Source organism: Pinus tabuliformis, chromosome 4_1 (genome assembly GCF_031772625.1).
Source record: "Pinus tabuliformis cultivar Carrire ecotype Pingquan chromosome 4_1, CPIR1, whole genome shotgun sequence".
NCBI lineage: Eukaryota > Viridiplantae > Streptophyta > Pinopsida > Pinales > Pinaceae > Pinus > Pinus tabuliformis.
Window position 1 is genome coordinate 808,355,982 of NC_142303.1, and position 72,089 is coordinate 808,428,070.

Genomic DNA, 72,089 nt, shown 5'->3' on the forward strand with positions numbered 1-72,089 from the left:
ATTTTTTGTTTTTTTGTTTTATGTCCAATTGTTTTTTAAATCATGATTACTTAACAAATTTTCTAGCTATCATATTTCTCTTTTTTTAAATGTTGATTACTTAAAAAAACAAATATATATATATATATATATATATATATATATATGACAAAAAAAAACATAAAAATTGAAAAAAAAAACGGTTAAAAAAAACATTAAAACCAAACTTGAAAAAAAAAAAACTTAACCAAAAAAATGAAAAAACTAAAACATTTTAAATGATTAAAAAAATAATAAATACTAAAATTAAATTAAAAACATTTAAAAAACATAAAAAAATTATAATAAACCTAACAAAAAAAAAAAAAAAAAAAAACATTACCATTAAAATTAAAAAAAAATTATTTTAAAACTTAAAAAAAAATTGTGCCCTCGGGCCGCTAGGGCATAGTGAAGCATAAATAACATTGTTTGATTCAAAAATGACTCGAAGCAAGAAAATGGAAACGCCTAGTAAGAAACCAGAAAGATCTACTATGACACATGAAGAAGAGGAAGAATTGCAACATGATATATCAAAATTACAAGACCAAGTGCATCAAATTTCGCTCTCGCAAAGAGGAACTAAATATGAATTGGAAGCAATGATGAATGTTAATATGGATGGTTTGGAAGAAAAAATAAAAGGAAACATGGAAGGCTTAAAGGATGGTTTAAAAGAAGATATGAGAGTTTTGAAAGTAGACATGGACACAATGAATGTCAAATTGGAAGAGTTGACAAAGTTGTTGCAAGAAAGGCTTCCCAGTGGTGACAAGGTAATCCATGAAAATCATGATGAGGATAGAAGGAATATGAAATATGATTTTAGAGACTCAAATGTTTTGTTTAAGAACCACCACATTCCAAAGATCGACATGTGGAAGTTTGATGGCAAGGATTCAGTAACATGGATACTATAGATGGAGAAATATTTTGATCTCCATGATGTGCAACACGCAAAAAAGGTACACATTGCAATTTTATATTTATAATCCAATCAGTGTGTATGGTATCGGTAGCTTTTTTCTCATAAACCACTTGTCACTTGGTCAATTTTTATGGAGGAAATGATAGCACATTATGAGGATACAAAGAGCAATACTTCTTTAGCCAATTGATAAATCTAAGAAAAAGGGTTCAATGGCAGAGCACATTGAAGACTTCCAAAAATTGAATATCAGGTAATTGATATTCTAAAGGAGCATAGGGTTTATTTCTTTGTAGGAATATAACATCAAACATGAGGTTCACCTTTGGGAACCCGATTCATTAGAGAAAGCATTCAGGGTGGCAAGAAAAGTTGAAAGAAAAATTATGGCAACAAGAAATTCCACCACTCACAACCATAAAGATGGAAGTGTTACTACTACTAGCCTTCCACAACCTACAAGATTGACACCACAACTATTGGCGGAAAAAAGAGAAAAAGGGCTTTGTTACAATTGTGATAGCAAATATAATAGAGGTCATAAGTGTGCTAAGAAGAAATTATTTTACATAGATTGTGAAGAGGAGGAAGAAAAGGAACAAGAAGCATCAAAAGAAGAGGATATACACCAGGAACCAACCCCAAAAAAGCAAGAAATGAATCCGACGATATCTTGTAATGCATTGGCAAGAATTACCACTCAAACTCTCAAAATAAAAGGATATATCATGAAGAAAATGGTAATAGTGTTGATTGATTCTGGTAGTGCCCATAATTTTATTCATTGATAGCCAAGGAATTGAATTGTTTTCTATATCAAATGTCAGAGTGTCAAGTGATCGTTGCAAATGGAGGAACTATAAATTTCTGTGTAAAGTACCATAATATCAAGCTAACCATGGGAGAATATGTATTGTATAGTCCAATTCTTTCCATTCTAATGGGTGGTGCTAATATTGTAATAGGAGTCCAATGGTTACAGTCTTTAGGGATGATAACTGTTAATTTTCAAGAAATTTTCTTAATTTCTTTTTGGGAAGGAAAGGAAATTGAATTAAGGGGTATCACAATGAAACCAAGGAAGATAATCATCTCTAACAATATGACAAATATTTTGAAGAAAGAACAATGTGTCATAATTGCACAATTATTCTCACTAGAGGTTCAAACATCGAAATCATCTATTTCTCGAGATCGCTAAAAAGTGTTAGACGATCATTCTAATGTGTTTGAGACTCCCAAATGCCTCCCACAAATTCATGATTATGATCATGCTATTCAATTGATTCTATGAAGTGTTCCTCCAAACATAAGGCCTTATAGATATCCTTATGCCCAAAACAGTGAAATTGAACATACGGTTGCAAAAATGCTAGAGGCGGGTATAATTCAAGCTCGTCAAAGTTCCTTCTCTGCTCCAATAGTGTTCGTGCACAAGAAGGATGGATCATGGCGTATGTGTCTAGATTATAGGGAGCTCAACAAGCTCACTATTAAAGATAAATTTCCCATTCCTGTCATTGATGAATTGTTGGATGAATTACATGGAGCAATTTACTTCACCAAGTTGGATCTTTGTTCAAGATATCATCAAATTAGAATGAATATTGAAGACATTCTAAAAACAACATTCATAACTCATGAAGGTCATTATGAATTTTTGGTCATGTCGTTTGGCCTTACTAATGCACCTTCCACATTTCAAGGTTTGATGAATTCCATTTTCAAACCCTTCCTTAGAAAATTTGTGTTAGTATTTTTTGATGATATACTAATCTACAACAAGTCTTGGAAGAATCATGTTCAACATGTTGACAGGGTGCTCAAACTATTGGAGGAGTGACAATTATATGCAAAAAACTCCAAATGTTTCTTTGGAGTACAAGAGGTGGAATATTTGGGTCATATTGTATCTCATGAGGGTGTTAAGGTAGACCTTGACAAAATTAAATCCATTAAGGAATGAAAAATATCCACAACCCTAAATCATCTTCAAGGATTTCTCGGGTTTGATACGGTATTATCGCAAGTTTGTTAAGAATTATAGGAGAATAATGATGCCTCTAACAACATTATTGAAAAAATATGAATTTTCTTGGACTCCCAAAGCAACTAAGGCCTTTGAACATATTAAAAAGGCAATGTGCGAAGCACCGGTCTTAGCTACGCCAGACTTCACAAAAATGTTTATTGCGGAATATGATGCCTTATGAAATATACTTGGTGTTGTTTTAATGCAAGAAGGAAGACCCATTGCTTTTGAAAGTCATCCAATCAAGGGAAAGTATTTACAAAAATCTATTTATGAGAAGGAAATGTTGGAAATACTACATGCACTAAAGAAATGGCATCCTTACCTAATGGGAAGATACTTCAAGGTAAAACAAAATCATGATAGTCTTAAATACTTTTTTGGAACAAATATTAACTTTAGAATAGCAGCAAAAATGGGTCACAAAGATGTTGGGTTATGACTTTGCAATTATGTACAAAAGAAGGAAAGAAAAATGTTGTTACAGATGCACTCTCAAGAAAGGATGAGGATTTGGAAGCATTTCTTTGTGCCATTTCTATTATCCAACCTGATTGGATAACTAAAGCAATGGATGAATCGAAGAATTATGAAGAGGTGTGGACACTTATTCAAAATTTGTAGCAAGAACTTAGTACATTAGATATATTTATCTAGTAAAATGATTCATTATGCTACAAATATCACTTACATATCTATAATAATTCCCACCTCAAACAAAAGATTATTTTGGAATTGCACACCACCCCCTTAGGAGGGCACTCAGGATTTTTAAAAACTTATGGCACAGGGTCAAGAAGGAATTTATTTGGGATGAAATTAAATCTGATATTCAAAATTTTGTGGTAGAATCTTTAGTTTTCCAACAAAATAAAGTTGAAACAATTAAGATCTCAAATTTGTTACAACCTTTATCCATTCCAAGTCAACATTGGAAGGAGGTCTCAATGTATTTTATCACGGGTTTACCCATGTCTGAAGGAAAGAGTGTCATAATGGTTGTAGTTGATAGACTTACCAAGTATGGACACTTTTTTGCACCATCTCATCCTTTCAAATCCAATACAGTTGCTAATGCATTTATGGAAACAATTCAAAAGCTACATGGAAACCCAAATATTATTGTAAGTAACAGAGATCCCATTTTCACTAGAAATTTTTTGACAAAATTATTTTCTTATCTTGGTACACAATTAGCTCATAGCTCATCTTATGATCCTCAATCTGATGGGAAAATAGAGATAGTGAACACATGTTTGGAAGGATATCTTTGTTGCTTTGTGTATGATAAACAAACACAATGTGTTAAGTGGTTACCTCTAGCGAAATGGTGGTATAACACTTCCTTTCACACTATAACAAAAATGACACCATTTATGGCACTTTATGGATATAATCCATTGTCCATGAAATCATATTTAATAGAAAATTCTAAGGTTCAAGCGGTGGAAGATCACATTGAGCATCAACAACAAGTTCTCCATCTCTTAAAGGATAACCACACTCTGGCGCAAAATTGAATGAAACAATAGGAATATGCACATCGTAGTGAAAGAAGTTTTGATGTAAGCGACTGGGTATTTTTAAGGCTACAACCATACAAGAAAATGTCCCTCAAGAAAGCTAAGAAGGATAATAAATTATCACCCAAGTACTATGGTCCTTACAAGGTGTTGCAAAATATTGGTGCTATGTTATACAAATTGATGATTCCTACATATTTCTGAGTACACTTTGTTTTCCATGTTTCATGATTAAAGGAGGTTATCGATGACAAGTTTCCAGTTCAAACAGTATTTCCAGAACTTGAAAAAGAAGGAAAAAACATATTGGATCTTGAATTAATCACAGAAACAAGAACTTGAAAGCTGCGAAATCGATCAATTTTGGAGTATCTCATTAAGTGGAAGAACTTACCCGCTGAATATTCCACGTGGGAGGATGAGAATTTTATACAAAAATATCCATAACTACTCGAGCATTGAGGACAACACCATTTTGAAGAAGAGAGGCATGTTAAGTCCCTATAATACTAATGTAGCCCCTTATTGTTATTGTTGTGGCCTTACATTACTATTGTTATGTAGGCTCTGATTATATTGTGACTCCTTAGACTCCTATATACACCAAGGAGGTCTTGTGATTTGTATCATCCAAGAATTGTTCATTTGTGTAATGTAAATAAATTTTCCCCCTCGAAGAGGATATTTTTTAAGTCGTTGATATATCATTTATACTATTTTGTGAGTTGGTTGCATAACAAGAGTATTATACATTTAAATATTGTATGAATTTATCATATATAATGGAGGTAAAGATGATAAAAATTTAAATTGTGATGAGTAGGATTTTTAGGAGATGGAAATCTAAAGAAAGAGAATAGGGTTTAAGATATTAATGTAGTGTCATAAATTTAAACATAAAAAAATAGGATATGCTTTAGGATATCAATGTAATGTGAGTGTCATCAATTTAAACATAAATGATGAGCTTATCATATCAATTCCATTGAAAGTGTGACCAAATATTTGAAAATTTATGGTGGAAAGAGGGAGTTAAGAAATTTGGATTTTACATTTTCCATTATTATTTATTGCTTTTTAAAGTGGAAAAGTTCAATAATGCAAGGAATACTTCAAGGAAACACACAAAGGACTAGATTTTTAGAAAATTTTATGTCATGGTAGAACTTTTTGATATGTATATTTTTAAGTTACAACACTAATATCATCATGGTCACTGTAAGTGAGGAGATATGAAGAATAGTTAAGTTATGAAAGTGGGTGAAGTTATGTTTTTTTTTTTGTTATCTAGAGTAGGAAAATTAATGGAAATAGTGCACATCCTCATTCAACCTAATTTGTATCACAAATTTAATAAATTTATTCATCTCAATTATTTTTTAGTTAGTCTAACTTCTAAATTAGGATCTGGGAAATATTTATAGTATCTGATATATATATATATATATATATATATATATATATATATATATATATATATATATATATATATATATATATATATATATATATATATATATATATATATATATATATATTCCAAGTGTTATCTTTAATCTTTGTTGGGATGTAGGGCTTAATTTTCTCAATATTATTAATTTAATTGTTTTATTCTCAAAATTTCTAGCTTAATATCTTTTAAGTATATGTAGGGAAGGGATGCCACCATCACTCATTTTCATGCATCAATGTGGTAACAACATTAATGATCTCCCATCTAGATTTATAATGGCATTTCACCTTAGACCTTTCTCCACTACGAGGGTTTGTATCAAGGACAAGGTCATTTCAAGTTCATGGCCACTACTAGAGTAGTGCATATTAACTATTGTGATGGTACTGGTACTCCAGAGATTACAATATTCTTTCCTCATTAGTATGGCTTGGACATGGCCTTGTATTTTACTTCTATCTATTTTTGGTTTTGGTTATTTCACCTAATTTGAACATACTTAGTGTGTGATTTGTAGTTGGTTTCTAGTTTCACTCTCTAGCATGTGTTACCTAGGTTTCACTTCTATGGTCAATATTTAACCTCTCCTATGGTGCAAGTTTAACCTAGCTAGTCAAAGATTGTTTTCACCCCCTCTAATCGAAAAAATGGTTAAGCAATGCAATTGGTGTTAGAGAGGAGATAGGAGATGAGGCTCCCCTAGGAGTTTGAGAGCATGAATGAAGGAAAAGCCATTAGCCTAGGCATATCATGAACAAAATCTAATTACAATTAAGGATGAGCTACCAGAACTAGTGGACAATGTTGTGGGGGAGAGGGCATGTTTATCTAACTCGAAGATTACAAGAATGGTGTATTTTTGGGTGTCTGATGTGGGGCATACATGTAGGAACTATAACCAATATCTATATACAATTAATCTTTACTAGTTTGTGAAATTTCTACTATGAAAATTCTTGTTGGAAATGAATAAGGGAAAGGATGAGATCTTATTGGTATTGGACGATATCATGTTACAATTGAAAGGAATCAACTAGATACTAGCACACATTAATGTAAAGGATCCTCCATGACTAATTCCTAGCAGCCATAACTAATCTGAGCCCATCCCCATTGAGGTGGTTGCCTCCCTATCTTCTTAGTATTGATCATGTCTATGCACTATCCTTTGCTTTTATTTTCAATATTTCATTGGATGGTTTGGGATGCAATCTTTTTTTCTTATCCCTTCATTATTGTTATTGCCTATAATTTTGCCACCATTATTGTTTACTGTTGGGTTAAACAATAATTGATTGCTAATATCAAACTCATTTTGAAGTTTCTCATATCTTGGATTGAAGGTCATTTTTTGTTCCAATGGGATGGCTTCCCCAGTGGCATAACATGGGGTAATCACGTCCAATTTCTATTTGCATCCTTTTGGCACGGATAAAAGCTTTTAACTTACCAAAAAAATGTTGTGGTGAACATTGCTCATACTTGAAGTAGTAACACTAAGTTTATCATGTGCTCAACTTGAGTGATTCATGCTTGTTATCTAAAAATAGAATTATAACTTTTAACACCATGGAAGTGCATGTAAATTCAAACAATAGAATGGACTAACAAGTATTAAGTTTTAAAAATATAGGCTATGAAGGACTTTTGAATTTTCTTAATTTTATTCCAAATCGAGAAGTATCCATAACAAAAAAATTCTTAAACCCTAATCCCATAGCTCAACTTTTGCACATTTGTTTTTAAGGTTGTAATAGGAATTCCAAAAATGATTACTTCTTTCCTTGATATTGGGTTGCAATCTCAAATTGAAATTGAAATCCATGCATAAGTACTTTCAACGTTGCACCTTTTTAAGAATGTTATGACCATAAAAAATAGAAAAAAATATATTATTTTATCAGATATAATTATTATAATGTTAGTTTTATTAATATTAATGATTAGTCATAATTTTTACAAAATAGTTAAATTTATATTTTTATATATTTATCTTTAATTACTTTTTGAAAATTAGAAAAAAAAATTGAAAAAATGATATATTTTTAATTATTTTTATTTGAAAAAATTATAAAATTATTATGAATAATTTTGAAAATTGTAAATAGTAATAATAATAATTTTATTTCAATTTTTGTGTTTAATCACAAATTACACTTTGTAGGATGACTCCTCTCGGTATTCCACTTAATGTTCCAAGGCTAAATCTAGTTGACATAACATGTAATAATTATTCATTTTCTTTTCTATAATAATTAAAAGAAATTTGAACAAATATGATACTTTTAAATGAATAAATGGTCTAGAAATGTGATAGAGAGAGAAAATAAATATTTCAAAGGTAAAAACAAATATTTATGATAGATTATTTCTTTATGGGAGGAAACATGTGGGATTGTGTTCTCTCACTAAATATGGATTTGGATGAGGTGGATTTCTCATTGGATCCCTTTAGGGGCTAACACATATGGGAATATATTTTGTAACATTTTTTTTTTTTGGATCATTTGCTAAGATTTGGAAGCTTTAGAAGCTTGAGATTTGATATTTTAGAGAAATAATCAAAGATATTTTATGCAAATACAGTTAGGGTTTTGAATACGTTATATTCTAGTGGTGAGATTAATACCTTGTAAGTCCATATGAGGAGGTTGTAATTTATCGATCCATCCATTTGTGGAGTCAGTGGGATAGGTGGTTTACCAGAGTTTCTTTAAGGTTGCTATTAATTCATTGGTCAACCCATTAGCATCACATTACCCCTTAGTTTTGATAAGTCTTTCATGCAATTCTTTTCATTTTTTTTTCATATTCTAGTGGACATTCTCCTCAACTTGGTGTAAGTTTATATACTACTTTCTAGATTTTGGATAGTGAGACTATGTGGAGCCTACAACTGCCTTTTGGAAAAAGAATTTTTGGCCTAGGTGTGGGAGTGATATATACACTACTGAAATCTTGTACTTGAAAAGCTAGATGCATTATGTGACATCAGTGGTTATGTCTTTAATGGTTCAAATCTGTCAAGGAGATTCTCCTAGTGGGTTCTTTCTAGTTATCAATGGAGGGAATCTACAATTTTCCTTTGGTGGATTTCATCTTATACTAGGTATAGGTAAGTTTTAGGAGGTTGATAAATGTGTGGGAGGCTCAAATTGTAGCAATGGGTTTAGAGATGTAGGGGTTGGTGAAGGGCCAAAAAAAATGCAAGAAGTGTGTCAAATCAAAAGGAGCACTAGTAACGCTAGTTTTTGGGGAGGATATTCCATTAAAGAAGTAGTTTGAACTGGCATCAATGGTAGTGATAGGTTGGTTTATCTGTTGAAGAATGGGCTACATGCCCCTAACGACACGGGTAAACAATTTATGGGATCTAGCGGTAAAGTTATATGCCAAAATTATACATTCTTAGTTATGGTTGAATGGGTTTTATCATTAGATAAATGGATCATTAGAATAGTATAGTTGTTGTTATTTGGAGGAAATGGATTGAAAATGAATTTTATGAAGGACTAGAGCCCCTCCTTTGGTGCAAGGAGAGAGAAATTGGAAATAATTCCTATTTGGGTAAATTACTAGGCATTCCATCCAAGTTTTAGACATATGACATTTTTGAATCCATATGTAATTTACCAAGGACTTTCTATGAGGCATACATGGGATTTGAATAATCTTGTGTGATGAAAATTGCTAAAACTTCCTGTGGGTATTGATATTCTTGATGAAATGCCCTAGAGATGATTTTATAAAGAGGAAATTCATTTTACACTCAAGTCTTAGATCACAGTGGGGTTTTGGTCAAGTGTTCCCATTGTCACATGTATGAGCATGTGGCAAAAGGCTTCTTTATCAAGCCCTAGATAAATCACTATGCCAAGTTGTAGATATTGAGTATTATATTTTTATTGTTAAATTATAGTCATCAAATAGACCCTTTAATGGTAATTGTGCCCTTTATCTCCTATATATACCAAGAAGATCTAGTTTTAGGACAAAATCTCATCTTGTACATTTGTTATATTGTGAAAGGAATTTTCGCCATTGAAAATGCTCATCATTATTTTTTTTATTTGATTCTTAAGGTACGGAGTTACTCATCTTTCTATTTTCAATCTATTTGGATGCTCCTTTCCTAACACTTGGTTTCAAAATATACAATCCTAAGTGTATTCTCCTTCAAATGAGTCATAATGGAATTTTTCTATAAACTATTTTTTTGGAAATTTTTAGATAAAGAGTTTTTTGCAAACCTAAGGAGACATAACAAAGTAGCCATTGTAAAACATTCATTTTAATTTCTATACATTTTGTGTTATACACTCTGGAAATTAAATTTTTTGACTACTCCTAAAACTATTCTCAAATGTTGTTCTTGGTAAAATAGTCATAATTTTTTTTTTTTTTTTTTTTTTTTTTTTTTATGTCACATATCATATTTTTTTCCAATACATCGAGGATAAATAGTACATACAATGTGATAAAAATTTCAAATTCTGATCCTCTACACTTTTCAAGTCAAAGGTTATTGATGTTAGGGTTTTTGACTAGCTCTACAACTCATCTCAAATAGGCATGTTGTGTAAAACAATAATATCTAATTCTAGAAATATCAATATTGAGTGCTAATGGTTTCTTTGGAAAGAGGACAAACCATATTATTTTAGGTGTAAGTTTCAAAATCATATTATAAAAAAATGGATAGGTGAAATTCCATACAAGTTTCCACTTTGGAAAGGGCCAAGAATCAACAAGTTTTCCAAAGTTACCATAACTCTCATTGGGAACTCATTGGGAACATCAAATTTTGTTTAAAAAAATGGTAATGTAGAGAAGATATATCATAGTAATACAAGCCAAAATTTCATACTCATAAGGTTGAAAATTTAGCAATAGATTGGGTGAAAGGTTGAATAGCAAGACAATTTCCAAATCAAAGTTTTAAAGGTACGTAACATACAATTGACATTTCGACAATCCCCTTTGGGTAATTATCCAAAAATTGCTCTGATGCGATTCTCAGCCAAGCGCAGCCAAACCCTAGCCATTAGCCGCCTCTGTCTGCACTCTCTGTAACCGCCGCCGCACCTCTGTTGGTCGCTAGCTATGGATATGGCGGTAGGAGGGGAGAGCTCTGCCTCCCCTCCAAATAACTCCACAAGCTCTGACAAATCTCAGTTCGTTCAGCCTCTGCACCCCTCTGGCGCAGGTTCAGACGAAGGAAAGGGCGGACTTCAGCCGAATGAAGCAAAGCATCATACGGTTCCGACAGCAGAAGACAATACTGACAAAGAGATTCACGACAAAGCTAAGGCGTCTCAGTCGAAGGTAACCTCAGCCACTTGTATCCCAAAAGCTGCCGAACCCATCAAAGTTGACCTGCCTAGCCACCGCATCAATGGTGAGATCCAGTACATGCAAGATCATGCACTAATCGGAAATTTTTTAGGCTTCTGGCCTACGGAAAAGGCCTTACAAGGTTGGATAGCTTCCAAATGGAAGCCCAAAGGACATATTACTCTGCAACTAGGTCCAAAAGGTTTTTTCACAGCTATCTTTCACTGTGTGGAGGACAGAGTGCGGATATTCGAAGGAGGCCCTTACTTCTTCAACTCTTCAGGCCTCTATCTCACAGAATGGAAACCAAGATTCAATCCCGACAAGGAGGACTTTAGCTGGGCTCCAGTTTGGATCAGGATGTACTCCCTCCCAGCGGAGTACTGGAAAGAAGAAACGCTGGCGGATATAGGCAACAAACTTGGCACCTTCATCCGAGTTGCGGCGGAGACAAAAACTCGCAAATATACCTCTTATGCCAGGATATGCGTCCACATGCATTTGACCAAAGCTCTAGCTGATACGGTAAGACTCTATCACGATGATTATGAATGGACACAACCTTTAGATTATGAGCATATTCCCTTCCGCTGTCGCAAGTGTCATGAGCATGGCCATCTCTTCCGTGACTGCCCATTAAACTCTCAGTCCAAAGCAGCCGCTGCTGTTTCTGATAAAGACCCTGAAGGTTTCATCAAAATTCCCAACCGTCGTAGGCATGCCAAAAAGAATCAGCCAGTCATGGACAATGCTCCCAAATCTGACCCCCAGAACAGATTCTCTGTTCTCACAACGCACAACAAGCAAGATCTTCCCAGTTCTGAACCCCCACGCTTTACCTCTCCGCCCTCTTCCTCCCTCATTCCCTCAGACCCCCTGCAACCCTCTGAACCTGCTCTTTCGAATCCTATTCCAAACCCTTCTATGGAGAAAGGTAAATTGGTGTCAAGTCTCAGTCCCTTCTCCTTCTCCCTTGAGAAACCTGCAGTGGATAATAAGCAACAAGACTATGATATGGAGACAGACATTGCTCTGGCTCTCAGTCTTCAACAGGAAGCGGATAAGGAAGAACTAGGGGAAACCACTGTCATGGATGAAGATCAGGTGGATGTAAGTATAGATGGATTAGACATCTTCACACTCGAAATGGCATGCAAACAGAAAGAATACAACTCTATTCAACCCTGGCAAATAGACAAGCTGGAAGGAGTATTAGCCAAGGTGCAGCATAATAAAAGCCTTGGCATACAAGGAGGCAGTCCATGGGACGGTAAAAAGATGCTCAAAGACCCTAAGAAGCGAGGAAGAAAGACAGACCTGCAAAGAACCATAGCATTGGGTGAAATACTTATGGAATCGGGGCGATTCCCTAAGCTGACAAGGTTCTACAAACCCGAATCTCAGTTTACATGAAGTTAATATCCTGGAATGTGAGAGGACTCAACAGCCCCTCAAAACATAGAGTGATCAAAAACTTGATTCAACAAGAAAAACCCACCATAGCTTTTCTGCAAGAAACAAAAAGCAGCATTGAAGCTATTGAAAGAATACGCAGCAAAGTCTGGGCAGGAAGCAGCGCCATCTCAGTAGATGCCACTGGAGCCTCAGGCGGTTTAGCCATTTTGTGGAACCTGCAAATCATCTCACTATATGACTTCCATGCCACTCTCCATCTTATTCAAACCTCCTTCCACCTCATCGGCACCGGAATCCATGGGCATCTCACAAATGTTTATTTTCCTCAGACAATTCAGCAAAAACTAGAATTGCTGGATACGATTTCTATCGTCAATAATAACAGGCAATTCCCGCTCTGGATTGGCGGTGGAGACTTCAATATAATAAAATCCATGGCAGAAAAGCAGGGCGGTAGAATCAGGCTCGACAGTGACAGCGAAGGCCTCAAAGATTTCATTCAAAATAATCATCTTATGGATATACCAACCTCTAGTGGAATTTTCACTTGGACTAACAAGCGACGAGGTATTCATCACATAGCCTCCAGGATCGATAGATTCCTTCTTTCTGACAATTCAATCCACCTGGGAGGGTACTTCAATGCTTCCATCATCCCCCAAAGCGGATCTGATCACTGGCCAATTCTGCTACAATGGTCCAGGCCAGGTAACCGTTGCAACAGACCTTTCAGATTCGAGGCATTCTGGCTAACAAATGCCACTTTCAAGACGGTAGTCAGCGATGCATGGGCAGCTTACAATCCGCCAGAGGGGGCCAAAATGTATCAATTCCAGCAAAAATTAAAACATCTGAAATATGTTCTCAAAGTGTGGAATCGCACAACTTTTGGCAACATTCAGGAGAAGCGCTCACAACTGGAACATCAAATGAATAAACTTCAACAAACCCTTATTCTTGAAGGCAGATCAGAAGAACAAGCACAACAGGAACAAATACTCTGGAATCAAATCGAGGAACGTAGAAAACAAGAGGAAATTCTCTGGTGGAAAAAATCTAGGATCAATTGGCTCAAAGAGGGGGAGAAGAATACAAAATTCTTCCACAAAGCCACCATTCAAAGGCGAATGCACAATAATATCACGTTCATCAACAACCAACAAGGCGAAATAATTGAGGTACATGAGGATATGGAAAAGGAATTCACAGGGTATTTCAAGGAAATTTTAACGGAACCCATCGAGAACAGGGATGCAGCAATCAGAGAAATCACGCAGCACATTCCCAGCATCATAACTGAGGATCACAATAACAGATTACTCCAGCCCACGACCCTGCAGGAAGTTGAAGAAGCCATGGCTCAACTCAAAGACGGAAAAGCGCCTGGGCCTGATGGCTTTACAGCCAATTTCTTCCATGAATTCTGGGAACTCATCAAAAATGAGGTATGGGCCCTCGTTGAAGAATCCAGAAGCATGCACTGGATCCTCCCAGCCCTCAATACCACCTTCATAGCACTGGTACCCAAGGGAGGAGAACCCAACAGGCCTGAAAAATACAGACCAATCGCATTATGCAATGTAATCTACAAGATAATCTCAAAGGTCATCGCAAATAGGCTCAAACCTCTTTTGCCCTTACTCATATCTCCGGAACAAACTGGATATGTGGAAGGACGGCAGCTCATGGATGGAATCATTCTATCCAATGAGGTAATACATTCATTAAAGATTCTCAAGAAACCAGGTATGATTCTAAAACTCGACCTCTCCAAAGCTTTTGATAAGCTCAGTTGGAATTTTATTCACAAAATGCTTTTGGCCTTCGGCTTTAGTGCAACCTGGACCAGGTGGATTATGAACCTCATTACCTCTCCAAGCTTTTCTGTTCTTCTGAATGGCTCTCCCTCCACCCCCTTCCATCCCTCTCGTGGCATTAGGCAAGGGGATCCACTTTCACCTTTTCTCTTTGTTCTAATGGCCGAGGGCCTCAGCAGACTACTCAAATCAGTAGTTGCCTCTCATGAGCTCAAAGGTATTTCCATCCATGGTCTCAATCCTCAGTCTCATCAACAGTTCGTTGATGATACCATGCTATTTGGCCATCCCTCCTCGAAAGAAGCCTCAGTGTTCAAGTCTCTCCTCTCCCTTTACTCTGATGCCTCTGGCACCTCCATCAATGCCTCGAAGTCTCAGCTCTTCTTTTTTAACACCCCCCCCTCCACTCAAAGGAATATTGCCAGAATTCTGGGATTCACCATATCCCATTTGCCATCCAAATACCTTGGAGCTCCCCTCTCAGACTCAGCTATCAAGCATGCTTCCTGGCGGTCTCTCCTGGATAAGCTAGAATCAAAACTCTCATCGTGGACCTTTCGTGCTCTCAACATGGCCGGTAGATTGGTACTGATCAAGTCTGTCCTTCAAGCTATGCCGTTGTACCTCTTCTCCACCATGGCAGCTCCAAAATGGGTCCTTAAAGACATACGCAACCTTCAGCGCAACTTCCTCTGGGGCTCCACTGGCAGGAACCGAAAATGGGCTCTCGTAAATTGGAAAGAAGTGTGTAAAATCAAATCAGAAGGTGGATTAGGGCTTCGAGATCTGCTTCAGAGTAACAACACAATGGGAGCCAGAATGTGGTGGAACTAGATCTCCAAGCCTCATACACCTTGGGCTCGACTATGGCAAGCGAAATATGCTCTGGGAAGTCAAGGGCACGACCTCATCAGAATTAACTCCACGACCCTAGGCTCACCAATCTGGAATGCTGCAAAGATACACAGCCAGTTCATCCAGGAACACAGTTTCTGGGAAATTCATTCAGGCACATCAGCCAAGTTTTGGGAGGATTCGTGGCAGCAGCTCCCTAAACTCGCGAATCTATTCCAAATGCCCCTTTGGCAATCATACATGCAGCAAGAAAACCTCGTTACGGTTCAACAATTCTGGCAACAAACAGAGCATCACGGTTACCGACTCTGGAAACCCATGAGCAGCTGGCAGAGGGAATGGGAAGGAGAAATATACGCAGACATGGATCAGGAGCTCACACATCGCAGAATCCGTCACTCCAACCAGCAGGATAAGCTCAGATGGGGACATACACACAAAGGCACTTTCACCACTAAAGAAGCACATCAACTGCGCTATTCTGATACCCAAGAGGATAAAGATCAAATTTGGGCACGAGTTTGGCTACCGGGACTATGGCCTAAAATCTCAACCTTCCTATGGCTGTTAAGAAAAAAGCGCATTCTTACTTGGGACAATTTAATAAAAAGGGGATTCATTGGGCCTTCTAGATGCCCAAACTGCAATTCACATGCTGAGACAATCAGTCACTTAATGGAGACTTGTCCGCTAGCAAAGCAACTCTGGGAAAAAGTGGAGAAATGCAACAAGCAAACAGAACCCAGGAGAGAGGATGTAACGGAAAATATACGGAACTGGGACAAGAACCCATACAAAAGCCAACTTCTCAATACTTTATGGGGTCTAATACCAGGCTTTTTGTACTGGCTCCTTTGGAAAGAGCGCAACTCTCGAATCTTAAACAATACCTCCAGGACAATCGATGCTCTGTGGCTCATCTACAAACGAAATATCCAGGAAACCTTAGCCATCAGAACCTGGTATGACACAGACATGCCAGAAGTGCAACAAGAGAGGTACATTCTTAAAGAATGGAATCTTGACCTTTCCGCCTTTGTAAAGGTCATTACCCGTCCCCCTCGCAGCTCCACCTCCCCGTCCTCCTGGTCCCCACCAGCTTTCAATTCTTTCAAGCTCAATTTTGATGGGGCAGCTAAAGGTAATCCTGGTCCTGCAGGTTTCGGAGGAATCATTAGAAGCCACACAGGAGAACTTATGCATATCTATTATGGCACATTAGGTAAAGACACCAACAATGTAGCTGAGATGGAAGGACTCTGGCAAGGGATCTGTCTAGCAGAGAAAAAACACTTCTTCCCTCTAGAGGTTGAGGGCGATTCCCTCATCCTAATAACAGCAGCCAAGAAAATTCAGGCAGGAGCAACAGCAGTCAAATTAGCATCCAGCTGGAGACTGCTAAGCAGATTGGAATCCTTGGAGGCAAAGCTCAAGAATCCCCAAAGCATAACCTTCAAGCATGTACGCAGAACAGCGAACCAAGTAGCCGACAGAATGGCTAATCAAGGTGTGTCTCAGTCATCTCCTTACTTCTCCGGTTCCTTGAACATGGTTGAGGATGAACAACTTAAAAAGGACTGCATCGCTATGGTGCAAAAGGATCTCGCCCTCCCGGATGCGGGTGGTTGTAATGTCTAACAGGTTAGGGGCTCATCATGAGGGCAGGTGTCTGCCCGGACGAGCCACGTATATCAGGACGCATCGCACATGGGCTTACTGCGTGAGGCATTTAAGTCTGGAGGCGATGGGTAATTACAGTCGGGTCCTTTCGGCATTTACTGCCTTTCTTGATAAATGGAATATGGCGCTTCAAAGCCATGGCAACCCTGCCTTTCCTCCGCAGTTTGTGGTCGCTTATGCTCTGGTTCTGAGGGATTCTGGCTCTGTGTTTGCTCATGCGAGAGGGTATTCCAGCTATTGGGACAATTCGGGGAGGTTAGGCTTCTCCGTCACTATCCCGCAGACTGGCATAAGATTCGAGTGCCCCCATTCTCTGGTTCTGAGGGAAGACGAGGCGGGATATACCTGCGATTCGCACTGTTTAGAGATGCAGCGAGAACGCCAACGTTTGATTAGCCGGCGTGGGAGTGCCAGAGGGCGGGCTTCGTCTCAGAGGCAAGCCCCCTCCCCTTCATCCTCAATAGAGGTTTCTTCCGACCGTCGGCGTTCCAGAGGAAGGGCAGTTGGCGGAAGCAGAGCAGCGGAACACAGAGAGATTATGGATTGTGGGCACTCTGAGCATCCCATGGTGAGATATCGTATACCTTGCACTTTGTCAAATTCTACTTTCTTCATTTCAGTTTCTGTGGAGCACTGCAGCAATCCTCGAGGTGAAGATGATGCTATGCATGCCAGCCCCCCGCGGAATCCTGGGTTGGCACCTTCAATTGATATGCAATTTCCTGCTGTCGATATGCTGCGCCCTATTCAAGACAGCTTCTCCCCAGACCCGGGGGCAGGCCCAAGTGTTCCTGTGCAGCACAACATTCCTACAGAACCGGACATCCACATGCCTCCCAGATGCAAAACGGAGGATGCGCCGCACACCTCTGAGGATGACTAGGTCTCTGAAGAAGGATTTTTGTTTTTCAATATCTGCTCTCACCGCTATCCTACGTGCATCCGGTCTTTGTCTTTATGTAATACAGTCCTTCTCTGTTATAGTGACGGCTATCCACAGTTGTTCCAGTCCTTATGTGTTACAGTTTCGGCTAAACATGTTTGTCCAATGTCGGTCTTATGAATTTTGGTCTCATGAATGTCGATCTGGTTCAAAGTGTCGGTCTTATGTATTTTTGGAATGATCAGTCCTGAGCTTACTGTCAGTCTTTCGACAGGATTCACAGAGCCACAGCTCTGTTGTACCAAAGATGATGTAATTTTTGCCTTTTTTGTAATATAATAGCATAGTATTATTCAGAAAAAAAAAAAACATACAATTGACATAAATATGATTGGAAGATATGTTTTGGGTGATTCAAAAGTGTGGAAAATACAATAAATATAGATGAATATTATTGTTCATATCTGATAAAAATTATTTCAAAACATACATCAATTAACCTCCGAAGAATTTAATCATGACTCGTGAAAAAAGTGAAGATATACAAAACCAATTTTCTAAATTGGAGAATCAATTTAATGAATTGAGTGATATTTCAGTGAAAAAGTCTAATTTGATAAAATACAAATGCAAAATAACCAAAGATAAAAAATTATTAAATTCCATATCAGCTACGATCTTGCATACCCTAAATGAGAGGTTCCTTAAAGGTGATATTGGGATGCAAGGAAATATTGAAAATGGGGATAGAAAACACCAGTATCATTTTGGGAATATTTAAAAAAATGTGGATGACATGAGGATTGAGTCCTATAATAAAAAAATTCATCACTCCAAGATCCTGATCATCAAGGGTTTAACTCGACACAAAGGAACTAATTAATTCCCAATGTTGATATGAGGAAATTTGATGGTAAGATATTATAACATGGATATTCAAAATGGAGGAAGCCTTTGACATACACCAAGTTCCCACTTTAAAAATGGTAACTCTTACATCTTTGTGTTTAGAAATTGATTAGTTTGTGTTGTGGGGAAAAATGCCTATTTAGGACGATCCTATCCACCTAAGGTGTGATAGCGCCTTAGCAACAAACGAATACAGCTATCATGATTTCTTCCTTTATGAAATATGAAAGAGAGGAGATCGGCAGACTTACCGTTATCTTCCGGTTGTCCCTCGAACTAGATCCTCTTCTCTTTGTGTGTCCACAGCTACTTGCCTCCTTGCTCGATCAAGAGAACAGCTACTTGAATCCCACGAGATCACAAGAGAACTGCTACCTATGACAAGAGAACAACTACTTGCAACAAGAGAAGAACACAATACAAAGGCAAATATACATATTCATAAATGATTCCGGATTAGAAGTAAATCAAATATACTAATGCAATTACACAAAATACACCAGCATATAGGAAAGAATCAAGATAGCTTTATTGAAAGTAACAGGGTTCAGGAAGAGATACAACCCATAGGGCTCCAACCTAGCGTCTCCTTCCCAGCAGAATGGAATTCCTTCTTCAGCTCCTTTCAAAGCATAACACACCCAATATTTCTAGCCACAAACCAACAACAATTCTTTTCAAATACCAAATTCCACCCTCCCTGATCTCATGTAGAAGAGATCTATATATAGGGTTATTGGAGAGAGGATGAGTCAGCTTGAGACTGGTCTAAGACTGACTAGTGTCCTATCCCACTTCAGTTCTTGAGTCCACTTGGAGGTTCTTGCTTCCACTTGGAGATTTGGAACCTCTTACTCATCACTAGTCAAATTCCCTGATCCAAGTGTCATTTTGGAAGCTTCCTGGGCATTGACACCTTGAGAAATGACTCTGCCACTTGTCCAAACTCGCTCAGCGCAGGTAGCCTTCTTTGCAGTTGACATTCAACGTAGGTAGACAGTGGAGCAGTTGACATTCAGCGCAGATGCTCAGTGGAGCAGTTGACATGATCCAGAATTGCCTTGTTTTTGAGTGTTTTCAGGTGGAGAACTTTTGTTAAGTGCTGTGGTTTGTTGGCCTTGTTCCTCTAGGGGTAGGAACAACATGTTTAGGGACTTTGGATCCCTTGATTATTGACATTTCATGCTCAGTGATGCAAGGCACAAAAATGTCTATAACAGTTGCCCCCTAAAGTATGAGGCCGTTTATCGGGTGAAATGCTTTATCCAGGAGGGTCCGAAGTTCATCCATCTGCTGGGAGGAGACCTGTAATAAAATACAATACAATACATTATGATTCATACTGCTTTCATGATCTAGCTGAGGCGGGCATTCCCATGCTCAACTTTATAAATTCATTTTTGTACATGGAACAGACGATCGTCTGATGGTAGACTGATAATTTTGGTGAAATTATCATCCTTTGAGTAGGATGATCATCTGCTGCAATGATGTACATGTCAAATGTCTTTATTTTTCCTGAATATATATCACAGCCCGGATGGATGAAACTAGATCCAGGGTCTTCAAACTCGTTCGATCTTCACTCTAAGTACAAGTCGATCCATGTGAGAATTGCGCTGAAGTCGAACATGGAAAGACATCGCTTGATTATCGGTCAATGATGTAAACCGTTAACAAGCGCGAGAGGAATCACCGATAATGATAATGACCCTCAAGGTACTGCAGTACAATTCACGTGGTGTGAATAAAGGACTTGGCGTCGAACACCACGCAAAATCTTCTGGTCGAAGGTCATTGATGTATACCTATCGCCGGAAGTGAGAAACTTGCCATTGAGGCATGCAAGCTTCAAAGTACTGAAAGGGGTGTTCCTAGATCAACTCCTTGGATAATGAGCTGATGTCGACAAGGAGCGATCCGTCAAAGGAGGGCCTTAATGAATCCCACATCAGTGACATGGAACGGAGCTAATGATTTTAATGGAGGTGAAAACAATCTGTGACATATGATTCAGGGTGGCGGTCATGAATGGATGAAGGATAATGTATGGCAGTGGATGGGACCCGGTTGACTCTTTCTGAATGACTTCTCTTGAACATATGGCGACACTGATGCGATGGATCGGTAGCATTACCCCAAATATGGATGGTATGGAAAGACCATGGTGATGTGACCGGTGAATGAAACAACCCAACCCGAATGTGATACGGAGGAAAAGTGTCATTTTCAAGAGCGACCTGCTACCATCAAAGTTTTCTTGATTTTTCCCAATTTTTCTCCAGTCATTGCTGACCAGTACCTCTTTATTTTTGTCAAGCTTGAGGAGGATAACATATGCTCGTTCTATAACCTTCCCTTCGGGCAAGCCCATCGCTATGTTTTAACAAGCCTAGCGATAGTGAAACTCGTTCTCGTCTAAAGACAAGTTTGTCGCTATTTAATAATTTTAACGAGTCTAACGACAAGGATAACTCGATCCTTTCCATTTTTAGAGAGTCTGAAAAGGTACGTAAAGTTAACTCCAAAATTCCTTTTTCGTCATCTAATACCTTAAGTCCGAAAAAGTATAAAACAATACAGAAGGGATGAGTTTTCAATAACTTTAACGAGCCAAATAAAACAAGCGCTCGACCTTTTTGTGGAATAATCCCTCAGGTCCAAAAAGATTAAAATCTAGAGGAGGGATAGCTCTTCCGGTCCTTTAACGAGATGGAAGGCCAAAACTCGGCAATCTTTTCATATTTTACGAGTCAGTTGAAAAGAGCTTAAAGAAGACTCGTCTTTTGAGGAACGAGTGATAAACAGGGATAGCAACTGATTCCAGGTACAGGTTGGAATTTTCCAATCACGGCAGTGTCACAAGGATGGCTAGGTGAAATCACTCTTCGCAGCTGTTCCTCAAAATGGGTAAACAATCATATGGAGGTGAACGATCGGCCAAATGAAAATGGAGGTGGCAGGTGCAAACACGACCAAGGCTTTTATGGCTGATAAATTTACGATCACAGCGGTTATTTACCGGGATAGGTTCATTTTTTATTTAAAAATGAGCTTAAACTCTGGAGGAAACATTGCTCACTGCTTATATTTATTTTTTAACGAGCATGAAGACCGCATTAAAATTGCTCGGATCTTGCGTTTATTTTTCAACGAGCATGAACTTTATGCTAAAACTGCTCGAACATATAGTCAAAATTTTGATTTTTATCATAAATAGTTTTTCTCTTTTCAAGGATAGTACTACATTCTCAATTGTTGCAACAAACTTTGTTAGAAATGAATAATATTTGCATGAAAATGAGATCATAACCCTAATATTTCGCTTTGAACTACGTAAAAAGCTATTAAAAGGTGTTTTTACCTCTCATTTTACCATTTCATTTGAATTTGGTTTGTTGGAGCTCTGGAGGTGCCTCTTCCCCCTTGATTTTCACCAGCTGATTTCGGGAGATTCTGCGAACGATTTTTAGCACCGTCTGGACCAGGTAGGAGCTAAACTCTAGCTCTTTCTTTTCATGGTTTCTTTTTCCCATTTTGTGCCTGTTTTCCTGCCCCCATGAGCCCCTGGGGTTTCATTAGGGCGCTCTAGCATCAGCGCAGGCAGTCCATTCGAAACTTGCGCTGAATGTCAAGCTGCCTTAAGGCAGTTTGACCTTCAACGCAGGTAGGACACTTTCCAACTGCGCTGATCTCAGAAAAACAGCTCTATGCACATTTTTTGATGAAATTTTGCTAGTTTCTCATCAAACTTAGGAACTTACTCCTTCTCTTGTTTGTTTTGCAGGGATCTTTGAGCAAAATGTCCCTTACATGGCGAGAACGAGAACATGAAGAGGAGGACATGATTGCCCTCCATGACCCTGTCACGGTGAACGCGCTGCGGAACTGTGGCCTGCTGAAGTTTTTCCGTATCTCTAGCATGAGAGCACAGATCTCTCTATTGCAGTATATGCTTGATGCTTGGGATCCCATTAACCAAGTATTCCAGAATAGGGGAAAATCCATCCCCTTGACCATAGAGGACATTTACTTCTTGACTGGATTGTCAAGGCGGGGTGCCCCCATTTCTTTGTCAGGTTCGGCCCGGGGGAATGACTCCGTGAGAGATTATGTCCGCCAGTATTGCAGGGAAGGTTCCCAGCCGAGCAGAGACGGCAAGGTGGTTATCCGTGAGATCACTGACAGGTCTCTCAGGTCCATTCTGTATACCATTGGTAGGATGGCCGGTAGCGCATCTCTACATGTTGCCAACAGATCTTATGTGCAACACGCCTTGGAGTGTCTCCAACCGAAAGTATTCAACTGGTGGCGAATAGTGGGGCGCTATTGGTAAAACTTTTGACCATATCACTGTTTACTGTTCTTACTTATAATGTCATTGTGCTTTATTCTATCAAGACTTTAATCAAACTCATGTGTGCGTGCAGATGTTGGTCCCGTTCGTCCAGCAGCTCGCCCGAAAGCGCCAGTTGCTGCCCCAGCAGGGGAGACTGCTGGGAGGGTCATTCTCCGCGATCTTGATGTGGCAGAGACTCTTACAGCTGTGCAGGAGCAGGTTGAGAGACTTACTCTCGGCATTTCTGATGTGAGGATTGATGAGTTACCTTTACAGCTGCAGCGACATACTACTGGTGTGCCTAGACGATGGACTCGTCTCTTGCGCATGATTGCACAGGCCGTGACGTGCTATCATGAGCACCACTAGGCTAGGGTGCCCCCTAGCATTTTTGAGTTTTTGGGTCATACGACCGATTTTGTCTTGGTTACAGAACATTATGTATGAACGATGAACAGCTTATATATATATATATTGATTTTCGAGTTTTATTCTGGTTGAGTTATATGACCCATATGTACAATCATTGATGATGTGTCTCTTTTATAAATGTCGCAAATGTCTATCTAACACATAATTTGCTAATGAGTCGGTTAATGTGTTTAAGTTTCTGGAAATATGCTGGTATTGAATTGAATCAAATTGTCTTTCCAAAATCTTAACCCTTAGGAACATGCGATAAATAGCTGGGTTGCGAACGGAATGTATACCATTGAGTTGTAGTATTACGAGCTATGAGTCTAGCCTGACAATTAGTCGGCATATGCCACGTGTGATGGCATCAGAGAGTAGTTCTATCAACGCGCTATACTCAACGATGTTATTCGTTGATTGCCCAATACATACACCTCTGAAACTTACTAACTCGCCGCTTGGATCAAAAATGGCCCAGGCTGCGGAGGATAGGTTCCGCGAACTACGACTCGCTCCGTCGGCATATCCAACACATGTCTCCAGAAGGTTCGACATCTGCAACAAATGAAAAAGGGATCACTCGACCAGAACAAATACTTTAGCGAAAACAAAATACAGCAAAAGCAAGCATGTTACTATTAAGCATAGTAACGCTTGAGGTACAACCCGTTGCGGGGCTGCGCCAGTGGAATTCCGTCATAATCCATTAACTCGTAGGCTCCTTTTGCTAACACCCTTTTAACAATATAGGGGCCCATCCATAAGGAATTAAATTTACCTGCTCCCAATTTATCGGATTCTTGGTCATAAAGCAAGACCAAGTCACCTTCTGAGAAGACACGGGGTTTGACATTTTTGTCAAACTGAGCCTTGACTCGTTTCTTATGGGCTTCGTTAGCCAAAGCGGCATCACGACGGGTTTCATCCAATTGGATTAATTCCAAGAAACGAGCCTCTTCTTCTGAAGTTCCGGGGAGGAGATCAATCGCGAGTTTAAGCGACGAAATTTCGCACTGGACCGGCAAGACTGCTTCCAGGCCATACACCAGTTGAAAAGGTGTGAACCCGGTTGCGTTCTTTACCGACGTTCGGTAAGCCCACAAGGTTGAGTACAGGATTAGGTGCCACCTTCTTTTATGAACCCCAATCATCCTTTGCAACATACGCTTCAGGACCTTGTTGATTGCTTCAACTTGTCCGTTGGCTTGCAGATAATACGGGGTAGAGCTGTCGTGAGATAGCCCTAGCTTGGCAGCTAATTCGACCATCATGTGATTGCGAAAATGCGATCCATGATCTGTAACTATAGCCTGTGGTACGCCGAGCCTGGCGACTACATGATTGAAAAAGAAAAGGGCAGCTGTTTCACCAGTGTTATCCAATGTAGGCATCGCCTCGGCCCATTTGGTAAAATAGTCAACAGCGACTATAATATACCCATGCCCCCCGGTCGAGGTGGGGTTACATTGCATGAAATCGATGCCCCATTTGGCGAAAGGCCCAACAGCAACTATTGGCTGTAAAGGTGTGGGCGATCTTTTGGTTTTGCTATCAAAAATTTGACAAGCATGGCAACTTCTGACTGCGATTATGCAATCTTTGAACATGGTTGGCCAGAAGTATCCTGCTCGTAAGATTTTTTGTGCTGTTGCATATCCAGATTGATGTCCCCCACACGCGCCTGAATGACACTCATTCAGGGCTTTTTCGGCCTCTTCATGGGTAAGGCACCTCCTCATAACTGTATCGATACCACGACGGTAAAGTGTATCACCGACGATCATGTAGTCTTTTGCTTGGTATCGTATACGTTTTTGTTCGGAGTGAGAGGTGTTTGGCCTGAATTTTTGGGTTTGGAGATAAACTATGATATCTCCATACCACTCATCGCTTGTAGATATCAGAAACAAACTTTCGTCCACGATTGACTCTTCTGATGTTTCATCGTTGGACGACGATGGGAGATCGCACAATAATTCTGCGAAAACTAGAGCTTTCTTTGATTTGGATTTTACAAATTCCAGATCAAACTCTTGAAGGATCACTATCCATTTTGAATATTTTCCCCCCAGCAACTGTCGCGATAGTATATAAGTCATGGGGTTGCAATCTGACAAAATGGTAGTTTTCCGAAAGAGGACATAATGTCGAAACCTTTGAATCGCTTGAACAGCTGCAAGCGCTAGTTTTTCAACATAAGAATATTTACTTTCTGTATCATTTAAGTTTTTACTTAAATAATAGATAGGATGTTCAATTCCATCGACTTCTTGAACTAAAACCATCGCAATGGTCGTATCTGCTGCAGCCAGATACAGGTTAAAATCTCTTTGATAGTCCGGGGCGTACATTAATGATGCTTTTACTAGACAATCAAAGGAAGCTTGCGCCACCTGGTCCCAGACAAAAGGTACATCCTTTTTCAAAAGACGAGTATAACCTTTAGCAAGTTCTGTGTAATTTGGAATGAACCTCCTCAGAAAGTTTGCTTTCCCTTGGAGTTTCTGAATCTGAAGCAAATTTGAAGGTGGAGGCAAATTAATGATTGCCTGAACCTTGCAAGGGTCGAGACGAATCCCATCCTTAGAGACTACAAAGCCAAGTAAACGACCAGAACCGACACAAAACACACATTTGTGTGGATTGAGTCTTATCTTGTAGTGTCGACAACGTAGAAATATCGCTCTTAAATGCTGCGGATGATCAGTCCGCTTTCGCGAATGAGCCGGAAGGTCGTCGAGATAAGGTTGAACGATGTTCTTGATGTCATGGAAGGCATAATTCATTTCCCTCTGAAATGTTTCCCCTGCGTTCTTTAAACCAAAGGGTAATTTTCGATAAGCGAATGTGCCCCACGGACAAATAAATGCAGTCTTTGACTGGTCCTGTGGGCGGATATTTATTTGATTATACCCGGAAAATCCATCCATAAATGAAAAGATTTCACATCCGGCGCATTCATCAATTATCTGGTCGATGAAGGGTGTAGGGTAGTTGTCCTTTGGACAAGCTTGGTTTACATCCCTATAATCGACACACACTCTAATCGTCCCTTGTTTTTTCATAACAGGGACAATATTCGATACCCAATCGGTTAGAGGAACCGGGTAGATGAATCCAGCATGGAGAAGTTTTTCAACTTCCGCCTTAATGGCAGCGGCTTTCTTGGGGTGCACCTGCCGAAGCCGTTGTCTTACTGGTTTGACATCAGGATACATTTTAATTTCATGTTCAACGATACTCGAGTCAATGCCTGGCATTTCATCATATGACCAAGCAAAGACATCTCTGAATTCGCGAAAAAGAGCGTTATATATTTCCAGTTCTGAAGGGGAACAACCTTTGCCGACATAAATATTCTCTACAACATTTGTTTTAGTCGAGATATTTATGGCTATAGTCTCTTCAATATTGGATAAGTTTCGCTCGGAATCCACCGTATTTACAGTATTTGTTAGGAATTCAAAAACTAAAGGGTGATAAAGGTCACTTTGAGTATCTTCTTCATATTCCGGAAGAAGGGAACGATGGTGGTGATCATTCCATGGTGCCCCCTCAATCAGCATTGATTGTAAGATTCCTTCGTCAGTCCCATGTACTTTCGACCAGGGATCTAATGAGGTACCATATTCTTTAGACCTATCTACCCAAACGCTTGACGAGCGTTGATTTGGGTTCGCCTCCCATGCTTGAAACATTGATTGCTAGAATATTTCTAAAGGGCTCGGGGGCAAAACAATTGCATGGTCCATGTCGACATTGTCTTTTGCGACCTTTGTGGAAGATATCATATTGCAGGTTGCTACAAACGGTATATTTCCTATGTAAATAGGAGGAGGTAGCGCGAAAGTTCCCATCATTGTGGGGTCTTTCAATAATCCTACTCCGATATCTTGAAGCGAATGGTTGCTCTCATGGATCATGGGAATGCTTCCTGTAACTTGTGAACCATTAGGGAGGAAGTTCTGTTGGTCGACGACCGTAATCCCTCCTTCAAACGGGAATGCGATCTTCCTAAAATAAGTCGACACAACAGCTGCCATGGCATAGATCCATGGTCTACCCAGTAGGATGTTGTAGTCAAGATTTCCATCAATGACCTCAACATCAATTTCTACTGTTTTTCCTCCCAGTTCAACCTTCAAGTTATTAAGGATACCGTACGGGGTATAAGTCCTTCCGTCGAAAGCTTTTAATGTTGTCGAAGATCACGACAAGGTTGGAGATCCTAATGTTTTCCAGCAACTCATCGACATAATACATGTAGATGCTCCCTCATCAATAATTGTTCTGTGAACAGTTTTGTTGAGGGCTTTCACTTGAATAAGGAAAGCTAGTTGAGCTGGTAACTGAGGATCGTATCCTTTGTGATCAAAGGATACAAGATTGGAATCCTTAGGATCAACCCCACCAATAGTCGATAACAAAGCCTGCCTTTGGGATGGGAAATTCTGTAGTACTTCAAGAGTCGACATAGCGGATGGCGATTGGGCCAAATCTTCCACTACGCGAGGATTAAATGCTGCGCCCTGGCGCGAGGATTAAATGTCGACTTGTGTACTACTCCCTTTGGCGGTTTTATTGTTAATTCAGGAATGATGGGCGGTACAACTTCTGTCGAAGTCGTTGTCGAACTACTTGGTTGATCTTTACTTTTGTCGTTCGACAGCTGAGGATTCCCGTAATCTTTGTTCCTTGTCGAAATCAAAGCATCATTCTGCTGTTTTGAAACCGACAACATAAGTACTTGTGACGGGGAAGCATTTCCACTATCAACCAGATTTTGACCTTGGTTGGGAAATGGATCAGTTAACACAGCTGAGGTTTGGGAACTTTTAAAGAACCTCTTCAACTCAGCTTTGAATGGGCAATTCCTTGTGTAATGATCCTCTTCATCACATATTTGACATGGATAATTTAGTTTCCCTTTCCCAGGAGGGTTTGAAGAATTTTTTGCGGGAGATGATTCACCCTGTTTCTTCTTCTTCCCTTTGTTTTTCTTCTTCTTGCTTCCTGGTTGATTGGTTTCTTTGCCTTTATCTGCTGATACGACATTTACTTCCGAAGCAAGAATTTCATCTTTTGCATTTTGATCCGAATTCTTACGGGCTTTTTTAGACGAAGCCTTTATCGATTTCGCGTTTGCCGTGCCAATCACGCCATCACCGGCATGAGAGTCACTATTGGATTTTGGATGAGGAGGAATCGAAAATTCCGGTCTAGGGGCGTCGGGTATTTTGTCGTAGAGCGTGCCAGACTGAGTATATACTAAGTCTAGATATTGTGCACGAGCAATAACTTGCTCCTCAGTTACAACCCCCCCCTTCGCCACATCTTCCGTTATAGCAGGAAGTAACGACTTTATAAACCATTCAGCTAACAACTGATCGGGAACGTATGTTTTCACCATCCTACGACGACGACGCCACTCATGTATATGATCAGATATATGGGTGGCAGTTGCCTGCTTGAAGTTGGTTAATATTTCTGTTCCCGTTTCATACCTTATCGGTAATTGAAAATGGGTTAAGAAAGTCGTGGCTAGGGAACTAAAATTGTCGAATGAGGCTCTAGGTAATTCAATATACCATTTAGCCGCTGGACCTGTCAATGTCCTCTGAAAAAGGCGAAGCCTTATCGAATCGTCGTTTAGGGTGTTCGACGAACACCACAGATGAAAAGTCATTACGTGATTCGATGGGTCTTCACCTGGATTTCCATTGAATTTAGGAATGTCAGATGGAAGTTTGTGAGGAATCGCTGGCCACCAAGGGGCGTAAGCAATCGGATCGTTTGTTAACCGGTGTAAATCGGGTAACTCTAAAGTTGCCACGAATGGTAACTGTTGATTCAGGTTTGGTGAAGCATAACCGGGGTACGATGGAATCGCTTGAGCAGTGGGCCTTTGCATACCAGCATAATGTAATTGATGTTGGTATGACTGATACGGTTGGTGGACTTGACCACTGTAAAGTGGTTGGTTTTGACCGTTTTGGATATACGGTTGTCCACTGTTCGCAAAGATCTGCTGCTCAGAACCTTGGTACACTTGTTGGAATTGTGGTTGTTGGTACTGCACTAGCCATGGCTGTGAAGCCATGGTTTGTTGCGCTATGCTAACCGTTGGACCAAGGTGTGGGGTAATTGTACCCGTTTGGACCTATGTCACCCCACCAGTTGGCGATTGTGGTTGTGACCCATGGTCAAGGGGCTGTTGCATTACAACCTGAGAAATCTGAGGTTGACATGCAACAGGCATCGCTTGAACTTGTGACACTGTTACAATAGCCGGTGTGGTTGGGATGTTCGTCATAGGTACACACTGTTGCATAGAATATACAACCCTTGGTTGCTGAGGTAGCATAGGTATCCAACCACTTGATGTAATCCCAGTATAACCTGAATACTGTTGTGAACTCCCGTATGGGTACCCTCCCGGAAGGGGTAATGAAAGGGCATACTGCCCCCCATACGGTAGCAATCCGGAACTCAAGGGGATTGATTGTCCTTGGGGACTGGATTGCCCAAATTGACCTCCAAATGGATCAATTTGGCGAGTCTCAACATAAGAGTTGCCGGATATTACTCCGGATGAACAAACTGGAACAGACCACACTGTCAAAATAGTCCCTTGGTGGACTCCTTCTAGCGGTTGTGAGCTAGTTGGGACAGATGGTATGCCGGCAAACATTGTTGGAGTGACGGCAGGGGTTTCTGTTGTCGCTGTGTCGTTTGACACAGTCCTAGATGTTGACGGTTGTTCAGACATTTTAAGTCTATCCAATAGATTGCCTAGCGATTCTACAGGAACCTCCACTTGTGGTGGATTAACTTCTGACGAAGGAAATAGAGTGACCCCGACTCCAAAATGGGTTGGAGTACTTGCTTGCGGATCCTCTGCAATTTCCTCTATCGCAATCAAACCAGGTGGAAGAGGAAGACCGTCAGGTCCGTAAAATATTTCTGGTGCCGAAGAAGGGGTTGTTTCGTCAGCGACAGTTGTTTGAGGAACAAAACTCTCTGGACCGGTTACAGATGGAACTGGTTCAGTTACACAAGTATTTGCCCCCAGACTAGGATCAGTATTACTGTCCCTCTGTGGCTGTTGAACTTCTTCTATGGAGGCAGGGTTTCCAGAAATGTTTGGAGTAACCGGAATCTCAGATGTAGTTGGAACACTAGTTCTAACTTTTATAGGAGATTTTGAACCGGTTAAACGAGTTCGCTTTGTCCGTACTGTTTTCGATTCCGGAGACAAAGACGGTTGACTCGTAAGCCTCTGCGAACGACGGGTTTTCAATTGAATTTCTTCCACGATTGCGGATTACTCGATCAACCAAAATATTAAAAGGGGAAAATTGTGTTTCCGAACTGAATGAATTTTATTAGACGCTTTTAGACACAACTTGCTTTTTCACTTAGAGAGTCGAGAAAAAGCTAAAGATGACTCTAGTCTCCTTCGATGTTTTAACGAGCCCGAAGTGACAAATGCTCGGATGGACTTTTTCTATTATAGAGTCTGAAAAAGGCCAAAAGGAACTGCTCTGGAGATCTAGGCAGAGGGTGTGCCAAACCTTTCGCAAAACCACAGAATACTTTTTACGGTACGGTTGGTCGATCTTCGTGAATGCTGTGTTCACTGCATTGCGATCAGTAGGGCGGCCGACACGGCTTCCTAAGGATAAAAGATATATGCCTATAGGGGTCTCCCAATATATACGCGACGGTACGTGGGAGCACAATCCGTATTAGTGCCACCGACTCTCAGGAGGAATCACCCACCTTCTTCGAGATCGACAGTCACTATGTTTAACGACGCCGGAACACGTCTCTAGCCTAGACCTCTATGTTGTGCGTTATGTTACAAAGCGTTGTTAGGTTCATTCAGTTTATTTTAGGTTGATCTTTTTAAAGTTTGCCTTTCAAGGTTCACCACGAGATGTATGATACAAATTCCTAAATGCAGTCTAAGATGATAAGCAAGCTTTACAATCTTTCAACTTTGAAAATCCTAGCTACTAAGGGAAAAGAGAGCGACTATCTTTTCTCAAAGAGCAATCAGCACACTCTAATGCACTTTCCCTAAATCCAACATGCAAACTTATCAAATGCAAAATGCACAATGCAGGTGTTTTTTTTCACTTTCTTAGTATAAATGCCTACAAAGAAAGATTTTTGCACAACTTTGAATTTGCTTTTACAATGATCAAAATAAACAAGTTCACTTTCTTCGAAATCAACAAGGGTAGAAGAGATTACAATCACTTTGCGATTTTCGAAATAAAGACTTGTTTTGATACTTTGAAAAGAACAAATTCAAACCAATAAGCAAAAGTAAAACTATAATCAATCTGAACAAACAGCCAATGAGCTCTCTTCTAAGATCACTTTCAATCAGATCTGAATCAAAGGCTACAGAAAGACTACTTTACTCATGCAAAGGAAGACTGTAAATGACGCCACAAACACATAAAAACATCCACAATATTTTTGTACAAAAATTGGGGCGGAATTCAGGCAAAGAAAAGGTTTATCAGACTAGCACCTATACTTGGTTAAAGGCTGCAAAAACGGAGATCAAAACAGGGCAAAAAAGGACAAAGAACCCCAGCTGCACAAGGCCACACTGGTTCAGCGCAGGTCCAACACTGTCAATTTGACATTCAGCGGAGGTAGCCCCTTCGGGACCTGCGTTGAAATGCAGACTGCCTTCACAGTGCCTGCGCTGAAGAGAGAAACTCTCGTTTCCCTTGGTTTCTGGGTCACAAAATGCTCAAAAATCAACTGTTTCAGGCCAAATCAGAAACACAAGCAAGGTATAAACAAAGGGATGCTTTGATAAGGTACTAAAGACTATCACAAGGATCAATCAAATCATTTGTGGATCTAGTTTAAATCATAGACAAGTCCAACATACTGGATCAAAGCAGCAACTTTTACTTTGCATCCGGGAAAGATGCAGTTCAAGAGTCACTGTCAAGTCTATGAAGTAAACAAATGACGGAAACACAAATGAAATGAATAAACAAGTATCTCCCCAGCAGAGTCGCCAATTTGTTGTGGGGAAAAATGCCTATTTAGGACGATCCTATCCACCTAAGGTGTGATAGCGCCTTAGCAACAAACGAATACAACTATCATGATTTCTTCCTTTATGAAATATGAAAGAGAGGAGATCGGCAGACTTACCGTTATCTTCCAGTTGTCCCTCGAACTAGATCCTCTTCTCTTTGTGTGTCCACAACTACTTGCCTCCTCGCTCGATCAAGAGAACAGCTACTTGAATCCCACGAGATCACAAGAGAACAACTACCTATGACAAGAGAACAGCTACTTGCAACAAGAGAAGAACACAATACAAAGGCAAATATACATATTCATAAATGATTCCGGATTAGAAGTAAATCAAATATACTAATGCAATTACACAAAATACACCAGCATATAGGAAAGAATCAAGATAGCTTTATTGAAAGTAACAGGGTTCAGGAAGAGATACAACCCATAGGGCTCCAACCCAGCGTCTCCTTCCCAGCAGAATGGAATTCCTTCTTCAGCTCCTTTCAAAGCATAACACACCCAATATTTCTAGCCACAAACCAACAACAATTCTTTGCAAATACCAAATTCCAGCCTCCCTGATCTCATGTAGAAGAGATCTATATATAGGGTTATTGGAGAGAGGATGAGTCAGCTTGAGACTGGTCTGAGACTGACTAGTGTCCTCTCCCACTTCAGTTCTTGAGTCCACTTGGAGATTTGGAACCTCTTACTCATCACTAGTCGAATTCCCTAATCCAAGTGTCATTTTGGAAGCTTCCTGGGCATTGACACCTTGAGAAATGACTCTGCCACTTGTCCAAACTCGCTCAGCGCAGGTAGCCTTCTTTGCAGTTGACATTCAACGCAGGTAGACAGTGGAGCAGTTGACATTCAGCGCAGATGCTCAGTGGAGCAGTTGACATGATCCAGAATTGCCTTGTTTTTGAGTGTTTTCAGGTGGAGAACTTTTGTTAAGTGCTGTGGTTTGCTGGCCTTGTTCCTCTAGGGGTAGGAACAACATGTTTAGGGACTTTGGATCCCTTGATTATTGACATTTCATGCTCAGTGATGCAAGGCACAAAAATGTCTATAACAGTTTGTTATGTACCAATGAATTTATGAATGAAAATATGATTTTGTTTCCTCTTGGTCCATTTTCATGGAAAAATTAAGGGAATATTATGGTGATATTAATAGAAAAGCATTCTTTAGTTAATTGATAAATCTACATCAAGGAGGTCCAATTACAAATAATATACAAAAAATGCACAATCTGAGTCTCAAGGTAAAGAACATTCCAAAATATAATTTGTTGGATCTCTTATGAGAACTTTAAAGGAGAGCATTCAATAATGAGGTTTGTCTCTTTGAACCTAAATCCATTGAGTATGCTTTAAATTCACCTTGGAAAGTTGAAAGTAGAAATATGGCTACTAGAAGAGTGACCATTAACAACTATAGAGAGCATAACATTCCCTCTCCTACCCTCCCTCACCCTACAAGGTTGAAACCTCAACAAATGGATGATAGAATGGAAAAGGGACTATGTTTAAACTGTGACAACAAGTATAGTAAGGAGAATAAATGTAATAGGAAGAAATTATTCTATGTAAACTATGAAAAAGGAGAAGATCAACAATTTGAACCACCACAAAACTACAACTAAAAGACACTATTATAACCATAACTTGTCCTCCATTGGCTAACATCAATACTTTTAAAGCCTTCAATACATAAATATATATCAAAAGTAGAAAGTTAACAATGTTGATTGATTTTACTAGTACCAATAACTTCATTAATTAGAAATTAGTGAAGCTTCTAAATTTCTTTCTATATCTAGAAACAAAGTTTCAAGTAATGATTATAGATGGGGCTTACCATAAATTGTTTAGGGAAGTTCCATAGTATTAATCTCACTACGAGGGAGTATTTATTGGATGGTACCATGATTAAAATATAAATGGATGGTGTTTAAATTGTATTAAGGGTCTAATTTGGATCCTGGGGGGGCTAAGATATGAGAAACTGAAACGCCTAAAGAAAAGAAGAAGAAAAAAAATTATTTATTAGAGTAATGAGAAATAACTACAACTACATTGTGGTGTACGAATATGTCCTTTTAAAAAATGAAGCCCTTATTTATAGCATTCTTGAATTACAATAGCATGGGTGGTTACCATGGGTGGACACCATGGGTAAATACCACTTTTGATTCATATCAATCCTCCCCCCTTAGAAGCAATGGTCCCCATTTCATAAAGTTACCTCCTAAGAATTTTTGTTGATTATGAGTCGATGAAGAGAAGTATTTTATGTGGTTGACCCATAATCGTGATGAACGAAGATTCGAGGATAGAGATACCCTATAATGCTTGGGGACCAACTGTGATACTGACACTATGCGACCTAGAAAATGGACTTCAATGGCAAGGATTTTGTGTGGTTGAACCGTAATCGTGGGTTTGTGGGTGACCCATAACCACGATACATGAAGGTTTGAGGATAGATATACCCTGTAATTCTTGTGGGTCAACTGTGATACCGATAATGTTTTGCCTGCAAATGGAATTTGACGACAAAGGTTTTGTGCAGTTGAGCCATAACCTTGGGTTTGTGGGTGACCCATAACCATGATGAAAAAGGGTTCAAGGACAAAGATACCCTATAATGCTTGTGGTCCAACTGTGAAGCTGACAATGTTTGGGCTAGGAAATGTACCTCAAAATAATTCACTTGTTGGTCTACCATGGCATGGTAGAAATATGGTGGCCTATCTTTGTAAATTCGCACTATCCAATGAGATGTTTTAAAGGCTTCCTCTAAACATTCAAGTTTCACTTTTTTTAGTACTGTGGTTGTGAGTTGATAGTCCCACCATGACATTAACTTTGCATCAAGAGGGGTATTGTAGCACCCTCCTCCCACATTTATGCAAGTAACCGGCCAACCGGGGTAAACATGCGACGAGATACTACTATGATCAGATTTGACCTCCTATATAACCTTAAGAAAATGGAATCGATGAAAACACTACAATCCTTCCACATCAGTTACAGGAAAACTGAGAACCATCCCAACATTTCAGGCAGCTTGCCCCTGGGTCCCACTGAATTTTTTGATCACTTAACCTCTGGACGCTCTCATGTTATAGGCCTTCTAGCGTCTAGGAGGCTCTGGACGCTCTCATGCTATAGGCATGCCAACATCTAGGGAATATTTTTTCCAGTTCTATGCTAGCATCCCTGGGATTTAAGCCACTTTTTTAGGCCCAAAACCCAGGTAACTGCTTAGAATTTCATGACATCTCCAGAATAATAGAATAACAGGGATTTTGTTGAACATCACCATGACATGCATTTCTTTAAACATATCACAAACATGTAATCTACAGGTGTAAACAAAAGAATTAAGCATAGGGATCTCATACTTATCTAAGGATTGCTAGGAACCATTTTTCCCTCATATCATTTGCTACATTATCATCTATTAGGTCATAGATACATTGTCCATTCAATTACAAGTAAAAACATGATGAGAGCCATACATAGCCACTGTCATGAAACACATATATAACCTGCATAATAGTAGTAGAAATACCAATGAAATCACAACCACATGATCCACATATAAATTTATATAATACTCATAGAAATACAAGGAGAAATAACCCTTCATTAATGATGCAAAATCCAAACTCGGGATGGGATTACCATGTTCCACCCGACCATAAAATGGTTGAGCCAAATATCTCTTCAGCCATTCACCCCCATGCCATATTCCAAACATGAATGTGGGACTCAAAACAAAAGAACCTACCAGGGCATCCCGAGGCTAAACCACCTCACCCTCATCAATAGAAACCAAGATTTACCGTAATCCATCATGGATCACTAGGAAAACATAATGAACATGTAATAACAGGCATTACTGTGATCTCCACCCGATCATTAGGCTAAACAAGAATGGATGCTACCAGATTTCTCCATCTACACTGTCAAGTATTTTCCTATCTCCTAGTCTCTCAGGCTTTACAACGATCCAAACCCGGATCACTAGGCCCTAAACTGAGACCCACTCTCAAGGCTTTACTGCATATCCAAAACTTGGGATTACTAGGCCCAACGAAGAGAAAATCACCTCTTGGATTTATCGTCTATCCTGCTATTCATCAGCAAGGATTCGTAGGCCCAATGAGGCATCATAATCCTGGCTTTACTGCAACCCACAATTTGTCTCAGGGGTCACTAGGCTAGTGGCTTTACAGTGATCCATAGTCTGGTTCAGGGATCACTAGGCAATGTGCTCTATCATTCATAGATCCACCTCACTCAGCTTCAAATCCATCTGGCAATACAACTCAACAAAAACATGAGAACCCCATCACACCATGGCTATCTGAAAATGGCAAGGGTAGGATGAAAACACTATCACACCTAGTAAAACCCATGCCATAATAGCAAAAGAACCACATGTAATACCATGCATGCCAAATCTAGCAAGGAAATACACATGAAAATTGATATCTGCAAATAATACTACTATAGTTGTTTGATCTTGCTCTTCCTTGCTTTCTATTTCCTTCCTCTTGCCTTCCTTTCCTTTCTTGATCCAATGCAAAACCTGAGAAAAATCTTAAGAAAGAGCCTGTCAACTGATCCTCAGAAGCCTTTTTATAAAATAGGCCTCTATTTTCTTAATTTTCCATTATTTTCCTTCATTTTCGTCCTCGCATGCAACTTGTGACCTTTCACCTCCTTTTTCTCCTAATTTCCATTATTTTCATAAATAAATGTGCCAAAAATGCCATTTTTACTTTCCATCGCCTTTTCCCTTGCCTTTGCCAATTTTCTTAGCCATAATAAACCAAATGAACACCCACTAGGATTTTTTACCCAACATTCGGCTTGGAATAAGTGTCCCATCACCATGGCCTAATATATATATAGTTACATGGATTTTTAACCAGGGCTGTTATAGAAACCCCCCCCAGGGAAAAACCTTCCTCGGTGTTCAATGACACCTATAACCAACAAGACTGTTGAAAAAAAACATACTACCCATGGAGCTTGATAACATAGCTTGTTTCAGTATTTACAATGACCATCATTTAGCTTGGAATAAGTGTCCCATCACCATGGCCTTATATATATATATATCTACATGGATTTTAAATCATGTATGTTATAGAAACCCCCCGGGGGAAAACCTTCCTCGGTGTTCAATGACACCTATAACCAATAAAAATACTTAAACAAAAAAAACTACCCATGGAGCTTTATAACATAGCTTGTTGTAGTATTTACAATGATCATCTACTAAAACATGACAAACATACAATTTACTGGAGCTTTATAACATATCTCATTACAGTATTTACAATAATAACCACATATACACACATAGACATTTGCTTCACCCAACAAATAATCATAATGTCTATGGACCTTTAGAAATCTAGCTCGATACAGTATTTACAATAATAAACACATGTACACATATGCACATTTACTCAACCAACAAATAAAAGGATGCAATGCCTGCATCCTCAACAAGGGAATCTAGAGGCTCACACCTCCACCGTCAAGTAATACCAGGATTCACCTCCTTCCCAGGAAGTCTAGAATCCACTGTCAAAGTCAAAGTTGCATCCAATATCCAACGCTATAATCTTGTGCCACTTGTCCTCTTAGTGAATAGTCACTAGTTCATTGTTCCAGGGTGCACTCACAATGTGCATCTGATTTCATTTGGAAATGATCATGACTAAAACAAATATATCCTCGACTTTCACTTCTTTGCTACACAGTCTGATGGGAAATCTAGTCCACTCCTTCAGTGTAGTCACTCACCTTCCAAGTTCCCCAACATCCCCTATCCCGGGCGATCCATCCCTTCAAAAGTCTTCGTTGCATCAGAAGGTCAAACAGTTAAGGCATATACTTGCCGCAAAACCATAATACTAGTCATAGCATGCTCATGGAAATCAATGGACACTATTGGGTACCAGTGTCCCACAATGGACCTACTCCTGAAGCACTTTACCATCATATTGTTGCATGTTTCAATTTCTTTCATTGTTGTTGTTGTTAATTCTTGCAGTTGATTTCAACCACCCAACCTGGCATTTCTGTGCTTCCTATACCAAGCACGTAACTTCCATTAGAGTTAAAATAAATTGAAATAACTTCAAATCATACCTCATTGGTAGCTCGTCAATAAGGTACACTTGTAACCTTGATTAATTCCTATCACAACAAGTCAAACTAGCATCTTTGAAAAAATCATCATGTATAAACATATCACATCCAGGCAGCTCAAAACACAACCATCATAGAGACAAATCATAAATCACATATAATCATCATAAGACAGAATCAAAGATCACATGTAATCATCATAGACCAGAATCATAAATCACGTGCATAATAAAACTGAAATAAAATATTTATACTTATCCTTTAATCAACCCTTAGCTTCTACCTTTTTCCTTATTCCATACGTACTCCAGATCTGTTGCCATGCCTGACAAGCACCCAATTCCTTCTTCTCAACCATGTGCACATACACATAGTGTGCATCACACACATCCAACCACACACGACATATAACACCATGCAATAAATGCACCTACACCTAACATAAAACACATACACCTACACCCAATGTACAACACAACACAATACATACACCTACATCCAGTGTACACCACCACACAATACATATACATACACAGAGCACAACACAATGAATACACGTGTCATGATACCATGACCACACAATGTGCATACCTAGTACAACATGCACACAACACAACATGTATGACATGCACATAATACAATAGGTACACCAATACCACATGTACAACATGTACATAGCACTACCTATACATAGCACCACCTGCACATCATGTGCATAGCATCACATGTACATGGCACCACCTGCACAAATTGTGCACAATGCCACATGTACATTGTACCACATGTACAATGTGTACATAATACCACATGTACATAGCACCACATGCATGGAATGTACACGATACCACATGTACACAGCGCCACATGCATGACATGCACACAACACCACATGTACACAACACCATGTGCACACAACACTACATGTATAGTCATGCCCACAACACCATATATATATATATATATATAGTATGATATGTACAACATGCACACAACACCATATGTACATAGCACTACATATACAAAATGTACACAACACCCTATGTACACAACACTACATATCCTACATGTGCACAACACCATATGCACACAACATCGCATATCCATCATGTGCACAACAAAATATGTGCGCAACACCGCATATCCAACATGTAGATAGCACCATATATACCCAACACTGCATATGCAATATTCACACAACACTATTTGTACCACCCTGTACATGACATTGCATAACAAAATGTACACACACTATATATGCACAACACCACATGCACACAACATCACAAATGCAACATGTACAACATACACAATATATGCACAACAGTAGTACCACACATCCAGAACCACACTGTGTCTACCACGCAACATTTCTTCCAGTGTCCCTTCGACATCCATGCTTATCCTAGCATGCCACGCAACATGATGTTTTCATTTCGTTGATGTATCTCTCAACATTAGAATATCCATAACATAAACATAGGAATATTACATGCATACAATATCAATTCAAATCCACATGATACTAACCTCATATATTTTTCATGACTACTCTTCCCACTTGATTCCACATAAACCAAGAACCTCTTCATGCCATTCACCTGCATAAGCAATTGTTCCTCCACAAGAACGATTCTTGATGACCTTGTCAGTGAACAGTATGCATACATACACATATATATATACATATAAAAATCAACATAAAACAAACATGATCCTATCATACAATGACATACATACATATAAACATTAGCATAATCATGATCATAATGTAATTACTAGATATGATAAGATCTAAGTTATGAGAACTTCCTTATTTGTGCACAAAATGCATAACATTGAGAGCCACGGTTCCCAACTTAGCCAAGGCATCTGACACCTTAGATCTATTTACTTTACCTTTTCTGGTTACCTTTCTCATGTATGTATTGCCACCATCCATTTACCACAATGGACCCAACTAGTCCAACTAACTGTCATAGTCTTACCTTCCACTGTGCTTACTCATGCACTGAGGTTCATTCGTGTCTTACATTACCTATTGGGTACCACACATCTCTCCCAAGGTCCATTAAATTTCCTCCTTCCCAACCAATTCCCAAGACACTCAAAACATAAAAGGAAAGAACATAAACAAACAAGAAGAAGACCATGGAAAATCAATAACAAGATGACACCACAAACAAGGTGGGATGGCCATGCACAAGACACAAATAAAACTGCAATCAAGCACAAAAATTCACCAAAAGGCCCAAAAGCCAATACTAACAATAGACACCATGACTCAATCCCCATGGTTCCCAGTGCTTCCAAGGGAAAGTTCAACCTGAGCCTTCTTCAAGATTCCATGGCAGTTTCTTTTCAATGAGATCCCTTGCATCATACTGACATCAACACATAATTTTCAGTGCTTAAATAAACATAAAATACACTGGTTACCTTACCTTGCTGTGTCAAGCACATTTCTTGCAATTCAACACATTTTAGCTATCTCTCAAGGGACTCCAGTCCCCTTGATTGATCCACCTGTAACTAGAGACTAGCTAATATACCTGTCAAATACAAGTTCATGAATCTAGCACATATCCACATAATGTCAGACAAGATTAAGGTTAAGAATACTTATTTTATGTAAAAACACTCATTCATTTAAAATTAAGGTTTCCAAACATATCCAAAATAATTCATGCCCAATTCCTTTCTTTGACCTTTTCCTTGTTGTAATTGAGTGTTACTATGCACTGTCACATCACCCAATTGTTAGTTATATAAACACATAAACTATTACCTTGTCCTGTTAATACCAAGCATGTTTCCTGCACTGTTTACACATGTCAAAGACATGTTCCAACTATCAAGACAATCATATGTATCAATTTTAAATCAACCTTTACCAAATCTAACAATAATGTCGTAATACATAGTCAACTCATAGTCATTAGACAAATTCTACAACTATCACCTACTACACTCAAGTACATATCAACTATCTCAACACATATGTGTTAGTATAATCATCTTAAAACAATATCATTCAAACACATACTCATATTATGCAATTCATCAAACATTCAACCAACTTGTAAACATACCATATTAAATTAATTAGTTAGGTGACATAATAGACACCAAATACTCAAACACCCAATAGATGACATAATCTAACATTCAAGCACAAAGTAGATGACATAAGAAAGATCATACCTTAATATATCTCAGGGGAGGCTATCTTGTTTGCACTATCAATCCATATTAGCACGATATAACTTCACAACATATCAACTCAACCATAAATAAGGTCACGATATCCATAATATTTACTAGCTAACATGTCCAGATCATAAGGTCATAAGCATTTATCATTCATACATAATAATCACATCTGCACAGTCAATATAGATTAGTATGACATAATATCACAACATATTAACTCATACCTGAATGTCATAACCCTAACCATTAGAATCAACCAATCCAACTTAGTATGATACATATAACATCAATATCTTAATGTAATAACCCTAATCATAAAGTTACTAGCATATAACAACAATAAATATATATCATGCTCATCAACAACATATGACCTAATCATCAAGCTAACTATCATATAACAACAACAAGTTATATATCATGTTCATCAACAACATATAATCTAGTCATCAAGCTAACTATCATATAAAAACAAAAAGTTAACCTATAACATACTCATCAACAACATATAACATAATCATCAAGTTATTTAACATAAAACAAAAATAGTAATGCATGCAACCATAAGTTACTATCATTCATGACTATCTGACACATGTGCATATGACTACACTAATCAACTAGAACCTATCATGTATGAAACCATAACATCAATAGAATTAAGGCATACACATAACCATAATGCACATAACAATCCTTAACCTACATACATGTATGCCCAGCATAAAAACCTATGTGACGACATGCTCTTGCCTCGGGGTCTAATGCTGCAACTTCACTTTGATGATCTGCATATCCCGCTCTATCTCAACCACCACATTAGTATCATAACAACCAGTAGAATCATGATGGCCTAATGCATGTCTAACCTACCATACATGCATAGCCATAATCATGACAATGCATTCATAACAACATATAGACACTGACATGCATAACAAAAGCATATACAACCATACACTCATGACGATGCATTCCACAACAACACCATCAACCTTTACATGGTGACATCACTACAACCATGATTAAAACCATGCAAATGAAACAAGAACATGGACTACAAGAATAAGGAACGCATATGCAACTGACATGAATGCATGAAAAACACACCACCCATCCAGTCTGATGGGTGAACCATGCTCTGATACCACTCTGTGACACCCTCCTCCCACATCTACCCAAGTAACTGGCCAATCGGGGTAAACATGCAATGAGAGTCTAGTATGATCATATTCAACCTACTATGTGACCTTAAGGAAATGGAATCGATGGAAACATAACATACAGACCTTCAACATTAGTTACATGACCACTAAGAACCATCCCAACACTTCTGGTAGCTTGCCCCTGGGTCCCACTGAATTTTTTAATCACTTAACCTCTGAACGTTCTCATGCTATAGGCCTACCAGCGTCTAGGAGGCTATGGACACTCTCATGCTATAGGCATGCCAACATACAGGGACTATTTTGTCCAGTTCTATGCTAGTATCCCCAAGATTTAAGCCACTTTTTCAAGCCTAGAGCCCAAGTCACTACCAAGAATTGCATGACCTCTCCAGAATAGTAAAATAACAGGGAAACAATAATGTTAAAGAAAATACTTGAACAAACCTTTAACCAGACTCCTACTAGCCATGACAGGTATTTCCTCAAACATATCACAAACATGTAATCTAAAGGTGTAAGCAACAGAATTAAGCATAGGGATCTCATACCTATCTGAGAATAGCTAAGAACCATTGTTCCCCCATATCATTTGTTGCATTATCATCTATTAGGTACTAGATACATTGTCCATTCATTTACAAGTAGAAACATGATGAGAGCCATACATAGTTGTCGGGTGTAGTTTATGTTTGACTAATGGACCAACATTTAATTGTCAATTCTGGAGTTCGTGAAATTTGAGGCACAACACTAGAAATGCCAAAGAGAGCCCCTAGAAAACTACAAATCAAATTCTAGTCGAACTCACACATCAATCCCATCAAATTAAATTGAATCCTACACTTTAAAGGAAACTTGAGAAAGCATAAACACCAATCCTGCAATCCATAAACAATTCTAAGCAAGTCATAATGACAGAAAAGAAAACCTTAATTATTGAACGATTGAAAACAAGCCTAACCTTTTGATAATTTAAAGAGAAAACCATTCTATTAAACCATTTTAAAAACCAATGCATAAACTCCCAACTCAATTTCCAAAAGAAAAGCACACTAATCAATTTGGGTATTGGCTACTTTACTCATCAATTTGTCAAGAAAAATAAGATTACAACTTTGTTCCTGTACTTTGTTCCTGTACCATGCAAAACGAAACAGTTCCTGTACTCTGTTCCTATACCGAGAAAAATAGAACAATTCCTATATTATGTTCTTGTACCAGGAAAAACATAAACTTTCTTGTACTATGTTATTGTATCAGGAAAAACAAAACAATTCATGTACTATGTTCCTGTACTAGGACGATTTTGTTCCTGCACTAGAAAATCTTTCACCCCTTAATCAATAAACCAAAATGTTGTGTAATAAAGCACAAAATCATGAAATGCGAAAACGAAAACTTTGATTCAATAAAGATGAAATCCCAAACCATCACATGCTCTATAAAATGTAAATTACAACTATGAACTGTGAAAGCCAATGGGAAATTTATCAATATTAATGCAAATAACAAACTCTTGTGTTTTAAATAAAGAATCACCATATAAAAATATATATTCTACTTCATTCCTCCTGGAATATTCAACATTGTGTCAAGGTAAGTTCTCGTGTTTGCAAACATATTCGATTCCAAATAAAAATATTTATATTTTTAGTCTCATACTTGAACAATGATAATGATCAATTCGAATGATAAACAGAGCAAGGAATGTGATTTAGATATAATAAGTTACATGGGAAGACCAGTTCCTTCACACAACTTCATCATATATATATATATATATATATATATATATATATATATATTAATCAGAGTATGTGGATTCACACTGCTTCATACAAAGAAACAATTCTTGTTCATTATTCATTAAGCAAGATTGAAATGAATACTTATGTAAATCCTACTCATTAATGGAAAGATATTTCAAGAGGAAAACTTCTCAAATCGAGGAAATGCATGTTGTTCTTTAAAAAGAAATGCTTCAACAAAAAGGAAACACACTTAACACACACAAACCCTCAGATTTGAGAACACTTCGAAAAGAAAAAGGAAACACAAAAGCATTAGTGTTACAGTTCTATTTGGGCACATCACTCCCGATGATCAGATCAATGTAAACAGGGTCTATCGAACCCTAATTCAGTTGCTACATGCCCTAGACATACCAATTCATTGAGTGCTTTCATCCATAAAATTTTCCTAGTTTGAAATCGTGCTAAAATGACTCCTTGGGACACCAACGCACCCTTGGTCAGGTGCAACTACTCTGCATAGCAGGTAGGCCCATTCAGACCTACGTTGCATAGCATTTAGGCCCACTCAAGCCTGTGCTAGGCGAGGATGAGAAAAATTGGCATAGAATTCTGGGAATATTCCTTAATTCTAGAGCATTCTAGAAGGAACCTAGCTCCTATCCTATCAAGATGAGCTCGACTTAGGATAGACTTGGATCATCTAATCCTCTATCCTCTCATCCCTTTGAACATGGAAACTAATCATCCAATTATGAAAAACCATTCAATGCCATATTAATGACAAAACCACTTGCATTCATCTATAAATTGGCCTCCCATCATAGAGCCAAGGGGGTTGGAGCTGGAATATTATAGAGAAATACTGTCGGTTTAGAGACTTGAAATCATTGTCAAGTAATGTTATGTTGTTGGCTTGACGTTGCTATTGGTGTGATGAGGGCTTGGACTAAGCTGGATGAGTGACACGAGATCGAACCACATTGGGTGTAACTTCTCCTTCTATCAATCAATAAAGTTGTTTGTTCCTTTTCCAATACTTTTGTCTATATCTATGATGAATGTATGTTCAAATGTTGTCAATTCCATTTGTTTACAATAAATAGATCATATGCTTTGATTGTTGTCATCTTTTGTTTATGTTGGCAGGTACCAATTGAGAAAATTCAGTTTGAGTGGGAGCGATCAGAGCAACTCAAAGGAGATCAAAAGAAGCAAAGGATCACAAGTAGGTTCCTTTATCTTATCTGTTTATTGTAGGAAAAGGTTAAACATCTTTACTTCAATTGTTCTAAGTGTAACTACGCACTTAGGGAAGATATACTTATTCGTAGGTATAAATTCTGTATAATAATTAGGGGAATTTTGAAGTCTAAAATGGGCCTCCTAAGAAAAATGCACAACCAAATTAATCTTTATAAGAACCAATAACATTGAAGTTGATAATGTCAACCATGGGGGATGATTCACCATTTTTGGAGTAAAAAAGTAAAAATATTAAAAAATAATAAAATAATAAAACTACTTTTCAACTTGTATTTTGAACTTATCTCCCTATGTTTTTACTCAAATTTTGACTGGGAGTACTCATTGGATGCAAAATTTAATTCCTCATCCAAGGAGTACCCATGTTGCATACTTTCGATGGACCTTGCTACACAAAAAAATGAGAAATACATGAAAAACCGTGATTGCAATAACGTTTTTCATGTATTTCTCATTTTTCGTTTAGCAGGATCCATCGAAAGTATGCAACATGGGTACTCCTTGGACGAGGAATCAAATTTTGCATCCAAAAAGTGTTTCCACTCAAAATTTGAGTAGAACCATAGGGAGATAAGTTGAAAATACGAGTTGAAAAAACAGTTTTTAATTTTTTCCCTCTAAAATTTGATGATGTAATCTAATCTTCTTTTATTATTTCCACTATTATTTTATAATTTCCTTAGGATGCCCATTTTAGACCTCAAAAGTCCCCTAATGAGTTCTATCAATCACACATATTCAACAACAAGAAGCAACCTTCTAACCATGCATTTCCTGTACTTAATACACAATATAATAACAATGGGAGAACAAGTTAGCTTGGCTTGGCCCTAGCCAACCAACTCATTTCCCTTTAAGGAAAACTCTTAGTCTATGAGAGAAAGATTAACATTACAGGAAATAGAAAAAATAGATGCATAAACCTGGCATTGATGCTTGTTATTAATGAAAATCTCAATCCTTGTACATTTAGAGCTCCATAGTCCATTTCCAAATTGATCTGAGGAAGGGGAAGAACCCAACACTTAGCTAAGCCACATGAGAGTACAAATAATGGTTTTTTGTCCTCCCTGCAAATCCATGATTTGGATTTTATATAATTTACAATTACACGATAGGCTTTGAACAAGCCAAACCAAGCACAAACCAAATATGAGGGGATTGTAACAACTTCCCCCATCCAAAGTAGTTCTATTACAACCAATATATAATAAAGGAGACATGAATTTGATATGAAATTTCCAATTTTTTACAAATCTGGGCAAGTTCCTAGAATTATGGAAAAATAGTCTCTTTTTATAAAACTGCCTCAAAGACACTCGTGTAACTTTTACACCATTATGAAACTTGGGAAATGGTTTTGGTTCTAGATAACTTATTATACTGGTAAAAACCTATATGCTCAAATTTCTCAGATTCTCCTCCATATTCACACAAATCGAGCTCAAACTTGGCAGTTTGGAAACTGTGCATATTTTGAGCAGATTTGTTGATTTGCTTCTGGAGACCCACACGTGTGACCTGGGTGCAATCCAACTCATGGGAAGGTCTTAGAACATCATTTTGAACAAAAACCTTTCTCGTATTTTCCCGAAAATGTGTCGATGTAAGAAAGCCCCAAATTGGTGCAGGAATGCTAGTGCAGAAGTGTTGGTGCAGGAACAGAACTGTTGGAAATAATACTGAGAGGGGGGGTGAATTAGTATTATCAAGTCAAATATTCCTTTTTCAAAATCAAATGATATACGCTACTTCAGTTAATTAAACCCGCGTATATACACAACTATGCAGAAGGAAACCTGCGTATACAATGCAAGCTTTTAAATGAATTTGTCTTTCTGATGATGATTATTAATCTGTGTTTGAGAATCCAATAACGAGTAACCAGAAATAGTAAAACAGAGCAGAAATACAATCGCACACATGAACACAAGATATAAGGTGGAAACCCAATGTGGGTGGAAACCACCTGCTGTAATTCGTCTCTATCTTCTCTGTAATTAGAAACTTCTTTTTACAATTGTACTGGTGCAGTCCTTTACCAATATGCAGGCTGCAACCTGCAGAGAGCCACAACCCTCTCTCATTTTCTAGCTTCTCTTGGAAGGGATCTACAACCCCCTTAGCTATTGCACTAGCCAAGATACTAGTACGTAGGTGCTGGCCTACAGAAGGCTACAACCTTCTCTTTCTTTCAGGGACCACGTTTCATGAATTTTCAGACTGGATCCACAAATAGCATCAATCAAACATCAAGAATTTCTGCATCAACCAATCAACTTTTCACCAATCTAAACTGAATCAAAATAAACACTTATCTGACGACTGTACCCAGATCACAGTAACAGTACCCACACACCAAATCTGAACCCAGAACACTGCAGCAATAAACAGAAGTAGCAAGATCACAACTCAAAATATATACGCTACTTTAATAGCCTGAAACCTGCGTGCATACACTTCTGCGTATGGAACAACCTACGTATACGCTGTTTTACTTCACTGAGCCAGCGTGTATACATGCCTTCGCTTCACTGAACTTGCGTACAGATCTATAAAGGATAATTCGCTCTTTCAGATATTCAAACACTAATTAACCTAGATTATTAGTTTTATAGATCAAGCAAGCGCCACATATAACAGATCAAAATCATACAAAGATATTATCATTCAAGCTTAAGGATTATGATCCATCAATAGAACTTATCCATCTCTTTGCGCTAAGGTTCCTCCTTCATTCAGATCTAGATCTGCACCATAACCCAATTACCAGTATTCCAGATCTAGCACTTTATTAGATATTCAATAACAATTCAGATGATTCCTTGCCACATGATCTCCTTCCTCTTTTATAGTTTTAGGCCTTCCACAATACCATGGTCCAAAACCATAATAAACCAATACTACGGACCCAATACTTGGGATCAACACGTCTGACGAGGTACCATGGTCCAAAACCATAGGTTCAAATACCAAGGACTAACTACCACGGACCAAAGGTAAGTTCTCCAACATATACGCGCTTTTCATTGTATGAAAGTGCGTGTATACGCACACGCGCCTTTGAAATGTCTAACCCACGTGTATACATGTCTTCGTCTAGATGAACCTGCGTATATGTCTTTTCCTTCATTCTGAAAGCCTGAACTGAGATTTGTTACCAAAGAGAGTTGCCATCAAGGACAACACCTATGCCATAGCTCCAAACTTGTGCCATAATGCCAACAATCTCCCCCTATGGACTTGATGGCAACCCAACATCCTCAAAGTCATTCTCCCCCTTTGTCATCAAGGGCAAAGGGTTGTGCTCTCCCTGAGTACATGCTGAAATTTCTGCCTTGTTGTGCTGACCGTGCTCCCCCTGACTGTATGCAAGATCTGCAAAAGATGTTCTTCAAGAAGAACCATGACTTATACATCATAAAATACCTTCCTATCACCAAAAGACTCAATACATACATCCATCACCCAACTAAGTGGGGATCATCCACTCAACCAAGTGGGGATACATCAGAAATTTACATATGACAACCAAGTTCATTACATGTTCACCCCAGGCATAGTGGGGAAACCAAAATAGGTCGTTACATGACCTTGATACCATAAAGGAGATACCACAAACAAGATATATGGAATAGAGAGGAAATATCTAGAACAAGACTTATGAAAGTCACCAATAATTGATAGCAGTAGCGTCTGTCAATCACCATTCAGATCAACAACCAAGATTTCCTTCTGTCCTCCCTCTGCCTCTGTTCCACCTGAAACCACACAAAAGCTGTGAACTAGAACCAAAATCTTCTAACATAGTGCCAACAATGCATTATTAGAAGATTATCTGTTCCCCCTGAACCTGTGTCGGATGGTCTCTGTCAGACCCATATCAGAATATCTTCAACCACAGCCTGTCCCTACTGATATCCATCAAACCTCCATATACGCGACTGTCTCTGCACAAACCGGCGTATGTACGCAGATCCTCCTTAAGCAACTCGCGTACACCCATTTTTCTCTGAAACAGACAAGATTTAACAGCAAGATGATGCATCAACTACTCCCAGCTTCTGTCTGAGGTATTCAAATGTCTCCCTGGGCAGTGGTTTGGTGAGAATATCAGCAACTTGTTCCTTAGAAGGAACATACTCCAATTTGACCTTTTGTTCCAACACTTGTTCCCGGAGAAAGTGATACTTGATCGGTATGTGCTTGGTCTTTGAATGCATGACTGGGTTCTTTGAAATGTTGATTGCACTTGTATTATCACATAAGATGGAGATAGGTGGTGTACAAGTGATTTGAAAATCCTACAAGGTTTGCATCATCCAAAGAAGTTGAGTGAAACAAGATGCAACAGCCACATATTCCGCTTCAGCTGTAGATAAAGCAATCGAACTCTGTTTCTTGCTGAACCAAGATACTAATCTGGAACCCATAAAGAATCCACCACCACTTGTGCTCTTCCTGTCATCCACGCTTCCAGCCCAATCTACATTTGTATACGCATGAAGAGTGAGATCTGTATCTCTAGGATACCATAAGCCATAATTTTGAGTTCCTTAAAGATACTTGAAAATTCTCTTCACTGCCTAAAGATGAGTTTCCTTTGGATTTGCCTGAAATCTTCCAACTATTCCCACTGCATGCATGATGTCTGGTCGGGTACCTGTCAAATAAAGTAGACTTCCAATCATAGATCTGTATGTTGGTTGATGCACTGCTGTTGATTCATCATTTGCACTGAGGCTGCATCCTGTAACCATGGGGGTACATACTGGTTTCGAATCTTCCATGCCATACTTCTTCAGAATCTGCTTGAGGTACTTGGTTTGAGACAATAAGATACCGCCTTCATTTTGTTGGATTTGCAATCCAAGAAAGTATGTCAGTTCTCCAAGCAAGGACATTTCGAATTCTTTTTGCATCACCAAGGCAAAACTTTGACTCATAGCTTCTTCATTGCTTCCAAAGATAATATCATCTACATACACAACAAGTATTAGCAATTTGTTATTTTCAATTTTTATATAGAGATTGCTATCTGCTGATCCCTTTGAAAAACCTTGTTGATGAAGATATTTGTCCAACCAGTAGTACCAAGCCCTTGGAGCCTGTTTAAGACCATAGAGATCTTTTTTTAGTCTGCATACAAGATTTGGATCATTCCCAAGAATGAAACCATCTGGTTGCTCAATGTACACTTCTTCTTCTAAGTATCCATTCAGAAAGGCTGATTTCACGTCCATTTGAAATACTTTGAACTTCTGAAAGCTTGAGAGAGAAAGGAACATTCAGATGGCCTCAAGTCTAGCAACGGGAGCAAAATTTTCTTCAAAGTCTATTCCTTCTTGTTGAGCATACCCTTTACATACAAGTCTGGCCTTGTTTCTGATTACTTCTCCATTTTCATTCAACTTATTTTTAAAGATCCATTTTGTCCCTATGACATTCTTATCTTTTGGTCTAGGAACCAACTCCCAAGTGTTGTTCTTTTCGATCTGCTCAAGTTCTTCATCCATTGCTTTGACCCAGCATTCATCTTTGCATGCCTCTTTTACATTTTGTGGCTTAGTGGAGGAGAGAAATGCCAAATAGCTTGAGGCTTCTGCAATTTTTCTTCTTGTTTGTACACCTGCCTCTTTCTGTCCCAAAATATGAGATTCTAGATGATTCTTCTGAACGTACCTGGATGGAGTCTTTTCTTCTATCCTTATCTATTCCTCTGATGCCTCTTGAGGTTCTTCTTCATCATCAGTCTGATTTGGAGAGTAGTCTTCATCCTCTTCGATATTTTCATAATTTACTTGCCTAGGAATGTATCCTTTTTCATCAATCACTACATCAATGCTGTCAACAATTCTTCCAAGTCTTTTATTGTAACACTTATATGCCTTGCTGTGGGGGGAATAACCAAGGAGAATGCCATCATCTGCTCTGAGTTCAAGTTTTCCAAGTTGTTCATCATTGTTCTTAATATAGCATTTGCTTCCAAAATTTTTGAAATGCTTTACGAAGGAGTCTCACCATACCAGAGCTCATGAGGAGTTTGAGTGTTGTTCACTCAGACATTTGTTTTGTTGAGAATAACAACTGCAGCAAATGCAGCTTCACCCTAGAAGGTTGTGGGAGTTCCAGACTCATCAAGCATAGCACGACCCATTTGTTGGACCGTTCTGTTCATCCTTTCCACCACTCCATTTTGTTGAGGAGTCCTAGCTGTAAAGAATTCCCTTCTTATTCCATGTTCTTCACAAAAATCGAAAAATTCGTTTGAGGTAAACTCCCCACCTCTGTCGGATCTGAGGCACTTAATTTTGTGATCTGATTCATTTTCGGCCAAGGCTTTGAAGGATTTGAATTTTTTGAATGCGTCGTCTTTGTGCTTCATAAGTCCTAACCAAACCATCCTGGAGAAGTCATCAATGAATAATATAAAGTATTCTTCTCCTCGAGATGACCTTGTCCTAAATGGACCACATACATCTGTATGGACTAGTTCAAGAGGCCTACTAGCTGATCCTTCCTTCTCAGGGAAGTTAGTTCTGGTTTGCTTACCAAACTGACATGATTTTCATATGGTGTTGTCTGGAATTTTGATATTTGGAAGACCACGAACTGCCTGGTATTTGCATGCTTTCCTTATTTTTGAAAAGCTTAGATGCCCCAACCTCCGGTGCCATAACCAGTGTTCATCATCCTTGCTCAAATAGCATTGTTGTTGTCCTTCTTCAAATATGTATATATTATTTGGAGTTCTTTTGCCTTTGATCACTGTTTTTCCTGTATCAAGATCACGAACACTACATCCATTTGATCGAAATATTACCTCGGTTCCTTGATCGCACATCTGACTAACACTCAATAGATTATGCTTCAAGCCATCAACATACAAAACATTTCCAGCTTTGACCTTTTCTTTCAACTGAGCAGTGCCTTTTCCTTTTATGGCTGCAGGAGTATCATTTCCAAAAGAAACTTTCTTTCCCTTTTCTAAAGTAGTATATGATTCAAGTTTTTCTTTATCACCTGTCATATGCTTCGAACATCCACTGTCAATGTACCATAAATTTTCCTGTCCTTTTGCATAAAAGCTATCCCACATCTTTCTGGTTGCGGTTCCTTTATCTCCATGTTCTGGCACTTGAGGTTTGTTCCTTCTGAGTTGTCTTCCAAAACCTGCTCCTGCATTCAGAATCTTCATGACCGAAGTTATTACAAATAGAACATTCAATTTCATTTTCAAGGGCGGAAAAGTTGTTATAAGTCCTTTCTGTGATTCCAGTCATACTTCTTTGTTTTTGAGCTTCTCTAGTCATGATTGTCTTATAGGCAACACATTGAGCTGCTTTGTGACCAAAGTTATGGCAAGAGAAACATTGGCCATTGAAGAAACTTCTGCGATTATCAAATCTACCAGCCAAATGATTGTAGTTTCGATTGTCATCCATTCTTGAAGCAAATTGAGAAGTTTTTACCTGTGGCTGGTTGTAGCTTTTGTTCACCCTTAAGATGGATTGCCCTTGATTTACCTGGTGGTCTTTGTTTATTCTTGATGTCATTCGTCCCTGTTTTACCTGGTGATCTCCATTGGGCTTTTTCTCATTCCTCCTTGTTGCATCAAGATAACTCTTTGAGGTGGATGCTTGAGATGCTTCTCCATTATACCCCAGACCTGTCTTGATTAGTGGAGAACGTTGTACATTGATAATCTCATCCAGAGTTTCAGATCCTTTAACAAATTTAAGATTAAGAGCCCTTGTTTTCTCAATTTCTTTTCTAAGGCCAACAATTTCACATTCTAACTTCTCAAGAAATTTTTCTTTTTCATCAAGTTGGAATTGTAGAGTATCAATGATCATATTCTTTTCTTCTAAACATGTTTTGAGTCTAGAAATCTCTTCATAAAAACCATATACATCTATAGCATCCATGTAATCATCATCTTCGAAAGCCATTAAAAGTTTATAATCATTACCTCGTTCATCTTCGTCACTATTTGATAGACCATCACTATCTTCATGAGTGTAGTAACTTTTCTTAGTTACATTCTATTTCTTGCTCCATCTAACAGGTTCCTTTCCTTTGTCAAACTTATCCTTATGAGGACATTTGGCAGCATAGTGACCAACTCTTCCACAAGCAAAGCATTTGAAAGGTAACTTACCTCGGAACCGTCTAGTACCCCGTTGAAGATTTCTGACAAAATTTGATTCTTCTTCTTCTTCTGACACGTGTCCTGACTCATAGTACTCTCCTTTGCCTGAAGCCTTGAAGGCAGCTTATCTCTTGTCTGATGGACCTCCTTTCCTCATTTCATAAGCAGTTAGAATTCTGTGCAGCTGTGACATTTTAAGGTTTTGTAGATTCTCTTTTTCTTCTATTGCAGAAACTTTAGATTCAAACCTAGGGGACAAAGATCTTAGAACTTTTTCAATCACAACAGCCTCTTTTATTTCTTCACCCAATTTTTTCATACAATTAACAATATCATCTACACGAAGAAAATAGTTAGCCACACTTTCATCATTATACATCCTGAGATTTTCATACTAAATCCTAAGGGTTTGAAGTTTTGCTCGTTTTACCTGATCATCTCCTTCATAGCTCAGAACAATCTTGTCCCATATCTCTTTTGTGGATTTAAACTGCATTACCTTGACAAATTCTGATTGAGATAGGCATCCTAATAGAGTATTGACTGCCTTTGCATTTGTTTCATATTTCTTCTTCTTAGCCGGATCTGTAGGAGTTGCTGATGGAAAAGTATACCCTGTATCTATGATATCCCAGACTTCTGTACCAAGAGATTGAAGATAGGCAGTAACTCTTACCTTCTAATAAACAAAGTTTGTCCCATCAAAAATCGGTGACCTGATTGATTCTTCCCTCTCGTAGTTGCTCATGATGAAAGATCTTCCTTCAAGCGATCAAGCTTCTTCTGAAGGACCTGCTCTGATTCCAATTGTTGGAAATAATATTGAGAGTGGGGGTGAATCAGTATTATCAAGTCAAATATTCCTTTTTCAAAATCAAATGATATATGCTACTTCAGTTAATTAAACCCGTGTATATACGCAACTATGCAGAAGGAAACCCGCGTATATACGCAACTATGCAGAAGGAAACCCGCGTATACAATGCAAACTTTTAAATGACTTTATCTTTCTGATGATGATTATTAATATGTGTTTGAGAATCCAATAACCAGTAACCAGAAATAGTAAAATAGAGTGGAAAGACAATCGCACACAAGAACACAAGATATAAGGTGGAAACCCAATGTGGGTGAAAACCACCTGCTGCAATTCGTCTCTATATTCTCTTTAATTAGAAACTTATTTTTACAATTGTACTGGTGCAGTCCTTTACTAGTACGCAGGCTGCAACCTGCAGAGAGCTACAACTCTCTCTCGTTTTCCAACTTCTCCTGGAAGGGAGCTACAACCCCCTTAGCTCTTGCACTAGCCAAGATACTAGTACGTAGGTGCTGGCCTACAGAAGGCTACAACCTTCTCTTTCTTTCAGGGACCATATTTCATGAATTTTCAGATTGGATCCACGAATAGCATCAATCAAACATCAAGAATTTTTGCATCAGCCAATCACCTTTTCACCAATCTAAACTGAATCAAAATAAACACTTCCCTGACGAATGTACCCAGATCATAGTAACAGTACCCACACACCAAATCTGAACCCAGAACACTGCAGCAATAAACAAAAGCAGCAAGATCACAACTCAAAATATATATGCTACTTTAATAGCCTAAAACCTGCGTGCATACACTTCTGCATATGGAACAACCTGCGTATACACTGCTTTACTTCATTGAGCCAGCGTGTATACGCACCTTCGCTTCACTGAACCTGCATACAGATCTATAAAGGATAATTCACTCTTTCAGATATTCAAACAGTAATTAACCCAGATTATCAGTTTTATAGATCAAGCAAGCGCCACATATAACAGATCAAAATCATACAAAGATACTATCATTCAAGCTTAAGGATTATGATCCATCAATAGAACTTATCCATCTCTTTGCGCTAAGGTTCCTCCTTCATTCAACTCCAGATCTGTACCATAACCCAATTACTAGTATTCCAGATCTAGCACTTTATCAAATATTCAATAACAATTCAGATGATTCCTTGCCACATGATCTCCTTCCTCTTTTATAGTTTTAGGCCTTCCACAATACCACGTCCATAACCATAATAAACCAATACCACGGACCCAATACTTGGGATCAACACTTCTGACGAGGTACCATGGTCCAAAACCATAGGTTCAAATACCAAGGACTAACTACCACGGACCAAAGGTAAGTTCTCCAACATATACGCGCTTTTCCTTGCATGAAAGTGCGTGTATATGCAGACACACCTTTGAAACGTCTAACCCGTGTGTATACGCGTCTTCATCTAGATGAACCTACATATATGTCTTTTCCTTCATTCTGAAAGCCTGAACTGAGATCTGTTACCAAAGAGAGTTGCCATCAAGGACAACACCTGTGCCATAGCTCCAAACCTGTGCCATAATTCCAACTTTATTTTTGATGCATTTGTATCATTGATCGTGATTCCATATGCCTTCCTTAAACAACACAAGCACCATCATCAATAAACATTTTGATGCAAATCTTATTGAAATAAAGGAGATAGGTTAAATAATGAACACTTATGTGATCATGCTCCAAGTTTAAGCTACTATCCCAACAATTGTGCAAAATGATAGTAATAACAATGAAAACCATGAGTAAGAATAGGGTGAGAATGCGAATTAAACATGACAATTCTAGGGCCTAACAATAGCCATTGTCATAAAACACATATATAACCCACATAATAGCTGCAGAAATACCAATGAAATCATAGCCATATGATCCACATATATATCAATATAAGACTCATAGAAATACAAGGAGAAATAACCTTTCATTAATCATGCAAAATCCAAACCCAGGATGGGACTACCACATTCCGCTCGACCATAGAATGGCTAAGCAAAATCTCTCTTCAACCATTCACCCTTGTGCCATATTCCAAGCATGAATGTGGGGCTCAAACCAAAAGAACAAAATAGGGCTTTACCGTAATCCATACCAAATCACTAATCCAACACAATGAACATGTAATAATAGGCTTTACCGTGATATCCACCTGATCACTAGGCCAAACAAGCATGGATGCCACTGGATTTCTCCACCTACATAGTGAGGATTTTTCTTGTCTCTAGTCTCTCAAGCTTTACCGCAATCCAAGCTCGGATGACTAGGCCTTAAACCGAGACCCACTCTCTAAGCTTTACCACATATCCCAAACCCAGGATTACTCCTAATGGAGAGCAAACCACCTCTTGGATTTACCGTATATCCTTCCATTCACCAACAAGGATTCCTAGGTCCACAGAGGCAACACAATCTTGGCTTTAACGCAACCCACAGTTTGGCTTAGGGACCACTAGGCTAGTGGATTTACCGTGATCCTCAATTTTTTTTTATCAAACAGGCTACTATTTTCTTCATTTTCCATTAATTTCCTTCATTTTCCTCCTCACATGCAACCTATGACCTTTCACCTCCTTTTTCTCCTAATTTCCATTATTTTCATAAATAAATGTGCCAAAAATGCCATTTTGCCTTTCCAAAGCCTTTGCCCTTTCCTTTGCCAATTTCCTTAGCCATAATAAACCAAATGAACACCCACTAGGATGTTTTGCCAAACATTCATATTGGAATAAGTGTCCCATCATAGTGTCCTTATATATATTTTTACACGGATTTTTAACCAGGGTTGTTACAGGTATTTTGTCGCAGCTAGAAATATGCTTTGAGATGGTAAGAAAATATAGCCTTATCACCATAGGCTCTTGAACAACTAGAGAAGTAGAATACAAAGCTCCAACATACACTATTGTTATAGAAGGGATGAGACATGAAACAATATTTGCTTTGGCTCCTGTAAGTAGGCAAGAAAGCCATAATGCAAAACCTTCTCCCTCCTCCTCAACCAATTTTCCAAAATGCACAAGAAAAATAAGATGTTGGAATGGTGGCTCCAATTAACATGAAAAAAGTAGCTATAATGAATTGGTACCATTTTAGCAAGTCATGACAAATGATTGTCGAAAACTCTAACCAATGATTTGTGATATAGATTCCAATGTTGAGAAGCAAAATCCAAAATATCACACTGACAATCCTTTTCTTCTTCGAGAAGGCATCAATTTATCAAGTTCCAACAAAGAAGACACTGATTTATTAAGTTCCAGTTCAGGTTTGATGTCTAAATTTCTTCGGTGGGGATTAGAGTCGACTCGTGTTCAAAGTCGAGGAATTTTGTTCGAATACCCAAAAAGCTCACCACGATATCTTGGGTGTAAGCCAACCTCTGATGGTATAATTACCATATTACCGACCACTCCATAGGCATGGAATAGTTATATAATTTTTCACCAATATGGTGTGATGACTTGATGCATGCAAAATGTTAAGTGGGGAATGCATTATTATCACTTCTTCAACTACTCTATGATGGTGACCTTGACATTGGGGTTCTTGTTTAGTTTGTAGGTGCATGAGATCCTAGCAAAGCTTGCACTAATGATCTCCATGTCAGTATTGACATGAATGATCATGTCTATCACATAACACTAGGTGACATGCTGAGAAAATATGGATTCCCTAATGGGATCAAAATGTAGTTCATATTTCTAATCCATGTACGGTAAGAAGAAACCATAGGTGTTTCTCGCACCGCTGTCGTCGAGGGTCATGAAGAGGCTAGGAAGGAGGTACCATGGACAGATGAGCATGATGATGATAAGGAACCATACTTGGAGGACATTAATTTGTGGTCCTTAAAGATCAAACCCAAAACCGAGCTGAGGCTAGAGGCAAGGGTTTTTGTTACAAATGTCATTCCTATTCTTCTCTTCTTTGGTGGTTTCTTATATTCATGTGGATGAAGTGGCTCAAAATTCATAAATAGATTGCTAGTAAGATCTGTTGGGTTGCTCTACCCTATTAATTTTAATTAGAAATTTGCGGCTCAATTTTGGGCCTTCATCCACACTTGAACTGTCACATCTTTGTTACACATAAAGGAATTGTCATAATCCCCCATTGTTGTGTGAAAAAACTACAAAAAAATACCCTTCGTCCTTTTGGTTTGTCCAAAATGGCTCTTATTTTGTCTAGAGTCACAGTAAACTAGTTTTTTTTTTATGAGGAAAAAACAAATAGTATTTTTCAACAAGGAAATGGAGTTACACTTATACAATCATAATGGATTTGTCAAAAATGCACCACTGATAAGATCTTTGCTAAAAATTCTTTTGATCTTGGTTGGGGAGGTTTTTAATCGAGTGCAAGAGGGTTTGGTTGAGTTCTTAACGAAATAGAGTGTTTAAATGCATTCATTGTAAGTTTCAGATCTAGAATTAAATAAGTCTCAATGGGACTTCAAGTCATTCTGATGGAAGACTTGCGCTCTTAGCTAGTGGAGAAAACTTGGTAGGTCACCATGAAAGCCCCCAATGTGGTATGTAGGGGAAATATAGAAAAAGTGTTCCCAAACTAAGAAGAACTGAGAAATTCCATGGGAGACCCTTAAAAAACTAATTTCCATGGAGTCATAACTTGCTTTTCTACCATTGATCCAAATTTTTTGGGACCAATATCTAAGAAATTGAAAGATCGAGAGAAAAGAAGAAAACACAAAAAATTATTTATTAGAGTAATGATAAATAACTATAGTTACATTGTGGTGGAAAAATATGTCCTTTAACAAAGTGAGGCCCTTATTTATTGTTGAAATAAGGAATTTCTGGGGGGGTGGGGTGTGAATCAGTAATTAAGAAACTCTTTTTATTTTTCTTATTATGCTTACAATCCCTTCTTATATTATCTAACTTGTGAGAGCATTCATTCATAAAACAGTGAACCAATAATATTTCAGACACACATATTCAAACAACAATCACATGAGAAGCACACATTTCACACAATGTTTTTCATGTGGAAACCCAGAGGGAAAAAACCACCAATTTGTTGTTTGTTTATGATGTATATTAATCACCCACTTAATTACATATGTTTGTTTGTGATCACCCACTCATATGAGGCACCAATCCCCTTTGGTTAGCAAGCACCAACTTTCTAAGAGGCACCAACCTCTTCAGTATGCAGGCACCAACCTACCCTTGCCACTGTTCTGCTAATTCATACAATTTTCAAACTGAAAATAGACGTATACAATCATACAAGTAAAATACCAATAAATGGTTGTCTGCAGATTCAACTTTTACACTCTGCCTTATGTGCTCACTTGCAATAGATCTCCTCTTGTTGCGCACAACAACACTTCCTCTGCACTCTGCCTTCACTAACTACTCTTCAAAACTACACAAGAAATTATCCACATAGCCCTCTTGCTTCTATTTCTACTATATTAGATAGATTCCTCTTAGGTGCTTCAACTTTTCTTTCATGATGCTCTTCACTCACAACACAAAACTCTCACACATTTTCTCAACTCCCCCATCTTCTCTGTTTCCAGTGATGGTTTTTGTTCCACTACGACACTCTATGCAAGGAAACCTTTCCTTTATGTCCTTTAGCTTCCCAAATGTACTTAGGAATGGCTCCCCTTCCATCTCTTGTGTCTTTTAGTGGTTTCTTGCCATAGTATTCAAAACAAAGATGGACCTTGCAGCTCTCCATAGTTTGACTGTGTATATCTCCTATTATGAGAAATTAATTCTCAGGTGACCTACACATTCCTCCAAGAGCCCCATGCTTATTTATCATTCCACAGATCTTGACAGATAATAGATGTCACTTCTCTATTCTCATTTAACACAACCATTTGTGCACGTAAAGCAATAGATCGATTATTTCATTCTCTCAAATTTATCTCTCCCAAAAATGTTGTCCTCGATTTCTTGTTACAGAGTCTTCTGTAGGATTAGCCCCTTTCAACTACCATCTCCTCTATTCTTGCATTCAATTTCGCAGTTGCTGACCCATACATTCTTTAATTCTTTGTACTTCCTTTTTGAAGAAACTCGATATCGCAATTGCATAATGGTGCAGTGTTTTGATATACTCAACAGCTTGGGGCTTAGCTCCTTGAGCATTTTCTATCTCATATGAACGGGCTCATGACCATCAACTTAATGCCATATCAGATCCCCCTTTGTATCATAACTTCTGTGAAGTTCCGATTGTGTCTTAGCTCCTTCTGCTTAGCCCTTACTACACATCATAGGGCCACTGCTTGTGACTGTGAGTGTGGCACATAGGTTCCAAGCATTCAGACTCTTGTCGGGGGAAAATCTTCCTTTGCTACTGCTCTACGCCGTTTTCTCTATGGATTTACATGACCAAGAGCCTACCTAATATTGGAATCCCACTCAATTAGAACTTTTCCAAACTCCAACTATTCTAGAGTTCTGACATCTTCAACCTCTGATATGCCGACCATTGATATGATGTCATCACTCCATGTGGCGACTCCTTAGATGGACACATGTCACTTGATTCTGGCCCATTAGACTACCTAATAAGGTTAAATATGTCTGCCATGTGTCTTGCCATATTGCCACATCATGTTGACGTCATACACCACTATAGCTTGTCAGAGCCAATCATATGTTGCAATGTGTCCTACTAGAGGAGAGAGAAGAGGGCCCTTCAACCTTTGGTTTTGCATCAAAATCCTTTGTTAATCCTCTTTTGGAATTCCTCGACGCTTATAAAGGCTTATCACCACTTATCGAATATCACAACTTTTAAAGGTTCCTCACTTTAAGAAGTTCCAATATTTTGATCCCTGATATGTCAATGTTCCGATGTGATACGGCTCCAACATCCAATGTGCCACTTGCGCCAATCAACTAATGATCCAATATCCTGATCTCCAATATGTTGATACTTTGATGTGCTGGACTTCCGATATGCTTAAGCACCGACATCTTTTTCTTCGATATTCCTAAGCACCAATTATGCTGACCTTAGATATTTTGATGCATTGATATCCCGAGCTTTCGATATGTGGATATTTCTTCCTTCCTAAGGATTCACAACCCTGAACTTTAGTAGACCATATATTTTGATCCAGAAGTTCATTTTTGGACTTTCGCATATCATTGGAAAGCTTGTTCAGATCACTTTCCAATGGAGAGGGTCTGATGTAGGCTTTGAGTCCTTCTGCTACTTGGAAGATGACTGGAAACGTCTCTTCCAATTGACTCTTTGGACAGATGAAATCACACCCACCATGATGATCCTCTACATGAAGCCTATAGCTACCATAAGAATCCTTCTGAGCTAGGCATTTGCAGCAGCGCACATTCTTGCTAGTCTAGTTGACATCAATGCCAACATTCATGCACAATACGAGCACAACCACCATCAATTGTCCAACATTTATAGCATCCTTGAATTAAAATACCATGGGTGGACACTGTGGGTCACAATACCACTCTCGATTTGGATCAGGGCCCATTCGTTATAATCATTGGGGATAATGGCCCTTAATTTCTAGAAAATTTCATGAGATTTTCCTTGAAAGGCAAGGATTGAACTTGGCGGAATGGAAGGGAAACTCTCCAAAGTGATAAGATCTAAAAACCTATCAAAATTACTCAAAAAAGGGACACATTGGTGTAATTGCATAGTTATGTTCACTGTCTGACAAATATATAAACCCTCTACTCCAATGGATCTCAAAAAAGTTATCAATAATCATTCCAAGATATTTGGAGAGATGTATAATGTTATTCCACTTGCTTGAGGCTATTCATTTATAACTAGGAAGGGTACCACCAAAAATTAGATCTTACAAGTACTCATATGTACAAAAGAGTGAGATTGAGCATATAATTCAATAAACGTTAAAGTCTAGCATCATTCAACCTAGCCAAAGTGATTTCTATTCGTCAATGGTGATGGTTCAAAAAAGCAAGGGTTTGTGACATATGTGTCCATATTATAGATAGCTCAAAAAATTAACCATTAAAGATAACTTTCATATTCTTATCATGGATTAATTATTGGATGAATTCAAATAAGAAACTTTATTTACAAAGTTGGATCTCCATTCTCGATATCATCAAATCAAAATGAGAAAAGAAGATATCCTAAAAAGAACATTTATAATCCATGAATGCCATTATGAGATTTTGGTGATGCCATTTGGCCTTACTAATACACATTAAACATTTCAATACTTGATGAATTCTATTTTCAAGCCCTTCCTCAACAAAATGTGTAAGTATTTTTTTGATGATATATCAAATATACAATAAATCTTGGGAAGAGCATGTGTAATATGTTGAGATGGTCTTAAAACTATTGGAATAGAAACACCTATATGAAAAGCCTTCCAAGTGTGTCTGTGGGGTTCAATAAGTGGAATATTTGGATCATATTATATCTCATGGAGGTTTCAAATTTACGTTTTCTTTGTACAGTCAATTGTTGTAATTAAATTCTTAGTAAAACAGAAAATATGCAATGGAAAACACATATATTAACATAGATATTCTACCCTGGAAACCCCAAACTAAGAAAATATTAAATATTTTTCAATATATTCTTCTTTATAGTATTACAATACAATATTATATCTATATATATATATATATATATATATATATATATATATATATATCGATATCTATATATATATATATATATCGATATCTATATATCTATATATATATATATATATATATATATCGATATATATATATATATATATATATCGATATATATATATATATATATATATATATATATATATATATATATATATATATATATATATATAAGACCTTAGGGTTAGATCAATTGGTCGAGTCATTGTCATTAAAGCACATTTTCTATTAAGAGGCCAGGGGTCCAATTCTCTCGACACCCTCAAGGTCAAGCTCTATGATTGAGATGGTAGAAAGTGATCTCTTCAGGTGGATATTCCTGGTACAAATATTTTGTGAACATAGCCACCAATATTTGGGGTTCATGAACCATATATATATATATATATATATATATATATATATATATATCCTACGACATCCATAAACCTCCAATCCATTTACACTGAACTAGAATACAACTATAGTTCCTTAACTTAAAATACAAAACCATAGGCTAAACCTCCATGCACCATAAAATTACTAAAGGCGAAAACTGGCAAAAATGGATGCAAAAAACCATCCTTTTTTTGGGGGGTGTTGTTATCAAAACCTTGTGTGGGAGGACTTCCCATGCTCCCCCTCGAGCCAAATCCTCGTGTATGAGGGTATTTCCACTCACCCCCACTCCATGATCCTCCAAAAAGGGGGGATGCCAACCCCCCTGTCACCTCCTTGTTACACCCATCACAACATACAATGCATGAAGGTAGTAGTGCAAATAATATAACATATACCTAGCATTCTCCCACTTGCTTTTTTTCCACACAAGGGGTCGCAAGAGTACATGATTAGAAATCCAGGGAAATAATGCCCATTTTTTCTCTATGCTAAGATAAATTGTTAGTGCTCATAGATTTCGTTAATGAATTTGCAACAATCTTAAAATTTTCCAACTTAATCAACACCTTCTTTTATTCAACCATATCTCTCATAAAGTGATACTGAACATTAATATCATTTTTCTTAAAATGAAATGTTGGATTCTTTTCTAGGTTTCACTCTGACTGTCATAATCTATCCTCATAGCTCGCTATACCAACCAAATAGTGGAACATAATATTTGCAACCATACTACTTTCATACTTGCATGAGTGGCTACCATGTATTCAACTTTATAGTCGAGAGTGTCACTACAAATTTTCTCTTTCTTATACAACTAATTGCACATAAAAATAGGTTAAATATGATATCCACTTGTATATCTTCTTCAATCCACATCTTTAGTGAAATTTTCATCAACAAAGTCATGTATGTACAACATTATTTCCAATCCTAGTCTTCCTTTATAGAACAATCTGTAATTAGTAGTGCCACACAAATACTTGAAATCCATCTTTACTACTATCCAATGCCCCTTCCTTGGTTTTGACATATTCCTGCTCAATGCTCCCACTACATGTGCAAATTCTAGTCTAATACAAACCATTGCATACATCAAAATTCCAACTAAAATGGCACATGGAACATCAAACATGTCCTCTTCATCTTCCTGTGTCTTGGGACATTATTTTGTGGATACCTTTATGCCTACATGAATAGGGACCTTTATTGGTTTGCATTCTTGCATATTAAACATATGAAAAATTCTCTCAACATGTTTCCTCTAATTTAACCATAGTTTCCTATTTTCCCAATCTCTTCTAATTTCCATGCCCAAAATGAAATTTGCAGCACCACGATACTTCAAGTTAAATTTAGAGCACAACTAAGTTTTCACTTCATGGATGATTTCCTACCATTTCAAATCAACAACATAGCGTCCCCATATAACACCAAATAAATAAGATGATCACTAATTAATTTTAAATACACATAATGATCCAATTTGGTCCTTGTGAAGCCAATTCCTAATATATAAGTACCATTTTTTTTATACCACATTCTTAGTGATTGCTTTAACCCATATATGGATTTTTTCATCCTATATACCAACTCTTTTTTTCCATTAACAACCAAATCTTCTAGCCACTTCATATAGATTAATTATTATCAATCCCTGTGTAGGAATGTTATATTCATATCCATATATTCTACTTTAAAATCAAAGGCAGCAACAACAAATAAAAGAAATGTAATATAATTTAACTTGGTAGAAAGAGAGAAATATCACCAATGTCAATTCCCTCTATGAGGGAATAACCTTTTGCTACTAACTTAGATATGTATTTCTCCACTTTTCCTTTTATGTTCAACTTCTTCTTAAATACCCATTTGCTACCAATGGGATTTCTTCCATTGACAACTCCACTAGATCCCAATCCTTATTTTTTTGTAAGGTTTTCATTCCTTTGACTTCAACCATGGCCTTTTTTGAGAGTTTTTGGCAACCTCTCAGTCCACTACCTCCCTAATAGTTCTAGAATCATCACTAGTATTAAACAAAGTAAAATTTGGATAGAAATTAGATGGAGCATACATTTCTTGCATCTTGCTATCTCGAACCGATCTCCTCAATAACAAAGTAGTAGTTATTTTTCTTTTGTAGAGTCTCACTCATCATATTTCAATTCAAACTCTATCTTTTCTAGTTCCTTTTCCTTTCATAGGACTTCTTGTTTGACAACATATTTGACTTACATAAATACTACATCTCTACTGTACACAACCTTATTCATTTTTGTGTTCCAAAACTTATAAGCTTTCAATCAATTTTTATATCTAATAAAGATACATTTTTCAACTTTATTATCAAACTTACTCCTATGTTCCTTTGGAACATGTACATAAGCATCACACAAAATACCTTGATATGTTTAACAGAGGGTTTCTTACCAGTCCATACTTCATGTGGAGTCTTGTCATCTAAAGTTGATGATGGTGATCTATTTACCAGTTAACACGCAATGCCCCTTGCCTCTACCTAGATTTTTTTTCTAACTCGACACTGTTGAGCATGATCTTTGCTTTGTCCATCAATATCCCATTCATCCTTTCAGAAACTCCATTTCTAATGAGGTGTATATGTAGTAGTCTTCTACCTTGCTATACTGCACTTCTTATAGAATTCTTCAAATTCATTCCCTTAAAACTTTCCATCATTACATGTTCTTACCACCTTAATTTTCTTCTCTATCTAATTGTTGACAAGAGCCTTAAACTCTTTGAATTTGTCAAAGACTTAAAATTTCTTCTCGGGGAAGTAAATCCATGTATTCCTTGAGAAGTCATCTATAAATGAGACATAAATGAGATATAAATTTAGAGAATATATGAATGGATGTAATTTTTCTTAATATATCTTTGAGATTTGAGTCCTTTTGGATCTAAAACTTTGGTCTATAATACTCTAATATGTCTTTTCTATAATTCCATGGGTGTGAATGTAATCTTATGTGCCAAGTAAAAATCATGGTAACTTTCCCAAAACTTGTGGGAAGCAAAAATTGTATACCATGCCATGTGTACAATTCTTAAAATATAATTATGAAATTGAGAATACGTACTTGGAATTGAGAATACTAAAATTGGTAACCTAAATCCATTAGGATCTACATCTAAAGATTTGAAAAGTAGGGGTTTTTCCCGAATGGGTAAAATTTCTATGTATGAAACTTACACATGACCCTTTTTTACCCATTTTGGTTATTTTACCATGGGAATGTGGTTTCAAACTAACTTTATTACATTAGGGTTGGGTGATGATGCTTGCTATTTCATTTTTTAGTATCTGTTATTCCATTTTTAATGAGGTTTTAATTATACTAATAGGAATTTGGAGAGCTAGTTACCTATTTGATAGGGATACATTGTTGAAACAATGGTTGTGAGTAAGATCCACTAAATCTGAGGTGTTTTCTTGATCTTATCATATAGGGATAGTTATTTCCCTAGATTTCTCTTGCAATATTTATCATCTTTGTTACCATTAATTCACCTTAGAGTCAATCCCTACAAGTTGTGAGATTAGCCTATCCTTTATGCACATCATAACTTGAGTGGTATTTCCTACTCTTCATGGGAACCCTAGAGTAGCACTTGCTTTCCATTTTGACTCCCATGCTATGACATTTTGTAGGGACACGAATATTCTAATAGACCCAACATTACACAAAGTTAAGCCATATTATCATCTCTTTAGATGGTTTCTGGCAATATCATAAGGAGGTCTTTGAAAACATTTATGTTTCTTTACAATTGCATATGCATATTTCTACTAATATCATAGTGCTTACTACTACATTATTATTTTCCTTAATCCTACTTTCCACCAACTATAGTGATCTATATTTGATCATTATATTATTTCTCATCCATATCAATACTTTTAGAGTGGAAACAGTGGAGGAATAAGCTTGCAAGGGTTGTTTTATAAATTGGACCTAGTTTGGAGAATTGGCATTTGAAACCTGAATTTTGTTTTGTTTTGTTGCTTTATTTTTGGACAGGGTTGGGGGGCTTAAAAATTTCTTGATTAAGTGTTCGAATCCATGAAACTATTCTACACTTGGATAGATTTACAATAGTGTAATAATTGTGTCAATCAAAGTTAATATGCAAAAGTTATGCTTCCAAAAAGTTAACCTACAATGTTTGACCACCATCATTTGAGAAGATGCCACATCTTCCCTCGTTACTCATGAAAAAGGAGATAGCCACTCGGGAATTATGAATAAGACTCTAGAAGCTTCAAAGTTGTAAGTATACTTGAGAATTGAAGAAATCCAACCTAACCCCTAGTTAGTTATCATACTATGTGATAACTACATGTGGTGAAGTAAAATTATAAGTGCGGACACAAACAAGTTCCTCTAGCCCGATAATGGGTCTAGCCACAACATATACATTCTATGGAAGATTTACTTAGGTTAGAACCAATTAAGAGGGCCTAACTGTTAGTACGATTATCCCATTTGATGATGTCCTTTCTTGCTCGCTCCAGCTATCTCTCGCTTCCTTCTCCAATCACCTGAAACAAGTAAACAACAACTATGATAATAGACAAATTGTAATTCAACGTACTTAACAAGTCAAGAAACATTAAGCCATGAATATGTAAGATGACAAAACATGTAGGAAATCAATCAATAGTTTCATATATATTGATATCAAGAAGAGATTACAACTATTGTCTTGACGCTGCGGTTCTCCTCTGACAAGACCAGGTTCCTACACACTTCTGCTAGCATTCCATGATGGCCTCAATCAACAATAGTTTTAAGGCTCTCCCCTTTAAGCTTCACTCCAAAACAAATCACACTTCTCCCTCACACAACTAGATAGCTACAACTATGAATAGCTTGTTGTTTACTCCAAACCAAAATAGGACTAGCACACCAACATCAACACTAGCTTGTGCTTGGGAAGAAGGGAGGTTTATATAGGATGAATGGATGGGGGATGGATCCTCTTCTCATGGGAGAAGGTCTTATACCTTGAGGTAGATCCATCATTATAGGGGAAAGGAGCCCAAACTGAGATCCTCAACCCCATCCGGCCAAACCATTTACCAGACTTCCGTTACGATGCTTCTAGAGCTAGAAGCTTCGGCTCCTAATTTAAAAAACTTTCCATAACAGTACCGGCGAGACCGGAACACAAATTAGTCGCTCCAGTCGGTGCTAGGGATAGTGCTAATATATGCACATCGGCGTGGGGGAGACAAAAGTCATTAGCGCCGGTCTTGTAAACTGTGCAAAACAGAAGTTTCAGGGGAAATGGTGCAAAAGGGAATTGATCTACTCATGAAGAGGGACACAATGGGAGTTTCTTCATTGAGGCAAAGCATGTGGGGTTAACTGTAGAGGTCCTTCAGGATCAAGGAATGGGGAGTATAGGACAGTCACAAAATGATGTGTAACAGATGCCCCCTAAAGCGTGAAGGTCGAGCTACAGTGAGGGATTAAATGCTTTATGAATCAGTGTGGGGAACCGTAGTTTATGATCGGAAAGCCTAAAAGAAATTACAAATACATATACATAACTGAGAACTCTATCAAATGATACATGAATCATGGCATGGATGCAACCATCTAGAGAATGATCATGTAAATGGATCTAGGTATGGGTGCAGCCATCCATCAAAGAGGATCATAATGAAACCAAGGTATGGTCACAACCATCCAATAATGCGAAGGACCATATCCAATAACTCATGGTATGGTCATAGCCATTCATCTAAAAGAGACATCTACATCAACATAATCATGTCACATCACTTCGCAACCTAGACTTTTGTGATCTGAGTCCAAGTTCTTGTGCTCCAACATGAATCAATAAAAGTACAAATTCTAACATGTGAATAGATGTGCTGACATCAAACATGCTATAAAATCGCTTGATTACCAGTCAATGATGTAAACTGCTAACAAGCACGAGAGAAACCACCAATAATGACAATGGTCCTCAAGGTACTATCAGCCCAATCCATAGAATGTGAATAGAGGAACTGAAGTCGAACGCCCGTGAAATCACTCGATCGAAAGCCAATCATGTGAACTTATCGTTGAGTGCGAAGAACTTGCCATTAGGGCATGCAAGCTCTAAGGTACTGGAAGGGAGTCTCTGGGTCAACTTCCCGTAAAATGATCTAAAGTCGATGGGAAACGACCATGTCGAAGGAGGGCCATAATTTTTTCCACATCATCGACACGAGACAAAAGGATAAAAATTGATTTTGGGCGATACAGAAAAACAATGATAAGTGTAACTACAGAAGGACAACTCTTGAACATATCGATGACAGAAATGGAAGTTTGGCAACTTTTGGATCCATGGGATTGGTGGTCATGATGACATGGCAGAGATAAAATGGAAGGCAAAAATGAATGGCCCAAACCTAGGAAGGTCAATGATACAAAGTAGGATATCCCAACCTGACACGAAGCAAAAAGTGTCATGTTCAAGAGTGAGCTGCCGACACAACTGATAGATTTCCAAATTTTCCCCCATCAGTTCTGGCATGTACCCCAATTATTTTTTAACTGCAAGATTGAAGGGGATAACATATGCTTGCACTGTAAGTTCATCCTTTGGATGAATTCGACCTACTAAGTTTAACAAGCCCTAGGAAGGATAAGCTCATGTTTGTCATGGCGACAAATCCGATGTCGTTTAATAGTTTAATGAGTCCGACAAAGGTGTAACTCAGTATCTTTTTCATGTTTAGATACTTTGAAAATAAAAGAAAACTCCACATGGTCCCTTTTTTTACATTTGTGTCTCTCAAGCTCGAAAAGGTAGAAAATAATACTTGAGAGAACCGCTTGACCATTTCAGTCAAGGAGTACCTTTTTTGTAAATAGTTCCTCCCAGCTCGAAAAAGGGGTAAAATTATACTGGGAACACGACATTTCGCATCCGTTAACAAGTTCGAAACAACAAGGGCTCGGCTATATTTTTGCTTTTAAAGGATCAGAAAAGAGCTTGAAATCAGACCCCCCATGTTTATTCTGTTTAATGAGTCTAAAAGGGAAAAACACTAGGAAATATTTTCATATGAGCTTAACAAGTCGAGAAAAGAGCTGAAACGTGACTCGTCATCATCGTTGATCCATCACCTGTCGCTGCACAAAAAGGTAAAGTGTATTATCTAGTTCTTAAGGCAAAATAGGTTAAAATATTTACAAAAACTTGATATTTTCATGAAAAAATGAATAAAAAGGAGAAAAGTAAATATATTTTTACCATTTACCATTTTACCTTGCTGTGAAAACTTTTTACTCACTTTTTCCCTAATTGTTCCAGAGCAGATTACAGGAGATCCAGGAGGTCAATCGTCGAGCCACCAGTTACAGGTAAAAGCCAAAGCCCTAAGCTCCATTTTCATGTCCTTTATTTTTGTTTTTAACCATTTTTTTTAGTTTTTTGAGGGGGTTTTGTAAAAACTTTTTCGCCCTCAGTCAACGTGACTTCTAGGCACAGAATTGCACTGGCCGAGGGTGATTAACAAAGCTAGTTGCACCGTCGCCACAACTATTTTTAAAATAGGCACACCGACACCATGAATAGGGAAAAACCCTATTTCCTCAAAAAAATCACCGTTAAAACTCAAATTTTATGGGCCAAGCATGATTGTTGACAAAAAAATAATGTCTTTTGCAGGAAAGAATCACTGAAATGGTGGACTGGAAAGAACGGGAACCTGAGGATGTTGACACCTAGATAATGAATGACCCAAATTTCTTGGAAGCTTTGAGGGTTT

General features: G+C 38.1%; 1 pseudogene; it reads right to left on the reverse strand.

The window, feature by feature from the left end:
* Positions 1-18,049: 18,049 nt before the first annotated feature.
* LOC149178690 (uncharacterized) lies at positions 18,050-58,751 on the reverse strand (annotated as a pseudogene).
* Between the last annotated feature and the right edge of the window lie 13,338 nt (positions 58,752-72,089).